Source organism: Phoenix dactylifera, chromosome 13 (genome assembly GCF_051530095.1).
Source record: "Phoenix dactylifera cultivar Ajwa chromosome 13, Ajwa_hap1_PhDact_Kaust_v1.1, whole genome shotgun sequence".
Taxonomy (NCBI): domain Eukaryota; kingdom Viridiplantae; phylum Streptophyta; class Magnoliopsida; order Arecales; family Arecaceae; genus Phoenix; species Phoenix dactylifera.
Window position 1 is genome coordinate 2,349,888 of NC_143202.1, and position 72,089 is coordinate 2,421,976.

The 72,089-nt window shown below is 40.7% G+C and overlaps 1 non-coding gene across 1 annotated transcript; it reads right to left on the minus strand.

Moving 5' to 3' along the window:
• Positions 1 to 31,466: 31,466 nt before the first annotated feature.
• LOC120107282 (small nucleolar RNA R71) lies at positions 31,467 to 31,576 on the minus strand. The gene has a single exon (XR_016398270.1). It is a non-coding gene; the product is annotated as a small nucleolar RNA R71 (small nucleolar RNA).
• Positions 31,577 to 72,089: the final 40,513 nt, after the last annotated feature.

Here is a 72,089-nt window from a genome sequence, read left to right on the forward strand (position 1 = left end):
AATTGAAAACCAATTTTGTGTTAAGTTGTGCACAGAAAAATAATATTTTCAGCATCAAGGACATCTTAAGTAAAATAGGATTAATAGAATTCTTGAAGAAATGAAAAAGACAATTGTGTATGATAGTCATCTACTTAAATGATTTTTTAAAAAAAGCTATCATCACTGCTTGTCATACATATGATTTCTATTAGATCTATTTTTGATGAAAACTCCTTTTGATCTTCTGAAAAATGGAAAATGAACCATTGCATATCTTTCATATTTTTCAGTCGTACATGTTATGCTTGATATGTTCTTATGAAAAATAATGCCAAATCTGATAGAGATATGTCTATCCTTGGATATCATTCATCAAGCAATGCATATAGAATATTCAATGAAAAGATTTTAGTTGCAAAAATATCAAGTCGTCTTATTCTCTATGAGACTAATGACTTATTGTCAAGATACTAAGATCAAATTACATATGGTTAATCTTTTACATATAACAATCTGAAAATTTGTTAATAATTATAACAAAATTGAGTTTTTCAGAAATGCACTTAATGAAGAAAAATTGATAACTACTAAAAGACTGAATCAAGAAAAGATGAAATAGATCTTGATTCTTGCATGATTAAAAGTAAAGATCACCACTATCATTTGCTTGACTCATGAGCTTTATATTCTGTCAAATGAATGTGTAGAATTCACTCCTATGTGGTTATTTCATTAAAAAGTAGATCTATGTCAAATAACCACCATATTTAAAAATTACACATTACATATATGATAAAGCAATATGTGATTTAAAACAAGCATCAAAAGCTTGATATATAAAAGCTTAGGTAACCTTGTTGATAGAAAGTAATAGTGATAAATCTATGCATCAAAAAGAAGAATCTATGATATCTTGCTTGCTCATAGCACACATTGATGGCATCATTTTTGTTCTACCAATGAAAATTTATATGAATAGTTATATTGCAAGGTGAGTTTGAAATATGATGAATGAATTAACATCTTCTCTCAAACTCCAAATTAAGACAAACAGGAAAGGGGATCTTCATTGACCAACGTTAGTCCACAAGAAAACTCTTATGGAAGATTGGCGTGAAGAAGGTATATCTATGACCCCATCTTGTAGAAATTGTAAAGGATGAGCAAAGTAGATCTATTGTTTAAAGCTGTATTAAAGCATCATAGAATAATTATTTTATCATACAGCTAGTAGACCAGATTGTATGCTCATTATGTGACCTTGTGCAAGACTTCAATCTAACTTTAATTAATCATATTTTATTGATAACAAATACGTCATAATCTGAATTTTGATAGAAACAAATGTTTAAGATAAGTTGATTAAAACTTAGTTAACACATCTTATTGATAATTATCTTAAGCAAATAGAATCTAAACTAAATTGATTTGACCTTGATAAATCTGTCTATTGCCTCACATGCTTGTCCTTGAACTATCTTGGTTAATGAATCTATCTCTTTAGTTCAAGTGATATGTGCTTGCTTATATTTAGGCAATCTCTTGAGTAAAGTGACTCAACATGCAACTATTGTCATATCTTATATTGAGTCATCTAGTTAAAAATATATATGTTGGTTGAATGCTTTGTATCTTAAAGAAACTAATGACCTTCCTTCAAGAAAGAAAAATGAGAAATTTCAACTTGAAGGATATCTTCATGTAAGATACACTAAAGATTCACATGCAAACAAGAGAGAGGATCTTCTTTAGCCAAAAGTTCACACATAAGAAATCTAGTTTGGCTTGAAGAACATATAATGAATAGGTAATTTAGATACCTTTCTCACAAATTAGTTGAGCAAAGTCAGTAACTTAAACCTTATTATGGCATGATTAAATTCTTTAATTATTAATTTTTGATATCATGTCTATATGTGTATTGACTGACTTATACTTTTAGAAATTATTTCATGGTTTGCCCAAACTAAAATATATCTTTGCCTATGTCATAACCATGAAATACACAAGTATATGCTTAAAATTTTGATGTAAAATAACTTGTGAGAAGTTATGAATCCTTGAGCACAATGAAAATGTTGTTTGCATAATATACATCTATATGATACATAAGATTATCTCTTTATTCTACTCTTTCATGTAAATTACTTGAGAATGACAAAAAGAGAGAGAGATAAAGAAAAGAAAATGGACATTGTTCAAGAGATAAAAATCTGAGCAAAGGCAAGTACTTCAATCTTAAGGAAAAGCAAAACAAGCATAATATATTCGGCACATTTGGAAGGGATAAAATCTATAATTAATTACACTCAAACAGGGAGAGTTTGGAGTGAATATTTTAACCTTTCTATATTGCTCATCATAGGGATGGTGCCAATGGGGAGGCTAGTGGTAGTACCCGGCACTATTTGACCCAACTATTCGGTGTAGGGCATATTAGGGACGGCACAAGAGGGAGGCTAGTGGTAGTACCTCGTGCCCCTTCCCAACTCCACCGGATAGGGAGCAAATAGAGTATAGAGCATAAGAAAGTAAAAATGAAAGACAAAGTTAATAAAAGTATATAAGAAGAATCAAGTCAATTTTTTAAACACTTGAAAACATACTTTAAGGATGAAATCAGTGCAAGATTATATATAAATAGGGGGAGTTTATTTGAAAAGGAATAGATTTTGATTCTTGACATGCTTGTTCTTAGTATTTTAATGCATGACTCAACACATGATATATTTTGCATATGGTATGATGTCTTGATTTATGGGTTCTCAATATTTTGTAATGCTCCATGCTTGGACAACTTGATTGAATGTTTGGAATATTACATAAAATTTTTGTTTGGCATTATTGAAAAGAAATTTTCAGATTGGTTGTTAACAATCATCATTAAAACCTGAAAGTTGAATAAAGGAGAAGAGAAGGATATCTCTATTTAGGGAAAATAAATTGATTCTGTTCTATCCTTCAACTTGCCTAAATTTGGTATATAATGTTCAAATTCGTACCAAAACTCAACATTTAATACAAAGATTCTGAATATGCTCTTATATGTTTGAAATATGTATTTTCAATCGTAATGATTTAAGATGAGCTATAATGTGGAAGATACATATCTCAAATTATGATTTTGAAAGCCTCAATTGAAAATCCTATGTAATTCAGAATCTGATTTTGTATACAAGCTTAAACTCAATATGATTTCTAAATAAAATCTTAATGTAAGAAAAACAGAATTAATTCTGATGCCTTTGGTTGATTGATCCGATACGCATCCGAAACATATCATTTCTTATCTTCAAAGTGTACTAATATTGGTCCAAATGATGTGTCTTTCGATGATCTTGATTGCAAACAAAAATTTCTAAATATATAATTTTATTTTGATATTAAAAAGATTTATTGTGTTTCATGAATACATTGGTGAAAAACTATGATTAAGAAATTGAGTTCTATAAATATATATACCTCAATGATCATTTATATGTTTTTCTCTCCTACATTCTTAAAGATTTCCATCAGAATATCAATAGAGTGAATGATCTTAAAACTAGAAATATTTCAGTTCACTCAAATGACTCTAAAAGAAAGAAAATGTAAATGCTTTTGAAAGAAATTGAGCTTCAATTGAATCATTTTCTGATTAATACTTTTATACATTTTCTCTAAGATTAGGAGAAAGCATAACTTGTTCTTAAAGGATTAGAAAGAGTGATTACAATAAATTCTGAATAATTCTAGATCACTCTACATTCTTGATATTACATAATTTCAGTGTTATTCACGTTTATCACTAAAATCTGAAATTCAACAATTTAAAATGATTAAAGAAGAATGCATCTTTTGAGGGGGAGCTTTAGATATTCAGTATCCTATCCCAAAGACACTTTATTTTGATGCATACCTTGATTTTTATGGATTGATTTTGATGCATACCTTGATTGACAATCTTATTGAACATTATCTTAGGATTCTAAACTCTTAAATGGAATGATCAATTGAGGGAGAGAAAGAAAATTTCAGAAGGAGAGGTCTTATGGAACTTAATTACATAAATCTATAGGAGAGGAAAAGAATACTAAATGAAAAGTGATCCTAATACTCTCCAATATGTATCATCTGAAATTTAAATCTGAAAATCTTTATGATACACCTTGAGGCGTGTTATTTGGTTAATATATCTTATGCATCACTCATGAACCAAATTACAAATCTTAAGAGCCTCTAATTTAATAAAACAGGGGGAGAACAATGTATTAAATTTTCTTGAGTATCTCTTAGAAAATCTATTTTGAACCTCACTAATGAGTTGTAATTGGCTTGCTCTTTAGAACTTCTATTTTGTGCCAATTCATTATTTTATGTATCAAATTGTGCTTATTTTCTAAAGGAATAAAAGAAAGTCTTTAAAAGAGCTCAAAGATGTATCAAAAATTGCATAAACTCATATTTTGGTATTTGGGCCCCAATGCTCTTATTATCATATAAGAACTTTGAAGTCATTAAGAATTAATGATCCAACATGATGATATGTTTTTCCAAATATATAAGGTTTGATCTTTTACTCTGAAAATTAATTAAATTGCTCTCATGTTGATAAAATACTTAATAGATTGGGCAAAAGGTCTTAAATGAACAAGCTTTCATACTTAGTGAAGAGAGGTTAGATTTCCACTCATATTTTTTCTTGAATATCATTTGTGGTACTTCTTGAATTAACCTAAGGAAGATTCCACCTACACTTGATTAGAAAACTATCTGTGGTATCAAATTAAAAAAACCTCTTGAATTCACACTCGATGTGTTCTGCTCTGATCTTTGTACTTAATGTTTCACTATCTTTTTGATGTTGTCAAAAAGGGGGAGAAATATCTAAGTATATGCTATATACTCAGAATGCTTTATTACTTTGAATTGAATACAAATCAGCTTAAAATTTAAATATGTTGATTGTGTTAAGCTGATTAAATCTAAAGCATTATCATGAAGTATGTTTTTAAAGATATATGTTTTCCACTTCATGCAACTTAGCTATGTATTACTTCTAGAAATCAATATCTTTTATATTGCATATACTCTAAGTTTTGTCATCATCAAAAAGGGGGAGATTGATGACCCAAAGATTGATTTTGATGATCACAAAACCTTGAAGTATAAATACTAATGTTTATGTTGCAAGGAGAAAGATATTTATTTTGCAAGGAACATAGCAAGTTGGAAGAAGGCCTCCAAAGCTCTCAAGTTGGAAGAAAGCTACAATTTATTGGCCCAAGCTTAAAGTTCAAAGGATTCAATTTGGAGGAGTAAAATCAAAGGAAAAATTCAAAAGAATAGTCTTCGAGTCGACTCCTGAGGATTTCGAGTCGACTCCAATGTTTACCGAGTCGACTCCGGAGAAGTTTGAGTCGACTCCTAGGAGTCACAGGCAGAAAAGTCAGAGAGCAGTTTTCGGGTCTGAGATTCGAGTCGACTCCAGTGGAACGCGAGTCGACTCCGATGGTTGGTAGGTCGACTCCAAAGAAAGCAAGAGTCGACTCTCAGCGGAACACAAGGAAAAAGTCAGAGAGTATTTTTGGGACTCTGAGATTCGAGTCGACTCCCGCATTGCACGAGTCGACTCCGAGACTCCGCGACCATCAACAGACAGAAGACCAAGTTACTGCCTCTGAGATTCGAGTCGACTCCCAGGACAGTCGAGTCGACTCGAGTGGATCAAATTCAAAATTGGATCCACGGACTTCAGTGGATGAGCCGACTCCGAAATTGCCAAGTCAGCTCCAGAAGTTGGCGAGTCGACTCCAGGTTAAGACGAGTCGACTCCCAGTCGAGGATGCACACTAATTCAAATTTGGAACAGTGGCCGAGTCGTCTCCAGTAAAGCACGAGCCGACTCCTGCAACAGGCGAGTCGACTCCTGATTGCGCGAGTCGACTCCGATCCCAACGGTAATATTGTCAGGAGGTGCAGACTGTGTCCAACGGCTCTATTTTTGTCTCTAACGGCTATATTCTTGTTTCCACGCCATCTAAAGCTATAAAAACAAGAAGAGAGCTAGGGGAGAAAAGATGGAAGTGGGAGAAAACATTTAGGAAAGAGATTACAAGAAAAATCTCCCATAAGCACAAAAAGGGCCATCCAAAGAGAAATAGAGAGAAAAAGAGCTTCCAAGTGAATCCCAAAGCTTCCTCTCCATCAGTGTGCTGCCTCGGTGATCCTCTACTTCGTGCCAAATCAGAAGAGGGTCAAGTAAAGAAGAAGTCGAGCCCCTTCATCTTCAAAACTTGTTTGAGGACTTCACTTTACTCTATTTGTTTATATTGTTACATTTGCTTGTCTAAGAAGCTTTGATTTGTTTTAAACTTTGTTTTATTATCTTGTAACTTGATTCAATCACGGGATTGAATCAAGGGGTTAAGGTTTGTTGGTGAGCCAAAGGGAAAACCAACGGTGTAAGGTTTGTTGGTGAGCCAAAGGGAAAACCAACGGAGATAGGTTTGTTGGTGAGCCGAGGGTAAAACCAACGTGTAAGGGTTTGATTGTGATCCCGGGAAAACAATCGGAGTGGTTCTAGTCGGTGAGCCTGGAAAAACCGACCGAGTTCGTTGTGACCTCGTAAAACAACAAGTTGGGTTGTGAGCTTGTAAAACAACCGGCTGTAATCTGTAGGATTATAGTGAAATTCCCAAGAAGTCTTGGGGAGTGGATGTAGGTGCTGGGGTGCACCGAACCACTATATGTTTGTTTGTGTTTGTAATGCTTCTGCTTATTGTCTAACCAACACACTCACTTACTTAGATAAACTGCTTGCTTAACTCTTATCTGCACATCCTTTAGTTGCAAGCATATTTAATCAAGTCACATTCTATACATCAAACTGTTGCTAAGTTTAACTTTCACTGCGCATATTTACAACTTAGCATAATTAATCAAAAAGTACTAGAAGTAGCTTAAAAGTTTTAAAAGACCCAATTCACCCCCCCCCCTCTTGGGTTGTATCTACTGGGCAACAGAGAAGCTCGGTATGAACATGCACAAGAAATTGCAAGTAGATCTGATCCTTCAATCCCTACCTGATTCATTTGGACAGTTTATAGTAAACTACCATATGAATAAGATTGAATGCACTAAGACTGAACTGATAAATATGTTGGTAACTGCTGAGGGAGCCTTGAAAGGTTCAAGGGGCAATGTTCTTGCTGCTGAGTTGACTTCTGGTTCCAAGAGAAAGTCTACTTGGAAGAAAAAGAAGCCTGCTAAGAAGCAAAAGAAAGACAAGAAGCCAAAGAAGGAAGTTCAAAAGAAAAAGGCTAATGACAAAGAAAAATGTTTCCACTGCAATGTCGACGGCCATTGGAAGAGAAACTGTCCTTCATACCTCGAGAGCCTGAAGAACAAGAAAGGTGACGCACCTTCAGAAGGTATAGACTTGCTCATAATTGAAACTAATCTAACGATTTCTTCTACTTCTAGTTGGGTTATAGATTCTGGTTCTAGTGCTCATTTGTGCACTACTATGCAGGGTCTAAAGGAAAGTAGAAGGCTGGCGGAAGGTGCGGTAACCCTTCGGGTTGGCAACGGGGCAAAAGTTGCTGCTGTGGCTGTGGGCACCTACCATCTGCGGCTACTGTCTGATTTTAGTTATTACTTAGAGACTGCTATTATGTACCTGCTGCTAGCAGAAATTTGATTTCTGTTTCATGTCTAGCACAGGAAGGTCATGTTTTTACATTTGACAAAGACTGTTGTTCTATTTATTTCAGAAATAAAATAGTCGCACGTGGTTTTATGATTGACAGTCTCTATCATTTGCATATGGATGTATCGGTAAATGTGTCTGAGCAAGAAGTGAGTGCCAAAGGATCCAAGAGATTCAGGAATGAGATAAACCAAAAATATTTGTGGCACCTCAGGCTTGGCCATATTGGAGAGGACAGAATGAACAAAATAGATAAAGATGGGCTTCTCGGCTCATTGACTTCCGAGTCATATCCAGTTTGCGAGTCCTGTCTTCAAGGAAAAATGGCTAGATTGCCCTTTGTAGGACATGGGGAGAGGACCACTGAAATACTTACCCTAGTACATACAGATGTATGTGGCCCATTCGATGTGCTAGCCAGGGAACGTTATTCGTACTTCATTACCTTACCGATGATTATTCACGGTATGGGTATGTGTATCTTATGAGACACAAATCTGAATCTTTTGAAAAGTTCAAAGAGTTCAGAAATGAAGTAGAAAAACAAACTGGAAAACCTCTTAAGGCTCTTCGATCAGATCGAGGAGGAGAATACCTTAGTGGAGAATTTCGGGACTATCTCAAGGACAATGGCATAGTCTCACAATGGACTTCTTCGGGTACACCTCAACTCAACGGGGTGTCAGAGAGAAGAAATCGCACTCTATTGGATATGGTTCGGTCCATGATGAGCTTCACTGATCTACCAATGTTTCTTTGGGGAGATGCCTTACTTACCGCAGTATATCTACTGAATAGAGTTCCCTCTAAATCCGTTCCTACCACACCGTATGAGATATGGCATGGTAAGAAACCAAGTCTTGGTCATCTCAAGATTTGGGGATGTCCGGCCCACGTCAAAAGACTACAGACGGACAAACTAGAGGCTAGGACCATAAGTGCTCGTTTTATAGGATATCCTAAAGAGTCATTAGGATACCATTTTTACATCTCAGAGGATCACAATGTGTTTGTGAGCCGTCATGCCATCTTCTTGGAAAACTAGTTTATCCTTGATAGAGGCAGTGGGAGGAAAATTGAGCTTGAAGAGAAAGTCTCTGAAAAGCAACGAGTCATGGATCCTATAGAACCCATTCATACAGAGCCAGTACATGTTGTCCCTCCTCCACCTCGTAGATCTAATAGGGTCTCCCATCCTCCCGATAGATACTTAGGTATACTAGAAGAGGATACCGAGAAAATGTTCCTAGTGGGAGATAGGGATCACATACAGGATCCCAAAACCTACAACGAGACGATATCTGATATCGATTCCGAGAAATGGCTGGAAGCTATGAAGTCAGAGTTAGACTCCATGCATTCCAACCAAGTCTGGACCCTAGTAGATCCACCAGAAGGTATTGTACCTATTGAATGCAAATGGATCTACAAAAGAAAAATAGGTACGGATGGAAAGGTAGAGACCTATAAAGCAAAGCTAGTGGCGAAAGGGTATAGTCAACGCGAAGGCATTGACTATCGGGAGACCTTTTCACCTTTAGCCATGCTAAAATCCATCCAAACATTGCTTGCCATTGCAGCATTTCATGATTATGAAATCTGGCAGATGGATGTAAAAACTGCTTTTCTAAATGGATATCTTGATGAAGATATCTATATGGAACAGCCTTTGGGTTTCACTTCCAGTGATGGAGATCACAAGGTCTGCAAGCTACAAAGGTCCATCTATAGACTAAAGCAAGCATCTCGGAGTTGGAACACTCGTTTCGATGACGCAATCAAAACATTTGATTTCATCAAAAACGAAGAGGAACCGTGTGTTTACAAAAAGGTTAGTGGGAGTGCTGTCGTATTTCTCGTACTGTACATGGACGACATCCTCCTGATAGAAAATGATATTCCCATGCTAACCTTGGTCAAGGTCTGGTTGTAAAAAGAGTTCTCCATGAAAGACCTTGGGGAAGCATCCTATATTTTGGGAATAAAGGTCTATAGAGATAGATCTAAAAGGATGCTTGGCCTATCACAGAAGATGTACATAGAGAAAGTGCTGAAAAGGTTCAGCATGGAAAACTCTAAAAGGGGTCTCTTACCCCTAAGGCATGGAATTCATCTCTCCAAGAAGATGTGCCCCAACACATCTGAAGAGATTCAACGCATGAGCAAGATCCCCTATGCATCGGCAATAGGGAGCCTCATGTATGCCATGCTATGTACACGACCTGATATAGCCCTTGCTGTGAGTGTCACAAGCAGATATCAGTCGAATCCAGTGAAGAACACTGGACAGCTGTAAAGAATATTCTTAAGTACTTGAGAAGAACTAAAGATTTATTCTTGGTTTTTGGAGGATCATCAGAGTTAAAGGTGGAAGGATACATAGATTCAGACTTCATGACTGATGTCGATGATAGGAAGTCAACATCTGGATATGTGTTCTTGTGCAATGGTGGTACGGTGAATTGGAAAAGTTCTAAACAACCGATCATTGCTGATTTTACTATGGAAGCTGAATACATCGCCGCCTCTGAAGCTGCTAAAGAAAGTTTCTGGTTCAAGAAATTCATTGCAGAGTTGGACGTGATGACATCAGATGCCATAACACTCTACTGCGATAATAATGGCGCCGTAGCTCTTGCTAAGGAGCCAAGGTCTCATCAGAAGTCCAAGCACATAGAGCGGCGCTTCCACCTCATACGCGACTATGTTGAGAAGAAGTATGTCGAGGTGCAGAGAGTAGACCCCGCGGACAACGTGGCAGACCCATTCACTAAGCAGCTGAGTCAGCAAAAGACTAAAGCCCACCTTGAGAAGATGGGCCTAAGATATATGACCAATTGGCTTTAGTGCAAGTAGAAGATTGTTAGATGTATGCCCTAGAAGCCAATCTGACTGACACATTGTTAATTCTAGGAACATAATTTTATACTTGACTATTTATTATTGAATAAATAAAAGGCATCTTTTTATTCCATATTGTTTATGTGTCTATAAATCGTCCAAGAATTAATAAGATGATGATGCGTATTCTTAAGAGTTAAGAATTTGAGCCATGCATCATTGGTGATTAATTTCTGAATGCTCCTGATCAATGGATCATCATAAGGATGGTGATCGATCCGATCAGTGCACACATTGCTTTCCTTATGGATGGACGAGACTCGAGTCCACAGTGTGGCGACACTAAAGTAATAGTGCAGGTGCTTGTTAAGAACAAGGGTACTGAGCGTGACCAAGACAAGAAGTCACTTAGATGTCTATCCACTCGTCAGTGACTTGCTTGATGATGCTTCGGCTACTCACAGTGAGGTTATTGTAGTTTGACTACACATATACATGGTCTCTAGCCATATGGGTCCATGCAGAGTAGATTGGCTGCAGTAGGTTCACTGTAGGAGTAGGATATGCACCTATAAGGAATCTATCGATCTTGATAGATAAGGAAAGATCCTATGTGATTTATAAGACTGAGTTCGTAAGACCTCGGCCGGGGCAGATTGCACAGTGGAGAAAGAGTTCTCCGCTCTCGAACTTAAGTCAAATAAATCTTGACATATGACAGACGATGGGGTTTGACGAGTTGTCCATATCTCCGTCCTGTAGAGATCCACGATAGTAGGACTGTATCACACGATAACTGCACCTAGAGGTTCATCAATCTATTCTGCTGGGTAGATATTACATGCTACTAGGTGTCACTGGTGGATGGTGGGACTCATAGGGATTATCTCGATGATCGATAAACCCTGATGAGTAGAGTTGGAATCGTTCCAACCCATTGAAAGGAGTTTTCAATGGTATTGTGATAGAGATCACATTATATCTCACTACCAGTCAGAATAGAACCTATGGGGTCACACACATTAGAAGTACTGACCGATCCGATGGTTGAATCGTGATTAGGAATCACAAGTAATCAATTCGATTGATAATCAGTTGAAGAAGGAACAATGGAATTAATTAATTGGACTTAAACACAAAACCTACTTCGAGTAGGATTCCTAAAGTCCTAATTGGATTAGGACTGGGAATCCTAGTTGGAGTAGGACTGGGATTCCTACTTGGAGTAGGATTCCTACAATCCTAATGAGATTAGGAGTTTTGAATTAAAATTGAATTCCTACTTGGAATAGGATTCCTAGAGTCCTAATCGGATTAGGACTTCGGATTCAAATTAGAGTCTTAATTGGATTAGGACCAAAATTAAATAAGTCCTAATTGGATTAGGATTTCTTAAGTCCTAATTAATTATTAATCTAATGAATCAACAAGACTCCTAATTGGATTAGGATTGAAGGGGTCAATTGAGTCATGGTTCATTAAGTTCTAATTGGATTAGGACTTACCTAGATTAAACCCAAATTGGTTCACCCTTGGTCCAAGCCTAATTAGATTAGGACCTAACCATGAGTGACCTTCCTAATCCTCCTTAAAGGAGGATTAGGTTAACCATGAAGGAGGGGCACACGCCCCTCCTCCTTTTCCTTGCTTGGTGCGGCAAAGAAGAGGGGTCGGCGCCCCTCTTGGAAGTTTATCAAGGAGCTCCTACAAAGTAGGAGCTCCACATGCTATTTAAGAGGAGGCGTGGGGGCTGACCTAGGGCATCATTGAAGCCCTCTCCCTCTCCAATTCATGGCCCCCTCTCCTCCCCTTTCCTTGGTTCAGCCGCAAGCAAAGGAAGAAAAAGAAAGGTGGCCTCTTCATCCTCCCTTCTTCCTTCCAACGCAAGGAAAAGAAAGAAGGCTGCAGGGGCTTTGATCTTCTTCCTATCTTCATCCTTCTTCTTCCTCCTCCCAAGCACAATCAAGGGTTGATTAAAAGGGAGGACATCAGCCATCAAAAGTTATCTCTGCAAGGGAGCTAGCACCCCGGGGAGATAGAAAGCTTGGATCGGTTCCTGCTTCGTGTGGATACCCGTAGAGGCTGGGCACTTGAACGGCTTCAAGCGAACCTTCATCCAAAACCACGATCATCAGTTTGCGGTGATCATCTACCCGCACAAGGTGAAGATCTGATCTTCCTAAAGGTTCTAAAAGTTTTAATCCTTATCTATCTACGAACGGTTTTTGAACAACGTTCATGCGATGAACGGTTGATCTCGCGCATGCCTCTTCCGCTGCATCTGAATTTTTTTAAATTTTCTGCGGCATGGGTGGGGTTTCTAACATTATCTTCTTGTAATACATGAATAAAGAATAACTTGAACAAAATATGCTCATATATAATGATTTAAGTTAAAGTTGAACATGTAGGAAAATTCTTACCTAAGCCCACAACAAACCCAATAAAGCGTGTATCAATCCCAAGTATTCCCCTAATCATTGTCAATAATTTGATATCAATAACTATCCTAATTAAGGTATCCAAACATTCGATAGAATTTACTCCAAAAATCTTACATTTTTCCATAGCATCAACTAATTCAAATTAGTTTATCGAAGGATTAGTTAAATGAGGAAAATCAGAATTTTACTGAAATATGAGGTTCGCATGTAGAGCCTTCGCAAGATAATTTTCTATCTAGATGATTGTGCCCCTACAACATTGATACCAATGAATTAGGAAAAATAAATAGATCATAAGGGAACAAAGGACAAGTCTAGTCCGGGCAGTGCTCGATGTCCCAAGTTTGATTAGATCTGAGTGGTAACTAGCAAGATCAGGGGTGGGTTCTGATCAGAGGATGAACAATATGATCAAGATCATTGATTGCTCGATTTGTTGAGGTTAGATAAAGATAAAGATCTATGATTGGGCATGGGTTTGATCTCAACTAGGAAACATGATCCAAGCCATTAATTGCCCAATCTATCGAGGTCTGATGAGAAACAAAAATCAAAAGTTGGAGATGAAATGGAAGAAAAATGAAGGGAAATAGAGAGAAAACAATGGAAAAGGGATCAGGGTGTCTCTTTTCTAGTTTGTGGCACTATCACATGGTAGGCAATGGCCTGCCCAACCAACCTCAAGCACCTGAGAGGGAGAGAGGAACCATAGGCCATGAGGTTGGGATGGCGGTGACGATGACCGATTGAATTGAGTGGCCAAATGGAAGAAGCATATAATAGGGCATTAGTTCAGAGCTCAATTAGTTGTCGATTGAGCAAGAAAATAAACTTAAATCAGTTGTTGGGAGGACAATGAGACCAGCAAGGATGCCGGAAACATGGCTACAGTGGGGAGGGAACAAAATAGGAGTGATCTAGGTTTCTTTGAATAGGGGATAAAAAATAGGAACTGAGTGGATCATTCCTATGGTGGAATGTTGGAACCCAACAACTGACTCAAGTTGAAATACTAAAATGCAATAGAATTCTCTAATTTGGGCTAGAGACAAAACCACAATTACAATCAAATTCAATCCCTATCCTACTGTCCAAAGACTTATTTACAATAAGTAAGCCTAATGGCTACTTCGACTCCTAAACAGACTCAAAAAACTCATCAAACTCCCTTCCTAAACTCAAGCAGCGTTCACATAATCAACTAAACTCCCTTAGAATTAGCTCCAACCTCCACTTCTATTATCTTTTGAACTGGTCCTCCTACTTCTACAGCTAGCATAGTAAAATATCGTAGGTTCCGTTTCCTAACTGTTCGAGATCCATCACATGCTGCCCGTAGAACTTCAACCTTGCTCTCAAGGTCGAAATCTGGAAATTGATTTTGCATCAACTTGGTTGACTCTCAGGTGGCTTCTTCGTCAGGCAGATGCTTCCACTGAACTAACATTTCGGTTATCACCTTGTTACCTTGTTTCACCCAGCGAAAGTCTTTGACAGCTATTGGCTCAAGCATAAGATAACCTTTTTTAAAAAAATTGGAGGCGTAGTGCACTGTGAGGCTCTCCCATTCCTATGAATTGCTTAAGGCATGAGATGTGGAATACCGAGTGAACCTTAGAGTGCTCTGGTAGCTCCAGTTTGTAAGCTACAACACCTATCTTCTCAATCACCTGATGAGGTCCGAAGTATTTATTAGCAAGCTTTTGGTTAGCTCGCTTGAACACTGACTATTGTCTGAATGGCTGCAACTTGAGAAAGACCCAATCATTCACCTCAAAAGAATCATCACAGTGATGAGCATCCGCTTGTTGCTTCATTCGATTCCTAGCTGTTTCTAAATTCTGCTTTAAACCTCTTAGCAACTCATCCCGATCACATAGCTCCTTATCCACTTCTTGCACAAGTGCATTGTCCGGTAAATAACGAGTGATTACTGGTGGGGGTCTTCCATACAAAGCTTGAAACAAAGGGAGCCCAATGCACGGTGGAACATGGTAGTACCAAAATTTCACCTAAGGTAGATACAACTCCATTGCTTTGGTGTTTGACTTGATAGGCAGCGAGGTATTGCTGAAGGCTCTGATTCACCAGTTCCGTCTAACCATCAATGTTAGGATGATAGGCGGATGGCATCTTAAATTGCGTTCCTTCCAACTTAAAGAATTCCTTCCAAAAATTGCTAGTAAACAAAGCATCATGATCGCTAAGAATAGTTCAAGAAGTTGTTGAAATTTGTATCCTAAATGTCAATCGTCGGCATTTTGATGATTGAATTTTGTAAATGAATTGACAAATTAATAAAGTGTTATTTGGCATTATTCATCATTTCATCTTCAAATGAACTCTTATATGATGAAGTCCTTAGGACTTATGTTATGATAAAGGAGGATTTATCTTTGAGTCCTTAAACTTGTTCGCGACCAAAAGATATGTTGTTACTAGGACGATAGCATTATCGAGATTAGGTTGTTGTGTGACATATACGTTGGTTGTCCCCTTAATCAAGGAGTGTGGAGACACTGGTATGCCACACAGGTTAAGTGTAGGAGTATATTTCACTAAACGTGACCAATTTCGGAACGCTCTACTGTCGAGAGATGTTCCGAGTGGATATGGGTATAAGTTTGGCCCTCTGACCTGAGACCGCAACATGTGACTAGCAAGCAACTCACTGTACTTTGGTACCGAACTATCTGAATTTCTAATTCAGTGACGGAAGGTCACTAGGTGTAGTCAAGTACTTGCATAGTCAGTTGTGAGTCAAGATGGAATTAATCCCTCCTGAAAATAGAAGATAATGTCTTGTGATTAATTTAGCAAAACCTTGGCCAGGATAATTCCAGTGAGGAGTCACGAGATATCTAAAGTTAATCACATAATGGATGTACTAATTATAGGGTTGACAGTAAGCTCTAAGTCATCCTGACATTAGGAGTCAAAGGGATTGAATTATACAGTAACCATAGTACAGGGTCCAGAATATTTGCTTCGCATATATTCGGCCTATCCGAACATCGGGTACCATTGCTAGATGGTTACATCGATTAGTGTAGGAAGTCATTCCTATACTACCGGCCTATGTTCGAACCTATGTGGTCACACGCATAGAAGATTCCTGATTGATCAAGAAGGCTGATGAATGATTAAGAATCATTCAGGATAATTTAATCAATTTGATTGACAAATTATCTTATAAAATAATTAAAGTAATTATTGAAGAATTAATTAGTAATTAAATTACTAATAAACTTAATTTGATTGAGTAATTGTGCTAAGGATGAGCCAAATTGAATTGGATTCAACTTTGGGCTCAATCAGGATTTTGACCTCATTGGATTAAGTCGGAACCAAAAAGGACTTAAGCTGATCAAATTAATTTTAAATTAATTTGTGCTTAATTGGGGATTGACCTAATTGGATTAGGTCCAACACAAAGTAATTAATGCAATTTGATTGAGTCTGGATGAACCAAAAATTGAATTGGATTCAATTTGAGCTCAATCAGGGTCTGACCTGATTAGATTGGGTTCAACCAAATTGCTTTGTTTTAATCTGGATTTGACCAAATTTGATTAGGTGCAACCAAAGAGGATTAGGCTTAGATGATGTGGCAATTAGTGGTGACATGGAATTGGATTTCATGAATTTTAAATAAATCAAAATTATTCCATGGCGCATGGACCCATTGCTTGACACATAGCGACATTGTTTGTTGTTTGAATTTGAATTCAAACATTAAGCAATATATTAAATGATTTCATACATCAAATAACTTCCCTAGCTGGTGTGTGAACCTCTGAATTATATAAATTCAAATTTCAAATGAAATATATGCAAGAAGAGGAAGGAAAATTCTGCTGCATGGATTTCAAATTCCTCCCCTCTTGGTTGAGATCTGATTTGGGTTGTTCCTATTCCTTTGCATGCCCCAACTAAGAAGGTTTTCTGAAGATAAATTTTGAATTTTGAATGGAAATTCGGAGGCCATTAAAAGAGGTCAAACATGGGCACCGAAAATACATCCATTGCAACCTTCTTCCTCACATGCCTCCTCCTCCTCTTCTTCTCCATTTTAGATAGAGTTTCAAGGTGAATATCTAAAAGATTCAATATCATATCTGAGACCTCTACTTTTCTTACAAATCTCATCTCCATCTGCTTCAAGACGATTGATCAAGAGTTGATTGAATCCCGGCGAGCAGATTTCAGCTTTCAAGTGTTCAGCAACTGCTAGCACTGTTGCGGAAGAAGATCCTTCAGGGCTTCGCGTGTACTTCTCATAGAGGCCATTCATGTGCATGGCTGTGAAGTCAAGAATCAGATCCACAACTTTCATCCATCATAAAAAGTATTAATCTAGCATTAATCATTTATTATGGTGTCAAGGTCTAGGTCTGATTATCCGAGGTTTTACCCTCTTTTGGGGTTCCTCACGGAGATATCTCCAGAATCCATTCGATGGATATTCAGAGATTAATTGGAATAGAGTTCTTAAGTTTCAGATCTGATAGTTAATCATGCATAAAAGTTTTAGCATAATTGTTTAAACGATTCCGGTATAATCCAATGTGTTCTTAATGTGCTGATTTCTAGATTTGATCTTGTAAGCATTCATGAATTAAATTATTTGATTCATTTTTCCGCTACATTTTTGAAACTTAAAAAGAACTACGTGTGGCTTGATCCCCCTTGTGAAGGAATACGTAGGCAACCCGATCAGGTTCAACCATGATTTTCAAAAAAGAAAAAAAAATCAGCATGCTAAAAATCGAAGAACCTAGGATGCACTTTCAGTGGTATTAGAGTCAGGTTCATGTTTAAACTTTTATGTTTTAATTTTTAAAATTAAATCTGAAATCATTAACATGTTTAGATTAGATCTAAAGTATTTTTATGATTGATTTAATTGCTGATTATGCATGATTAAGTAGATCTGAAATTTTGGATGCATATGATGCATGTTTGTGTTAGGATTAGTAACATGAATAAATCTGAAATCATAATATTATTTAGATTAGATCTAAATAAAGTTTATGATTCATATGATCTCTGATTTTAATGAACAAATCAGATCTGAAAATAAAAGTGAAAAAAATAAATATATAAGATATATGTTGTTTGTATTAATTCATGTTGTTATGTATATGTGATGCATGAACATAAAATATAATGACTTAAACATGAATTAAATCTGATTACATGTGATTAATTACAAAAATTCAGATCTAAAAATATGTTTTAAGAACTGAAAGATTGAAACTAATATGTAGTTAAAAAGAAATATGCAATTCAAAACTTTCATAAGTCTAAACTTAATTAAAAATTAAGTGTTATGAAATAGAATTGTAGCTCAATTAATTGACATTGCATAATTCTTTGGGCATATGGGTTAGCTTGAATCAAGTTCTTAGGATTGGGTTAGACCTAAGGTTAGAATCATACATTGACTAATAGAATTAATTGATCAAATCTAATTAAATAGTAACTAGATTAGGTCAAGAAAATTCTAGGTCAATTTACAATAGTTGTAGATGGATCAAGTCCATGTCTTTGATTAGACCAAGATGGAACTTGATTTAGGCTCAGTGGTGTAGCCCGAGTCATTTGAGTAATCAAATCAAAATTGATTAACCAATCGGTGTCTAAGGTAAGTTTGGCAGACTCGATCGGTGGTTTTTAATTGGGAGCTATTCGCACTAATTCGTCTTTGTCGAGTTAATGGCATATCCCTTTCACCGATCTCACTTATCTGGCCGACATGGTCAATCATATTTTGATTGGATCACTTAATGATTCGAGTTAGCCCATGCTTTAAGAAAAATCAGTATGACTTATTTAGGTGTCTTCTTAACCGGTTTCAGTCTAATCTGATTTGGTGAAGTCAGTTTAAGAAATTAGACTAACCGGATCTTCTCATCTATCCTAATTATGAAATCCTCTAAAATTATTAGGTCCTTAAAATGAAATGGTTATGGGGATAACTAGGTCATAGCTTCCCATTAAGTTGGATGATAATGGGTCCAATATTTTGATAATTATTGGAGGCGCTACATGCCTGGTACTTATCACGCATTGGAATTATTATTCAATATATGATGAGTTAAGTGTACCTTCAATAGGCGGTCAGGTGAGCCGAGCCACACTCGGGCTTGGTCATCTATTAGTTGATTAGACTTAACACTATCATTTAATGGTTGGACCTGATTAGGGTATTCGGTGGAGGCGCCACACGCCTACCGAAAAACCTAGGTCAAAATCATCACTAGAATTTTTTTGATGAAGCAATTGATTAAGAATCTACCAATAGGGGCATATGGGTTGGCCAAGCCACACTCGGGCCTATATGCGATCTATTGGATTCTAGTGCCCGCTAAAGAATTAGGAGTAATTTTTCGAATTAGAGGTAGAGGCTACCAATTTGTATAAAATAGTGGAAGTACCTTTAGACTAAAGTCCAAGTCTATTGAGTTTAGTCAATTCATATACTAATAGCCAAATTTTTTTTTTTATGCAGAAATGGCCACTAATTTGTCACTTTGCTAATTATTGGATAATGACAAGTTGACTGGTCCAAATTTCAATAATTGGCATAGGAAACTGAAATAGTGGTAGAGCATGAGAGGATCCTTTATGTGATAACGGATCAAGCACCTGAGCAGCCCGCTGCTAAGGCATCAAGATTGGCCAGAGATACTTATCAGAAGTGGCTCAGTGACCGAATCACCGTTCGATGCATCATGTTGGCAGCAATGAGTGATGAGTTTAGTAGGCGTTTTGAGAATACGCAGACGGAAGATATCATTCAAGTGTTGAATGAATCATTCGGCGTTCCTGACGACATTGAGAGGCACAAAACTAGTTGTGCCATCTTCAACGTCCAAATGAAAGATAAAACCTCGGTAACTGATCATGTACTGTACATGATTGAGTTAATCGAGCGTCTAAGCTCTCTTGGCTTTTCCCTTCATGATCAATTGGGAAAGGATGCCATACTAAACTCATTGCCTGGATCATACCGTTCTTTTCTCACTTATTTTCGTATGACGAAATCTGTAGTGAATTATCACCAATTGTTGGGGTTACTACAGACGTTTGAGAATGATCACCAACTTCTTAAGAAAACGGTGAACTTAGTGAGAGGTTCATCCAAGGGTCGCCCTTTTAAGAAAGAAAAAAAGAAAAATAAAATACAAAAGAAACAGGTGCGCCATGCTCAACCTAGTCAAAAAAAGAATAAAAAGGCTGATCAGAGAAAGATGGAGTGCTTCTTCTGCAAGAAGCAAGGACATTGGAAGATGAACTGTCCTCTTTACATTGCATCCCTCGATCCGAACCAGCCTAAGAAAAGTAGGCAATCAATTGCCAATCAAGGTACTTATATGATAACACCTTGCAATTTTTCTATTTGTGATAATTCGACCTGAGTATTGGATACCGGTAGTCCTTTTAATATTTGCAATTCGTTGCAGGGGCTACAAGTCAGTAAGAGGTTTGAAGAAGGAGAAAGGTTTCTGAATGTTGGAGATGGAAGACTAGTTCCAGTTCTAGCTTTAGGAATTCGTAAACTTGAATTCAGCTCTCATGTAAATGTCCTTAGTGATTGTCACTATTGTCCAAGTTTTCTATTGAATATCATTTTTGTAGGCTTTTTGGCCAAAAATGGTTATGAAATATCAATAAAAAAGAATTATTGCAATGTCATTTGGAATGGTATTGTTGTAATGAATGGAATTCTGAGTAATGGTATTTACATTTTGTCACAGCCTGTTCATGTAATGTATAAATCCAATAAGCGCCATATGATAGATAATGTCACGGATGTCTACCTTTGGCATCATATGCTAGGTCATATTAACAAGAACAGGATGAACAAGTTAAGTAAAGAGGAAATCCTCGATGTTAATGATTGTGAATCATTGACAACCTATGAATCATGCCTTCTTGGTAAAATGACCAAATCACCTTTTACCGAAAAAGGTGAACGAGCCAGTGATTTATTGACCCTTGTACATTCTTATGTATGTGGGCCAATGAGTACAAATGCTAGAGATGGGTATTCATATTTCATTACGTTTACAGATGACTTTTCTAGGTATGGTTATATCTATTTAATGAGACATAAATCCGAATCATTTGAAATGTTCAAATTATATCGTAATGAAGTAGAAAAATAAACTGGAAAGTGTATTAAAACTCTTCGATCAGATCGAGGAGGTGAATACCTCTTCAATGAGTTTTTGACATATCTAGAAGAAAATGGGATTCTCTCCCAATGGACTTCTCCTGGTACACCATAATATAATGGTGTGTCAGAAAGGAGAAATCGAACTCTGTTAGACATGGTTTGATCCATGATGAAGTTTGCTGATCTGCCCATATCCTTTTGGGGATATGCTCTTGAGTCAGCCTGCTATATTCTAAATAAGGTTCCAAGTAAGTCTGTAAATAAAATACCACATGAGATGTGGACTGGACGTAAGCCGATGCTCTCTCACCTTAGGGTTTGGGGGTGTCCGGCGTACGTCAAACGTTTGAAGATAGACAAACTTGAACCCAAGTCTGACAAATGTTTTTTTGTTGGTTACCCTAAAGGAACTAATATTACTTATACTTTGGAGAAGAACAAAAGTTGTTCGTAAGCAATAGAGCAATTTTCTTAGAGAAGGAATTTCTTGGTGAAGGAACAAAAAGCTCTAATGTTGAGATTAGAGAAGTTCAACATGTAGAAGATCCGACACCATCTACTGAACCAGTTCAGTCAGATTTGATTAGATCATATCCAGAACCTATATTAGATGCACCATTAAGGCGATTGGGTAGAGTACCACGTCAGCCGGACAGATACTACGGTTTCTTGGTCCGGGTGGGGATCCTATCGAACTTGATGAAAACGATGAGGATCCGATCACATATATGGATGCAATATAGAGGTATGACTCTGATAAATGGCTTAGAGCCATGCAATCCGAAATGAAATCCATGAAGGTCAATGATGTATGGACATTAGTTGACCCACCCGAAGGGATTAAACCCATAGGGTGTAAGTGGATATTCAAAAGGAAACGGAGCGCAAATGGAAAGGTAGAGACCTATAAAGCCTATCTGGTTGCCAAGGGATATCGTCAACGTTATGCTATTGACTATGACGGGACGTTTTCTCCTGTGGCAATGCTCAAGTCCATTCGGATTGTACTTGCGATAACAGCACATTTATACTATGAAATCTGGCAAATGGATGTAAAGACCATATTTATAAATAAAGATTTAGAAGAGGAAGTGTATATGATACAACCTGAAGGTTTTACATCTGCAGATGAGTCTAAAGTGTACAAGCTTCAAAAATCTATTTATGGATTAAAGCAAGCTTCACGGAGTTGGAATATACGTTTTGATAAGGTAATCAAAACATATGGCTTCATTAAGAATGAAGAGAAACCTTGCATTTATAAATGAGCAAATGGTTCAATTATTATATTCCTTATTTTGTATGTGGATGATATTCTTTTAATCGGAAATGACATTCCTGCATTAAAAGGAATAAAGGTATAGCTATCATCTCAATTTGCCATGAAGGATTTGGGAGAAGCATTTACATCCTAGGGATGAAGATCTATAGAGATAGATCTATAAGATTGCTTGAATTATCCCAATCCACATACATTGATACTATACTGAAAAGGTTCAATATGATTAATTCCAATAAAGGCTATCTTCCGATGGGCCATGAAATCAACCTCTCTAAAAGAAATTGTCCGACAACCCCTCAAGAAAGAGAGAGTATGGATATAATTCCATAAACTTCGGAAGTGGGATCTATAATATATGCCATGACATGTACTAGACCAAACGTGGCATACTCACTAGGAGTAGTGAGTAGATACCAATCTGATCCAGGTAGCAATCACTGGAAGGTTGTAAAAACCATCCTTAAGTATTTGAGAAATACTAAAGATCAGTGGCTTGTCTATGGTGATTCTGACTTAAAACTTGAGAGATATACAGATTCAAGTTTTCAGTCAGATTAAGATGATAGCAAGAGTGTGTTAGGATATATCTTCACTCTTAAGGATGAGGCCATCTGCTGGAAGAGTTCCAAGCAGCATACAGTGGCAGATTCTACATGTGAAGCAGAATATATCGCAACATCTGATGCCGCCAAAGAAGTTGTATGGTTGCGGAAGTTCATCACCGAGCTTGGAGTGACACCCTCCATTGATGGTCCAGTGCCTGTATTTTGTGACAATACTGGGGCCATAGCTCAAGCAAGAGAACCCAAAACACATCAGCGGACCAAGCATATTCTACATCGCTACCACCTGGTTCGAGAGATCGTCGATCGAGATGATATTGATCTTCAGAAGATTGATACAAAAGAAAATCTGGCTGACCCATTTACCAAAGTTCTCGGCATCAAAGAGTTCGACGAACACAAGTCAAAGATGGGTATTCGATACTGTGCCGATTGGCACATTAGGCTAAGTGGGAGTTGTTGGGATTTGTATCCTAAATGTCAATCGTCAGCATATTGATGATTGAATTTTGTAAATGAATTGACAAATTAATAAAGTATTATTTGGCATTATTCATCATTTCATCTTCAAATGAACTCTTATATGATAAAGTTCTTAGGATTTATGTTATGATAAAGGAGGATTTATCTTTGAGTCCTTAAACTTGTTCGCGACCAAATGATATGTTATTACTAGGACGACAGCATTATCGAGATTAGATCGTTGTGTGACATATACGTTGGTTGTCCTCTTAACCAAGAAGTGTGGAGACACTGGTATGCCACACAGGTGAAGTGTAGGAGTACATTTTACTGAACATGACCAATTCTGGAACGCTCTTCTGTCGAGAGATGTTCCGAGTAGATATGGGTATAAGTTTGGCCCTGCAACCTGAGACCGCAACATGTGACTAGCAAGCAACTCACTGTACTTTAGTACCGGACTACCTGAATTTCTAATTCAGTGATAGAAGGTCACTGGATGCAGTCAAGTACTTGCATAGTCAGTTGTGAGTCAAGATGGAATTGAGCCCTTCTGAAAACAGGAGATAATGTCTGGTGATTAATTTAGCAAAACCTTAGCCAGGGTAATCCCAGTGAGGAGTCACGGAATATCTAAAGTTAATCACATAATGGATGTACTAATTATAGGGTTGACAGTGAGCTCTAAGTCATTCTGGCATTAGGAGTCAAAGGGATTGTATTATATAGTAACCATAGTCTAGGGTTCCAGAATATTTGCTTCACATATATTCGGCATATCCGGACGTCGGGTACCATTGCGAGATGGTTACATCGATTAGTATAGGAAATCGTTCCTATACTACCGGCCTAGGTTCGAACTTATGAGGTCACACGCATAGAAGGCTGATGATTGATTAAGAAGGCTGATGAATGATTAAAAATCATTCAGGGGTAATTTGGTCAATTTAATTGGCAAATTATCTTATAAAATAATTAAAATAATTATTGGAGGATTAATTAGTAATTAAATTACTAATAAACTCAATTTGATTGAGTAATTGTGCTAAGGATGAGCCAAATTGAATTGGATTCAACTTTAGGCTCAATCAGGATTTTGACCTGATTGGATTAGGTCGGAACCAAAAAGGACTTAAGCTGATCAAATTAATTTTAAATTAATTTGTGCTTAATTGGAGATTGACCTAATTGGATTAGGTCCAACACAAAGTAATTAATTCAATTTGATTGAGTTTGGATGAGCCAAAAATTGAATTGGATTCAATTTGAGCTCAATCAGGGTCTGACATGATTAGATTGGGTTCAACCAAATTGCTTTGTTTTAATCCAGGTTTGACCAAATTTGATTAGGTGCAACCCAAGAGGATTAGGCTCAGATGATGTGGCAATTAGTGGTGACATGGAATTGGATTTCATGAATTTTAAATAAACCAAAATTATTGCATGGCGCATGGACCCATTGCTTGACACATGGCGACATTGTTTGTTGTTTGAATTTGAATTCAAACATTAAGCAACATATTAAATGATTTCATACATCAAATAACTTCTCTAGCTGGCGTGTGAACCTCTGAATTATATAAATTTAAATTTTAAATGAAATATATGCAAGAAGAGGAAGGAAAATTCTGCTGCATGGATTTCAAATTTCTCCCCTCTTGCACATGTGTTTAAAATTTGAATTTAAATCAGATTTGGTTGAGATCTGATTTGGGTTGTTCCTATTCCTTTGCATGCACCAACTAAGGAGGTTTTCTAAAGATAAATTTCGAATTTTGAATGAAAATTCGGAGGTCATTAAAAGAGGTCAAACATGGGCACCGAAAATACATCCATTGAGCCTTCTTCCTCACATGCCTCCTCCTCCTCTTCTTCTCCATTTTAGATAGGGTTTTCAAGGTGAATATCTAGAAGATTCAATATCATATCTGAGTCCTCTACTTTTCTTACAAATCTCATCTCCATCTACTTCAAGACGATTGATCAAGAGTTGATTGAATCCCGGCGAGCAGATTTCAGCTTTCAAGTGTTCTGCAGCTGCTAGCACTGTTGCGGAAGAAGATCCTTCAGGGCTTCGCGTGTATTTCTCGTAGAGGCCATTCATGTGCGTGGCTGCGAAGTCAAGAATCAGATCCACAACTTTCATCCATCATAAAAGGTATTAATCTAGCATTAATCATTTATTATGGTGTCAAGGTCTAGGTCCGATTATCCGAAGTTTTACCCTCTTTTAGGTTTCCTCACGGAGATATCTCCAGAATCCATTCGATGGATATTCAGAGATTAATTGGAATAGAGTTTTTAAGTTTCAGATCTGATAGTTAATCATGCATAAAAGTTTTAGCATAATTGTTTAAACGATTCCAGCATAATTCTATATGTTCTTAATGTGTTGATTTCTAGATTTGATCTTGTAAGCATGCATGAATTAAATTGTTTGATTCATTTTTTCGCTGCATTTTTTAAACTTAAAAAGAACTACGTGTAGCTTGATCCCCCTTGTGAAGGGGTACGTAGGCAACCCGATCAGGTTCAGCCAAGGTTTTCAAAAAAAAAAGAAAATTCAGCATGCTAAACACCGAAGAACCTAGGATGGACTTTCAGGAATACCATGGAGACGTGCTACACTTTCAATGTACACCTCCTCTATTGTCTTGGCTATGAATGAATGGGTCACACTGATGAAGTGGGCTGATTTTGTCAAGCGATCCACCACCATGAGTATGGCATTTTTTTTCATTGGAGTTCGGCAATCCCTCTATGAAATCCATGGAAAAATCTTACCATACTTGTGATGGCACGAGAAGAGGCTGAAGGAGGATCGCCAGTGTTCGAGAGTCGGTCTTGTTTCGTTGACACACTTGCATGCTGCGACATAGTTCTACACATCTTTCTTGAGCCTGTTCCAATGAAAGGCATGAGCAATTCTTTTCCAAGTTCGCAAGACTCCTGAGTGGCCTCCCATTTTTTTGTCATGAAACTCCTGGAGTAGGCGAGACTTCAAGAATGAATATGGTGGGACAGCTATACGTCCTTTGAACTATAGCAAATCATCCTTCCACTCACAGTCAGGCACTTCTTCATCAACACAGCTCCTTATTTCTTGAACCCATGGGCTATCGGCTGCTGCTGTTTTCATTTTAGCCCCGATCATGAATTGGGGCTTAGAAATTTTCCACAATGTTGGTGACCCCACTTCCCTAGATAGTGAATCTGCCGCACTGTTCTCCTTGCCCGCTCCATACAATATCTTATATTCGCAGCCCAGCAACTTGGTGACCCATTTTTGTTGCTCTGGGTTAGCTACATGTTGTTCTAAGAAGAACTTCAGACTACATTGATCCATTAGGATCCACAATTTTTTGCCCAAGAGATTGGGCCTCCAACACCGGATGGCTTCAAGTATGGCAAGCATCTCCTTTGAATAAATCAGTCAGGCTTTCTTTCTTGGTCCCAAAGCTCTGCTTAAAAATGCCATTAGCCGGTCTTGTTGGGATAGTACAGCTCCAATACCTGCATATGAAGCATCGGCTTCTATTACAAAAATTTCATTGAAATTAGGACCAGTCAATACCGGGGTTGTGGACATGTTGGATTTGAGCTCTTCGAAATCTTTTGTTGCTTTTTCATCCTAGTGGAACTGTCCTTTCTTCAATAATTGTATGAGAGGTGATGAAATGATTTCGTAGTTGTGTACAAACTTACGGTAGTACCCTGTAAGACCCAAGAATCTCCAAAGTTCGGTCACATTGGTGGGCCTAGGCCAATTCTTCATAGCAGCGATCTTGCTCTCATCCATACGCACTCCTTCTTTAGAAATTAGATGTCCCAAATAATCCACCTTCTCTTGTCTGAACACACATTTAGAACGTTTAAGAAAAAATTGCTGATATTGCAAAATTTTAAAAACCACTCTAATGTGTTCCAAATGAATCTCCGAAGAACGACTATACACTAAAACATCATCAAAAAATACAAGGACGAACTTACGTAAGAGAGGCTTGAAAATGGAATTCATGGTGGCTTGAAATGTTGAAGGCGCATTACAAAGCCCAAAAGGCATAACGAGGTATTCAAAATGCCCACTATGTGTTCGGAATGTCGTCTTGTGCACATCTTCAGGATGGACTTGGATTTGGTGGTATTCTGCTCTAAGGTCAAGTTTAGTAAAATACTTGGTGCTGTGCAATTCATTGAGCATGTCATCTATTGTTGGAACAGAAAAGTGATCTTTGATCATCGCTTCATTTAATGCCCTATAATCAGTACAAAAATGCCAAGACCCATCCTTTTTCTTAACCAGTAAGACCGGTGAGGAAAAAAGGGCTGCGGCTAGAATGAATGATCCCTTTCTCGAGCATCTCTGTTACTTGTCATTCGATCTCATTCTTTTGGAAGTATGCACATCTGTAAGGTTGCACATTGATAGTCAAGACCCCTTCTCTCAATAGAATTCGATGGTCAACTTCTCTAGAGGGAGGCAAGGAATGTGGTTCCTCAAAAATCGTTGCAAACTCTTCCAATATTTTATCTATATTGGTTGGCATTTATGGGGTACTCACCTTTGTGTGTTCAACTTCCTTGACCAATAATGCGAATAAGATGCCCCCACCATCAATTTCTTTCTCAAGAGACTGTATAGTAATTGCCATTGAAGAGGGATCCTTTTGACTATGAAGCACTTGAGACTCCCCTTGCCAATTAAATCTCATTGTCATGTTGCGCCAATCACATAGTACATGACCCAATTATACCAGCCATTGCACACCCAATACAATATCCAATCCTTGTAGTGAAAGAGAAAATAAAGTGACGGCAAAAGAAAAATCTTGGATCTCCAATGGTACGGCTTCATGCTTCTCTTGGCAGGATAGTTGGCCTCCATCAGCAATTCTCACATTGAAACTATCGGTTGAAGTAACTAGTAAGTGAAGGTGTCGAGCAACTCGGTGACTCACAAAATTATGGCGAGACCCGCTGTCTACCAGCATCGTAACTGGGTGTTTCCCTATAAACACATGTAACTTCATTATGCGTAGCCCCTTCCAACTCGAAAAAGCATGGAGGGTGATCTCGGCTTGCTCCTCTACTCCTTCTTGTTCCAATTCTTTGAATATTGGAATAGATTTGGGAATGTTGTTGCTGGTTTTGCCTTCCTCGTCCTCTCCTCCTTCGATCAAGAAGAGTTGTGGCATTTTACATGTATTGTCAGGGATGAATCGATCATTACAATTGAATCACAGACTGATGAGAGCACAAAAGTGCGATCTACACATCACTTAAATTAGTATTATTGCTAACAACTAATGATAGAAGTGCTGTATTGATATTATATTTTTGTGGGGTGCAGGTGATCCGAAATCAAAGCTAAAATGCACATTGGGTCCAAAAATATGCATCACTGCAGGTGACCAGCCGACCGCATGGGTCAACTCCAGTTGCACACTAGAAGGAAACTAAGTTTAGCCGCCCAGTTCACTGCAACCAATTCCCAGCCAGCAGCCCGTGCATCTCATCCCGATAGAGCCCTCGTGCACAATTTCAGGCATTCATTTGAAACATCTTGCAATTCAGCACCCAAGCCTCTTTCATCCGCGTCTCAGTCCCCAGCCAAGATCCTGTGATCTAATCTCTCGCATTCACAGCTCAGAGTTCATCCGCCCGCGTCCGTGAGTTCGCGTCCATGCTCCTTCCTTCCGTGCATCTCCTGCGTTCATGAGCCAGCATCAGTTCCTCCCAGCCGTTTGCGAGCGTCTCTGCACCCAATCGTCCGCATCCCGGCTCCTATCAGATCCCCATCCTTCCCGTCTTCTCCGCATGCAATCTTCCAGCTCTCAGCGTTGGATCCTCCCAACGTTCCGAATTCGTATCTCATCTAGATTTCAACCTTCTGCGGTCAAATCTCCCAAGCTACCACCGAGCGTCCACGTTCCAGCTCTCCCGAGATCCCAGCTTCTGTGATCAGCTCCCAGCGTCCACATGCAGCTCATCATCCCGCGAAGATCCCGCATCCATAGCCTCATCCAGCCGTCCAAGTCCAATTCTCCCGCAAGCTCACGCATCCCAGCATCCCACGATCTTCAGCCTTCCTCAGATTTGTGCATCCAAATCTCATCCCGCGGCCAGCAGCCCATTCCGCGTCCAAGCCCCAATCTCGTCCGCGATCGGCCTTCTCGCATCCGGGATACTCAGCATCTCCACGTATCCCGTGGGATCAGGGATCCATCTCAGCCGACGGGTATCCACCGCGTGCGAAGGGGGGGGGATCAAAGGCAAAGAGGATATTACCTCTCGGCTGGGAAGGGGGGAGGCATCTTTCCTATTCGAAAAAAAACAGAGAGCCTCAACCATATTCAAAAGAAAAAAAACAGAGGAGGGAAACAGAGCATGCTCTGTTTCCGAAAAGAATAGAAAAAAAATAAATATGGAAGGGCTAATGTTTAAAATAAGTGGCTGATTTCTTAGGGAGGGTGATGGAGGAACCTTTGATATATTGCTCTTTGAAGTAAACTCTAAACTTTTGCTTTGAATGATTTATATTTACTGATATGTTTTTGATCCATGCATAATTATTTCGTAGATAGCTCTTTAATGGATTATGATTATTGATATATGGATTGCTTTAGTATTTGATTCGTCGTAGACGTAGAAAGCACGATGAATGCTTAGAAATTGAGTTCATATGTTCATGAAATATATACCATGATTAGATCTATCCTACAGTTAATCTTTAATCAAGAACCATAGAGTTTATTTCTTGGATGCAATATCATCAAGGGGGATTCCAGATCCCTACCATCTTTATTTCATCGAACTTTGTTTATTGATATATTGTTTTCTGCTTTTAATTTCTGAAAATCAAAATATCATATTAATCCACAAATTTATTGAATTAATTAATCTAAAATTATACTAAATAATCTTATAAATATTTCGTTTCCTGAGGATTCGACCTCGGACTCTCGAGAATTTCTACTTGTACGATTCTTCTATACTTGGGAGATTAGTTTCGCGAAAGCAATTTTGCGAGCGTGTCAAGTTTTTAGCGCCGTTGCCGGGGAACGGCTTAGTTATTAATATAAATTTAGATTTAATTCGTATCTTATTAGTTAGATTGAACCTTATAGTAAAACTAAAACTGAAAAAAAAAATTTCTGCTGTTTTTATTTCCTGCACAATCTGCATCAAACTCTGCTATCTGAGTAATTCACCGTCTGATTGGACCCAAATTTGGTTGGGAGGTGCAGAACACATGTTGCTTTCATCGGAACGGTCTGATTGACATTCTAAGACTTTTAAGACCATTATATTAATCTGAAACCTTGCTGCTGTTTGTTTTTAATTTTCTGTGTTAAAATTTTTTTTTTTAGATTCAGAATTTTATTGTTATCATATCTCTTTAACCCTTGTTGTTAACTGAAAATTGATAAGAACTTTAAGTAAGATCAAGGGTGATCATTTAAAAAAATATAAAAAAATAAAAAAATGTAAAATTAAATTTTATATGCTAGGTTGGAATAGGGACAACACTGGACGTTTGAATTGAAAAACTTTTGACAAATCCTTAGATCATATTATTAAAAATCTTTCGCAAAATCTCAAATCTAGTGAGATGGCTGATGACGATGTAGGAAGTCACCATGGTGATGAAGGTAGACCCTCAGTTATGACACTTCGACAATACTTACACCCCACTAGGACTAGTCAACCTTCATGCATGATTATTCCTGAAAATGTAGGACACTTTGAAATCAAACCAGGAGTAATTCAATTGCTGCCCAAGTATCATGGAATGGAATCCAAGAAACCTTATCTTCATCTTAAGGATTTTGAGAAAATTAGCATCACATTTAGAGTGCCAAATGTATCGGAAGACGTACTTAAATTGACCTTGTTTTCTTTTTTCTTAAAGGATAAAGCCAAAACATGGCTGAACTTCTTGAGACCTAGATCGCTAGGAACATGGCATGATATGCAAAGAGAATTTTTGAAAAAATTCTTTCCCGCACAAAGGACTAACTTTTTGAAAAGGCACATTAGTAATTTCCAACAAAAAGATCATGAAACATTTTATGAATGCTGGAAGAGATTTAAGGAATTGATGCTCTGTTGCCCTCATCACAGGTTTAAAACATGGAGAACAATTAGTTTCTTTTACGAAGGGTTGTCTCTACGGTTAAAACAATTTATAGAGACTATGTGCAATGGTCTATTTTTGGAAAAGCAACCCGATGAGGCATGGGACTATTTAGACTCTCTCGCAGAGACTGCACAATTATGGGATACAGGGGATAGAGTGAATAAACCTTTGCCTAAGCCTACTAACATTGGATACGGGGGCCTTTACAACCTTAGTACTCAGGATGATATTCAGGCTAAAATGGCAGCCCTTACTAGGAAGGTAGAGGAAATTGAACTTAGAAGGATTGAACCCGTCAAGACCTTAGAACATAACAGTGAGTGTTGTAGGATTTGTGAGATGCCTGGTCATCTCACACTGATTGCCCCACAATACCCCGCATTCAAGAAAGTCTTGCACGATCAGGCCAATGTTATGAATACATATAAAAAATCTTTTAATAATCCTTTTTCGGGTACCTACAACCCTGGATGGAAGAACCATCCCAATTTCAGGTGGAGGAATGACCAACCTCAACAAGTATATAACCCAACTCCTCCAGGTCCGCAACCTCATTATGCACACGCACCCCCTCAAAAACCCAGTCTCGAAGAAACTTTGCAATCTTTCATGCAAGGTCAAGCCAAAATCAATGATGAAATAAGAAATCAACTGACAATGCTGACCACTGCTTTAAGTGCTCAAGACAAGGGTAAGTTACCAGCTCAACCACAACCTAACCCTCAAGTACGGCGGTAGCAATGCATCATCTTCAACTTCGCATAAAGAACAAGCGAAGAGTATAATAACTTTGCGAAGTGGAAAAGTTATTGACCGACCAGTCCTAGAACAAACACAAGTCATACCTGATTCCGACCCTTTAAAGACAAAAGAAAAGGATAACGAAGAAACTGAAGCACCAACATCTACTGAAAAAATCAAATGTCCTTTTCCTGTACCATTTCCACAAAGATTAAAGCCCTTGCAAAAGCTTGAACCAAACTCTGAAATTCTTGAGCTTTTTAAGCAAGTAAAAATCAATGTACCTCTTCTTGATGCAATCAAACAAGTGCCTTCATATGCAAAATTTTTGAAGGATTTGTGCATTGTCAAACGTCGATTAAATGTCAAGAAGAAGGCATTTTTGGCTGAAAATGTGAGTGCGATTTTACAGCATAACATTCTTCCTAAATATAAGGATCTAGGTTGCCCAACTATCTCGTGCATCATTGGCAATTTTAGGATTGAGCGAGCATTGCTAGATTTAGGAGCGAGTGTGAACTTGTTGCCATATACGGTATATGAGCAACTCGGTTTGGGTGAGTTGAAGCCAACAACTGTGACCTTACAATTAGCTGACAGGTCAGTGAAGGTCCCTAGAGGAATTATCGAAGATGTGTTGGTCCAAGTAGACAAGTTCTATTTTCCTGTTGACTTTATCGTACTGGACACACATCCGGCTTCCAATTCACCATCTCAGATTTCGGTCATCTTAGGACGCCCATTCCTTGCAACTTCTAATGCATTGATCAATTATAGGAATGGTGTCTGAAGCTTTCTTTTGGCAATATGACCTTGGAACTGAACGTCTTTAGTATAGGCAAACAACCTAGTGATCATGAAGAAAGTAAAGAGGTTGAATGGGTTGAAACCATTGCGGAAGAATATCTGTTAAAAGAAACATTTACTAAATCGGCCGACAATGGTTTGATAGATTGGTGTTCTGAAGGTACTGCTGATGATGTGGTCCTACCTATTTTAAATAATTCGGATGTCATGATGGTCAATAGGTGGAGACCGAGAATAGAGGAATTCAAGCAGTTGCCCTCACAAGGGACAAAACTTGTACGGTCTCGGAAACAAGCACCCATACTTGAGCTGAAACCCTTACCAAGTGAACTCAAGTATGCCTTTCTTGGACCCGATAACACTTTTCCCGTAATTATCTCGACTGAGCTCGATAATGATCAAGAAGGAAAATTACTTACAGTCCTAAAGAGTCATAAAGAAGCGCTTGGATGGTCGATTGCTGACTTAAAGGGGATTAACCCTTTGATTTGCATGCATCGGATATATTTGGAGGATAATGCGAAAACCACAAGGCAAATGCAGCGTAGGCTGAATCCTACAATGAGAGACGTGGTTAAAGCAGAAGTTCTCAAGTTGCTTGACGTGGATATTATTTACCCAATTTCCAACAGCAAGTGGGTGAGTCCTACTCAAGTCGTGCCCAAGAAAGCAGGTCTGACGGTAGTCGAAAATGAGCAGGGTGAGTTAGTTCCGACTCGCGTTCCGACAAGTTGGCGCACGTGTGTTGACTACCGAAAATTGAATTTGGTCACTAGGAAAGATCACTTTTCCCTACCCTTCCTAGACCAAGTTTTGGAAAGAGTTGCAGGACACAAATTCTATTGTTTTCTAGATGGCTATTCCGGGTACTACCAAATCGAAATTTCATCTGAGGATCAAGAGAAGACTACCTTCACTTGTCCTTTTGGCACATTCGCTTTCCGTCGGATGCCATTCGGGTTGTGTAATGCACCTGCAACATTCCAAAGGTGTATGCTCAGCATTTTTGAAGAAATGAACGAGAAATTTTTAGAAGTGTTTATGGATGATTTTTCTATTTTTGGCGATTCTTTTGATGATTGTTTATTACATTTACAAGCAGTCTTATCTCGATGCATGGAAAAGAATCTGATACTAAATTGGGAGAAATGTCACTTTATGGTGCCAAAGGGAATTGTCCTAGGACATATTGTTTCATCGAAGGGCATGGAAGTTGATAGAGCCAAGATTGACTTAATCGCCAAGCTACCTGCACCCAAGACGGTTAGAGATGTTAGATCATTTTTGGGTCACGCAGGATTTTATAGGAGGTTCATCAAAGACTTTAGTGTCATAGCTCGACCATTATGTAACCTCCTATCCCTTGATACACCATTCAATTGGACTGAAATCTGTCAAGAGGCATTTGAAAAGTTGAAGTCTATGCTTAGCACTGCGCCCATCGTGCGACCACCTGATTGGTCATTACCTTTTGAGATCATGTGCGATGCTAGTGACTATGCGATAGGAGCTGTCATGGGACAACGCAAGGATAATAAGCCATATGTCATTTACTATGCAAGCAAAACTTTAAACGATGCTCAAGTGAATTACACCACCACCGAGAAGGAATTGCTTGCAGTAGTATTTGCATTAGACAAATTTCGCTCTTATATCCTTGGTGCTCCTATTGTTATCTTTACAGATCATCAGCGCTAAAATATTTATTGGATAAGAAAGAGGCCAAACCACGCTTAATACGATGGATACTTCTACTCCAAGAATTTGACATCACAATCAAAGATAAAAAGAAAGTGAAAAATGTAGTTGCTGACCATTTATCACGGCTAGTTTTTAATGATTCGGTGCCACAGTTGCCCATCAAGGACTCGTTCCTTGAAGAGCAATTGTTTGCACTTTCTACTATGCCATGGTATGCTGATATTGTAAACTTTCTTGTCAGAAACCGGATGCCGGAGCATTGGGGATCGAATGATAAGAATAATTTCTTGCATGAAGTAAGGAGTTATTATTATGATGCCCCCTATTTGTTCAAGTATTGCAATGATCAAATCTTTAGAAGATGCATTCCGGATCATGAGATACAAAGTGTACTCTCTTTTTGTCATGCCAGTGCCTGCGGAGGACACTTTGCATCTAAGAAAACGACAGCTAAGGTGTTGCAATGTGGTTTTTATTGGTCTACACTATTTAAAGATGCCCACGAGTTCTGTAGGACATGTGACCCATGTCAACGTGTTGGAAGTCTAACTCGTAGGCAAATGATGCCTCTTCAGCCCATTACTGCTATTGAAATTTTGTGACATGTGGGGCATCGATTTCATGGGCCCATTCCCACCATCTTTTAGATATGAGTACATTTTAGTTGGTGTTGAGTATGTGTCCAAATGGGTAGAAGCTGTGCCTTGTCGAACAAATGACCATAAACCAGTTTTAAACTTTCTTAAAGAAAACATATTTTCTAGGTTTGGGATGCCCAAGGTTATAATTAGTGATGGGAGAAAATATTTCTGTAATAAACCTTTTGAGATCCTGTTACGAAAGTACGGTATCACTCATAGAATTACAACTCCTTATCACCCGCAGACTAGTGGCCAAGTAGAGTTAGCCAATCGGAAGATTAAATGAATTTTAGAAAAAATGGTGAATCTATCACGCAAAGACTGGTCTTTAAAACTTTCTGACGCATTGTGGGCTTACCGTATTGCTTATAAAACTATTCTTGGTATGTCTCCGTATCGGCTAGTCTATGGAAAAGCATGTCATCTACCTGTTGAAATAGAGCATAAATCGTATTGGGCCATTAGAAAATTAAACTTTGAATTGTCAGATGCTAGTTTAGCTAGAAAATTAAACTTTGAATACAACTAAGTGAGTTGAATGAAATTCGACGGGATACGTATGACAATGCTAGACTTTGTAAAGAACGAATGAAAATTAGGCATAATAAATCAATTCTAAGAAAATCTTTTGAACCTGCACAAAAAGTTCTTTGTTATGACTCTCGCTTACATATGTTTTCTGGAAAGTTACGATCAAGATGGATAGGTCCTTTCATTGTAAAAACTGTTTTTCCATACAGGGCAGTTGAAATTGAGAATCCACAGGATGGCAAAATTTTTAAAGTAAATGGACACAGATTAAAACCTTTTCTTGAGAATTTTGCAGATAAAGAGGACTCCTTTTCCTTGGAGGAGCCTTCTTATGACTGAGCTTGACGACAAAGGTATGTGTATATTAGTTAGAATTATTTTTTTCTTTTATTTCTAGTTTTCTTCTTATTTTGTAGGTCTTCTTTTCTGGAAATCAACAGCTCAAGGTATTCTTCTTCTCTCCAATATTATTTTCTCTATTGTCTTTCATATATCGTTTCTTGTATCTTTTACATTGAGGACAATGCAATGTTTAAGTTGGGGGGAGAAAAATATTTTTATGCTTTAAAAAAAAAAACTTGTTTTTGCATTTGATTTATTCTATTACTTTTTTTTCTGAGCAAATGCACGTGTATTTTCATATTAAGCTTGTACAACTATTAAGGCAAGGAACACATGCATATTATGATTGATCAGAGACCTATTATTAGATCCCCACACGTGTACTTAATGATAATAGGAAAGCTTCAAGAGTTCATAATTGTTAACTGCATTTTTGTTAGCCTTATCCGTAAAAGAAGTATGAGTATCCTTGTTCGTACCATAAGGTTCAGGATTTGGTTTTAACATAAAGATAGAGGTTAAATATCCCGACTAGATTACTTAGATGCCTTATGATCCGACCTTGGTTAACCTATAGTCACGATGCAGTCACATATATAATAAAAATATTTATATGTTCAATCTACCATCTCTTTTCTTGCATAATTATTATTCAAAAAAAAAACTTATGATGACAAGTCTGGCCTCGTGGCATAGTCTGGTTCGAGTAATTAAGTCCGAGGGGTGTTTCACCTAATGTCTTGAGCCAACTGGATCGGGGGTCATTGACTGAAAGCTCGCTACATGGACCTTACTAGAGCCTAATGGGGTTGGATAGCTATAGTTGTCATGTGTATTGACAAAAAAAAAGAAAAAAAGAAATAAAAATAAGCATGAATGAGTTGGTTAGGCTGACACCTAGTGACATGTGGTAATGGCTGGTTTGACTCCATTGTATTGGACCTCCGTGTACCTGGGTTGTTTAGTTGGGATTGATAGCTCTTTCTTTACATGCGAACCATCCTTAACAAATTTAGACAACATGTGATATTCTGAAAATTTGATGGATCGGGTTCTAACAAATTGTAGAAAATACTTATGAACTTGAGTAGTGCACCTAAAACTCATGCGGTGCTCTGTTGTGGTGGAGGTATTAGTACTCTGAGAAAGTCATGCGATTTGATGCACACTACACTTTTATATTTCCTTGCTTTGATAGTTGCCATGCTTGAAAATATATATCAATTAATTACATGTGTATTAGCTTAGAATTTATTTCACATTTTTATTAGGATCTCATGTTATGTCATATCATGTATGATGCTTGTGGGTAGCATCCCTGAAAATCCTCACGAGACAACACTCTTCCACTAGGGTAACCTAGAGGTTTAACGACTTGTTGCACGTGCTAAGTGCAATCGTGATTCCTACGAAAGTGAGTACTTATCTTAATTTTATGCAATTAGTTCTAATAAAACATCATAGGTTAAACCATACCTTTTGCACTCTCATTTTATTATTTGTTCGATTAATTGCTAGAGACTAGCAATTTGGATTTGGTGGTATTATCTGTAAGGTTGCACATTGATAGTCAAGACCCCTTCTCTCAATAGAATTCGATGGTCAACTTCTCTAGAGGGAGGCAAGGAATGTGGTTCCTCAAAAATCGTTGCAAACTCTTCCAATATTTTATCTATATCGGTTGGCATTTATGGGGTACTCACCTTTGTGTGTTCAACTTCCTTGACCAATAATGCGAATAAGATGCCCCCACCATCAATTTCTTTCTCAAGAGACTGTATAGTAATTGCCGTTGAAGAGGGATCCTTTTGACCATGAAGCACTTGAGACTCCCCTTGCCAATTAAATCTCATTGTCATGTTGCACCAGCACATAGTACATGACCCAATTATACCATCCATTGCACACCCAATACAATATCCAATCCTTGTAGTGAAAGAGAAAATAAAGTGACGGCAAAAGAAAAATCTTGGATCTCTAATGGTACGGCTTCATGCTTCTCTTGGCAGGATAGTTGGCCTCCATCAGCAATTCTCACATTGAAACTATCGGTTGAAGTAACTAGTAAGTGAAGGTGTCGAGCAACTCGGTGACTCACAAAATTATGGCGAGAGCCGCTGTCTACCAGCATCGTAACTGGGTGTTTCCCTATAAGCACATGTAACTTCATTATGCGTAGCCCCTTCCAACTCGAAAAAGCATGGAGGGTGATCTCGGCTTGCTCCTCTACTCCTTCTTGTTCTAATTCTTTGAATGTTGGAATAGATTTGGGAATGTTGTTGCTGGTTTTGCCTTCCTCGTCCTCTCCTCCTTCGATCAAGAAGAGTTGTGGCATTTTACATGTATTGCCAGGGATGAATCGATCATTACAATTGAATCACAGACCTACCTCTCTCTCTCTCTCCTCCACTGCATCTCTTCCCACGATATGTGCTTAACTGGAGAGCCAACGAATTGTTTTAATGTTGTAGATGCCGTCGCAGGTAGTGAATCTGTGCGAAATCACACCGGTGAAGTAACCTGCGTCACTTCCAGTCGTCCCTGCCTCCGTTTCCTCATGAGCTGGTCGTCCTTCATTTGGGCTACTCCAATAGCCTCGCGGAGAGTGTTTGGCTTAGCTATTCATACTACGTCTGCAATATCATCGCGTAGGCCTCCGAGTTAGGTTCCAACAAGAGCTAATTGAGGCCACCGAGTCACTTTATTAGCCAAACTTTCAAACTCACATTGGTAGTCCCTAAGGGTACCTGTTTGCTTCACTCTGGACAGTGCGTTATCAAAGCACTCATACTCTGTGAGACCAAAATGAGTCATGATTTCACGCTCGAATAAACCCTAGGTAATTTCAACTCCATCTTTTGGACTCTCTGGAGCCATTTCCACCACTAGTTCGCTTCTCCCTCTAGGTGGAAGGATGCTAAAGCGACCTTCTACTCCTCCACAGTTTTCTGAAAGTCGAAGTATTGAGAAGCTCTGCTAAGCCACTCTGTTGGATCACCACTAGAAATTTTTGAAAAATCCATCTTAATAAATCTTGTGGGGGTGGAATGATGGAAGTGTTCATCTCTGTTGGGCCCTCCTCGAGACGAAGAACTCTTCTCACCATGGTGTTGAGATGATTTTTCCCAGGACATACGAAAGCCAAATAAAGAGTCGAGGACCTCCTTCGACTTATCCTCCATTCCTCGCATCTGAGCTCGTGTTTTCCTAGATTCGGTTGTCGATTGCTGCAAGCCATCGCACACCTCCTGCAATTCGAGTTCCAGCCTGTCTAGTGGCTCCTTATTGGTTCCCATGTGATCTAATACCAAATTTGTTGGAATCTAACAACTGACTCAAGCTAAAATACTAAATGCAATAGAATTCTCCAATTTGGGCTGGAGACAAAACCATAATTTAATCCCTATCCTACTATCCAAAGACTTATCCAACGGCTACTTAGACTCCTAAACAGACTCAATAAACTCAACAAACTCTCTTCCTAAACTCAAGCAATGTTCACATAGTCAACTAATCCCCTTTAGAATTAGCTCCAGCCTCCACTTCTGTTATCTTTTGAACCAGTCCTCCTGCTTCAGCGGCTAGCATAGCAAAATATCATGGGTTTGGTTTCCTAACTCTTCGAGATCCATCATGGAACCAGAGGGTACCCTATTAATGAAACATGGGAAAGGGCTTGCTCGCGATCCCCCGCTGTCTGTGGCAGGATCCTGTGGGAGCATGAAAATTATAGGTCCCCCAATAGAAGATGAGGAAAAACTAGGGAGAAGGAATAGAGGGAGAGGGTGTTTGGTCGGTTACCTAGCTTGAGATAGAGCTGGTTCGGTTTGGAATAGGAGAACTCACCGCCACTAGCCTCAATCAATGAAAATAGGGCCGATGCTAGTCGGAGGTTGAGGAAAACTAGAGGAGGAAGATTAGAGGTGATGATCAAAGGAGGAATGTTTTTGATGGAGAAGAAACTGAAGGGATGATCAAGAAAAATGGAGCAAACATGCAAGGGATCTAGTTGGTTCTTCCTTGCATCTATCTGTTGCTATGTTGCAGTGGCTGGCCCCAGGTTGTCCCATCGATCATGCTGGGCATTCCAACTTTAAGAGGTTTTGGCCTCTCCCCAGCCTAGTCGTGCGATTTTTGCCATTAGTCGGGCTAGTCATAACCTCTTCAACTTTATTTTTGAAAACTGACTCAGTTGACTTGAAGCAAGTCAAGCCGAGTCAAGCACAAGGAACCCAATTGAGTTGATAACTAGGGTATTATATATACAGTCCCTATCCAAAGACTAATGGGTAATATCAAATGCATCTTGCGTTACCTAAAAGTTATCCTCACTCATGAACTTTTCTACGATCTAGTCCAATTAAATTTGAAGCATATAGTGATGTTGATTGGGCTGGCTGCCCATTGATCATTGCTTAACAAGTAGATATTATGTTTATCTTGGTCTTAATCCTATCTCTTCGTTTGCTAAGAAGCAACCTACTATTGCCTAACCGTCTACTAAGGCTAAATGTAAAAGCATGGCCTGTACTACCACTAAAATTTTATTGATTTGCTCTCATGAACTTCGCCCTCCACTTTGGACCATTCATCTTATTTGGAAAGTGATAATATTTTTGGCATCTCCATGATGTTCAAACTAATTTTTCATGGTCATATTAAGCTTAATGAGCTTGACTATTATTTAGTCTATGAAAAAGTGGCCTATAAAGAATTGGATATCCAATTTATTTCCATCATTAATCAAGTGGTTGTAATCTTTACTAAGGGTTTACATTCTAGCCGCCTACGCTATTTGCAAGTCTAGCTCAATGTTCAAGCTCGTTTGTTTAGCTTGAGGAAGCATGATTGTAGATTTGATCCATGTTTAACATTCTAGCCTCAATCACGGGATACACAAGCATGATCATCATTTCCGTTGCATTTTTAAATTTGAATTTGAGATTTGTAATTTAAACCTAAATCAATTAGGCTAAACTTCTCTATCTTTATGTAACAGTGTATCTATACATACAATATATCACCATAGTCACAAAATAGTGACAACTATTTCCATTCCCAGTTTCTCTCATTCTTCAAAAATGAAAATTTGGTGAGCTTTATACACTCAGGCTCCCAACAAGGTTAAAATAGAGGAAAAAGAGAGATGGTGAGCACAACATGCATGCCCCGTAAGATGGTAATCATATAAAAATTTACATAGAAATATAAGCAATACTTTATGCACCTGGCTTATATAAATGTATTACTACTACTCAAAAGTATATTACTATATATATATATATATATATATATATATATATATATATATACTATTTAAAAATATTAAAAAATTGTCATAGATATTTTACTACTAGTATTATCAAATTGGTTTAACCAGGAATATACATCCCCACTCTTTATATTATTTATGTTCCTGAGCACGTAAACTCAAAGCTCATATGCTTTTTCAGAAAAGAAATATTTTAACAAAAAGAGTTGGCCCATGCCATGAACTCAGTAACACGGTCAGGAGATATGAGACCATATCTAGACGCGTAGGAAGGGACTGACGGTGACGAGTCGACACGTGTGGACTTCCACGCAATGCGTACCGGACGGCTATTACAAGACTGGAAGGTGGCGGTGGTGGCGGGTGGAGTAGACGGTGATGGATGGTGGCGCTGCCGCGGCGCGTGAGAGGCTCGCCGGGCGAGGCTGCCGCCGTACTCATACGAAGTGAAGGCACCGAAAGCCTGCTCTTTCCCCCGCCCGCCGTACCCAGGACACGAGAGTAAGAGAGAGAGAAAGAAAGAAAGAGAGAGGGAAGGCTTAAGTCGTACCTCTTTATCTCTTCTTTTCTCGAAATTTAGTTGGAAGAGACAAAGGAGGGGATCGACGCGAGGTGTCGCCGTGTACAGTCTCAGCAGCCTTTCTCAGCTCTTTTCGTTGTGAGTGCTCCCCCAACTCAATACCTCTCTCTCTCTCTCTCTCTCGCTCTCTCCCCTTATCGCCCTTTCTTCACAGCTCCGTTTCCAAAATAAATCAAAATAACTTCAACAATGCCAGTGATGTCCCTGGTTGCAAGCTGGTGACTGATGGAATCAGTGTTGATCATTTCAGTCAGATTGCTGACTGAGGCCAGGACATCAATCCAACGAAGAAACACATGGTGCACCTACATGACAAATAATATGACCTCATTGATAAACTTAGCTGGAAATGATTCTTGGTTATTTATAACTGTAAATTTAAAAGTTGAACTTTACTATAGGGCAAATATTTAGATTTTTTTCTTTTGAATACTTTTTCCTACACAATGTGAATACTACTCAATTCAGTCATATGTAGCTCAAATATGTGCTTGGAATAGATGCATCCAACAGCTGGAAGAAAATAACTATTCTTGCCTTTTCATATATAAAGTGAAAAGGGCTGACTTATAACACATGTAGAATTATAGGGTACCATTTTATTATTTTACTTCATATCTAACAATCATCATGCCCAAATTAGTCATTAGAACATGTTCTTCAGAATCAGGATGCCAACTAAATTGTTAATTCTGTTGGCATGGCAACTCACATATTGTCAACTAGCTTTGTCGAGGAAGCAACATTTATCTATCAACAAGATAGCAATATTTCTTCTAAAGAATATCCATTTCAATCCTAAGACTTAAGGGTAATAAAGATGCATCACTCTTCACATGCAAATCTTGAAGATTCACCAGTACAATCTACTTAATATGAACAATTTTTTAGGAATATGGTTCTTTATTCTTCATTATGTATGTTTAAGTCTAAACCCCTCATTGAACAGATAGATGCCAACCTATACTAAGCTGTGCACTATCAAAGATCCGTGATTTTTTTTAATCGTAAGATTTTTTACACGTATACATCAATAAATATCTGAAATTATATGGATATTTTGCAAATTTATTATTAATTATATTCCTTTATAAAATATTTGTTTTTGCACGGCTGTCCCTATTGAATATACGGTATACATGTAAATAAGAAATTTATGAGGTTAGATATGAAATTTCAAATATTTACAAAGGCATACATGTTAAAAGAAATAATTTACTAAGATATATACATGGAAGAAAAATTTATGCGGATACACGCATAAAATTTCAAATATTTATAAGGATATATAAGAGAAATCTTTTAAGTACATCATGGAATATATATATAATCTTTCAAGTACATGCATCATGGAAGTTCTTCTATTGAAGTCAAACATTCTACCAATCATGATCCATCCATGAAAGGATTCATTCCGAGCCCATTCAATCTAGATGCTGTGAAATGATAAGTCTATCTAGCACCTATATATACATACCTAGCATCAACAAAGCTAGGACTTGTCAATTGTAAATCCATCTCCAAAAGGCTAAAGAACTTTTCTAAGAGCCCACCAACCAGTTTTCGCTCTAGTTTTTGTTGTCCAGTTTTAGTTGCATGAAGCCAAGGGACCCGTACGTGGCACAAAATGCACGAAGAAGGGCTTTATGGTAACTTGACCCAGTGTCCTTTAGACTTTTCCTCTTATCAAGCAGCAGTGATAGGCCTGTGGGTCGAATTCCAGGGAATGCAAGTGTTGTTACATCAAAAGAGCCTTAAGCTGAAACCAAGTATACGTATTATATATTAAACCTCGAACTCACAGCTCTTTTGGATCATCACTTTGAAGAACACAATGCTAGTTTCATGCCAACTGCAAAAGCACTCGTCGTACGTTACCTCTTACAATTCCCAAGTGCGAACCCTGTCGTTTACCAGCCATGATCTCTGTAAACAAGGAATCCCTAGCAGTGCTTGAAAAAGGGGAACAAAAGAGAAGATAAAGCCACGAGCAATCAATTCAGCTTGGTCATCTGGTCATGAGTCAAGCATAGGCGACTGGCAGTCAAAGGCCACAATGCTAGAAAAACTTATATATCAAAATCAAGTAGGAGAATTAATATTTTCAATTTAAAAGATATGTTTCTTTTTCTTGATTATTAGGATCATAAAACTTGTTGAATGAGTGCTTGGATTAACTCGATATCCTGATATTTTAGATAATTATGATCACAAACACCCCAAACATAACCAAATTGATGCACTGATGCTCATGGTTAAGGCAGAAACCTACTTGCATGCCTTGGTCGTTAGCTTCCCTAAAGACAAAAATTCCACGATAGCAAAAGTTTGCTTAAATGATTGGCTTGTTAACTAATAGTCGATTTCAATAAAATAAATGCATAAATTTACATTTGATCAATAGTAATTGTAATCTAGTACACTAATCTTAGAGTCCACTTTTGTTTATAGTATTTGTGCAATCTCCCTATTCAATAAATCTTGATGAAGATGATAGTGCACTTATGCTGAAAAGAAAATGCTTCAGCTCCGCTCTTTGCTTAATTAGAATATGCATGCATCGCACCTATCGTCAACCGCCATATAGCATTAGAAAAATAAGCAGCTAGTGGAGCACATAGATGCAAAACTCTATTGCAAGATCTTATAATAATAAAATTGCAAGCAACTAAGTTCGATAAAATTTGTTGTTTAAGTATACATATATGTGTGTGTGTGTTGTGGTTCAAATTTGGCCCGAGGGTGACCACGCCACAGGAGTCAATGGAGCCGCTGGTTGTTGGAAGAAGAAGACGGAAGCCACCTCCTACGTGACGGCCGCGGACTTGCATAAAGCCTCACCGGTGTTTTCAGTGAGGGCCCTCCGACATTAATTAAGTTAGAGTGGGATAAATTTGGTCCAGCCAAAAGTCCCTTAGAAGTTACCTGACCGAGCTATTTATAGTTCTGGTGGAGAGGCCTGGATGGCAGAGGCGTTGTCAACCCTCATCATGAAGGGGCGTGGCTCTGAGTCGAATGACGTGCAGCCTAGGCTGGTTGGTGGTGTGTAGTACTACCCGTTCTTAAGAACGATAGTGTGTTGACAGTCACAGAAGGGTATGGTCGGAGTAGTCATGGTACCGTCCTTTGACTGTCGAAGGACAGCTATGGAGACGTGGCACGGTGGTGTTGTAATGTACGGCCATGTAGATGGGTATAGGCGCGCACAGGGGTGCAGTCGTTGGCGAGGCCGAATCCATTGAGAGGTCGCATCATGCGTTTGACAAGATCGGCTTGATGGGTGCGGAGAGTAGCTCGATTTTTTGGATTTCGAGGTGTGCTCAGTGGAGCACCCCGAGCTCAAGGGTCGGGGCGTACTACTGAAGTAGGCGCCCCGATCTTGGTCGGGGCGGATCGGCGAATATTGAAGACACCCCGAACTTGGGCAAGGGAGTCGGCGAATATCTGAAGTTAGTGGAGCTTTTGGCGGAGTTTGAAGTCGAGCTGACTCCGGGCCAAAGTGAGGATTCAACAGGTTGACGTTGGCGTTTATTGGATCGGAGCTGGGTGGCCTTTTAGCTGTGGGCTGGATGATCCATTTTGCTCCCCATCATTTGCCCCTCACTTCCGAGGTTGAGCTGCCCTTTAGCTCGGACAATGGAAGTAGGCAGACTTCTGATCGTCCCGTGCTTCAATCAAGTACTCGAAAAGGGGTGTGTACCGAGCTGGGTATACCTCGGCACATTTCATAGTTGGAAGCTCGGCGTCGAACTTGGGAGGCTTGAGCCGCCAGATTTTTCCGAGTAAAATCCGTCGTAGAAATTTTTTATTGTTCCATGTGGGCGTTCCTTTCTGAGGGGTTGCTGGAGTAGGACGATGAGGGTTTCAACTATTAATTTCCCATCCTCCGAAGCATCCCGTCTGGCAGAATGCGAGAAGTCGGCCATTAATGCTTCCTTCTCCGAAGCATCTCGTCTAGCAGAATGCAAGAGGCCAGCCATCAATATTTCGAGCTCCGGAGCGCCATCCATAATGATCAGCATTTAGTACAGTGATTCGAAAAATTTGTTGGGGCCATTTTATAGCCCGCCACGTGGTGAACCTCGGCTCGTCTGATCGTTTAGGCTACCTGATCGGAGCCGCTGCAGTGGCCTATATAAAGCTTGAAAAAAGAGGTCCTAGGATCGTTGCTTGACCCAACCCCGCTCCTGGTTTTCTTCCTTCAGCCGCCATTGCCATGGTGTTGGAGCTTTTCCCCGGACACTCTGGAAGCTTTCTATCACCCTTCGCATTGGGCGTTGCTTTCTCCTCCCGGCAGGCATCCTCTTTCTTTTCCTGACCACCCTTTCCAGCGAGCTTTCGGGTAGGCATTTTATCCCTCTTTTCAGTCGCTCGGAGAGTCTTTCATCTTTCCCCCTTCTTATAATCTTAAGACCAAGGCAATGGACTCACCGACGAGAGTATCGATGTTCGATGTAGGTCCATCGCGAGTTCAGGCCTCTTCTGATGTGGGAGAGGTTGAACTCGAGGTGGGCCCGAGCCCGTATGGAACCGGCTCGCTCATGAGCGACGAGGATCTGGGCTCAGTTCGAGCCCGATTCTTCATTCCTCTGGAGTTCATCTTCGAGCTTCCGTACCTCGGAGGACGAGTCACCAGCCCACCTAATGGTTGGGTTGGAGTATATGTAGATACACTCCAAATAGGGCTGAGGTTCTTTCTGCACGGATTCGTGGGGGAGCTCCTGATGGTATATGGCCTGGTGCCTATGCAGCTCGCCCCGAACTCGTGGAGATTAATCATCGGCTTCCTCGCCCTTTGCCTAGCATATGGTCTGTCCCCCTTAATGAATGTTTTCAGGAGTTGCTTTATATTAAAAGCAACCCTATGGATAAAGGGTAGTCGTACTTCTCCCCTTAAGGAGGTCACAAGCTATTTGGGGGCATGCCCACTTCCATCCACAGATGGAAGGATATTTTTTTCTTTATCTTCTTCGAGCGGTCGTGGGGATTTAATCTGACCTAGAGCTTTCCGCTGGCTTCGGCGAACAATAAGCTCCCGCAGTTATTGCAGTCCGAGCAGAAGACCTTAGATAGTTTGCTCGGACTGAAAGAAACTCCTCGACTTCCTGACCTGCTCAGCGAGGAGGCCTTAGTGACTCTTCGTCTGAGCCCAGCTCGTTCCGGGGGTAAGAGTAATTTAGCTTTCCTTCTTCCTTTTTATGTTGGAATTCTGATAAGATCTTTTGTCTCTAGACATTGCAGGGATGATCTTCAATACCAAGACGCTGATGGCCGCATGCAGGAAGAAGAGGGCCACCCCCGAAGGGGTCCGGCCTGAGGGGAGGCTGAAGAAAGCAAGAGTTGCCCTTGGCCTTAAGATCGAGCGAGGAGAGCTTGAGGTTGCCGCCCCTGCTTAACTCGGACCCAGCCAGGGGCTTGCAGAAGAGGCCGAGGTGCCCCAGTCGATGGCTGGGGGGGATCATTCTAACCGAGCGGCGGTCACACTCGCCTATCAAGCCCCGGAGGTCGCAGCAATAACCTAGCCATTCGGATTAGATCTTGAGATGGGGTGTAGGCCCGGGACTTTAGTCCCCCCCATGGTCTCGTCGCGCGCTGAGGCTGCGACCTTCTCAGAGGTTCCGGCCTTGGCAAGACTCGAGCCAATATTTTCCAAGTCCGGCGGGAAACAATCACGGCATCAACGTCGCGCACCTGAGGGTGATTTGGTCCTTGAATCTGAAGATGTTGCTCGCAGGCTCGTGCGCAGCATCATGCTCCCGCGCCACTGCGCACTGATGGAGGAGGACCTTGGCGACCTCGTCCATTATGTCTACTTGGCGAGCATGCGGGTGAGTGATGCCATCCTTCTGTCCCTTATTTATTTTCTTTGTGAATGCTCGGTTTTCGTTGACACTTTGTCTTTTCGTGCCAGTCTTTTCATGGGGTCGACGTGTTAATATCCAGCATGTTCGTCGACCGGGAGGAGCTAAGGGCGCTAAGACTGAGGATGGAGCATGTCGAGCTGTTGGGAACCCGCCCATGCCGCTGATATTTCAAAAATTTTCAGATGGCAGCGGAATTGGCATGCGCGAGTTCGACGTTCATCGCATGAACGTTGTTTCGAGACCTTTCGTAATTAGGTAAGAATTAAAACTTTTAAAACTACTAGGAAGATCAAATCTTCACCTTGCGCGGGTAGATGATCACCGCGAATCTGAATTCGTGGTTTTAGGAAGAGGGTTCGCTTGAAGCCGTTCAAACGTCCGGCCTCTACGGGTATCCACACGAAGTAGAGAACCGATCAAAGCTTTCTTGTCTTCTCGGGGTGCTAGCTCCCTTGCAAAGACTCCTTTGATGGCTGATCTCTTCTCTTTCTTTCAACTCTTGAAAGTGCTTGAGAGGAGGAAGAAGAAGGATGAAGAAGAGGAAGTAGATGAACCCCTGCACAGCCTTCTTTCTGTTGCTTGTGCTGGAAAGAGGAGGAGGCCGCCAACACTTGGAGGTTCCTTCTTTCTTGCTTGCGGCTGCAACTAAGAGGGAAGGGTGGCCACGGCACAAGGGAAGAGGGCTCCAATGCATAGGGCGCCGGCCTCATGGTGCTTCTTATAGCTATCAAGGGCTCCTCCAAAGTTGGAGCCCTAGATAACTTTCCAAAGAAAGAAGGGGGCGCCGGCCCTAGCTCCTCTCTTCTTGTCGCCCCAAGCAATTGGAGAGGGGCTGATGCCCCTCTTAGTTGGTTAACCTAATCCTCTTCCAAAGAGGATTAGGTGCCTCTCTCATGGTTTCATCCTAATCTAATTAGGATTAGCCAATTTGGGTTCAATCTATGCTAGTCCCAATCTAATTAGGACTTGAATGGATCATGACTCAATTGAACTCTTCAATCCTAATCCAATTAGGAGTCATGTTGATTCATTAGATTAATAATTAATTAGGACTTAAGAAATCCTAATCCAATTAGGATTTGTTTAATTTTAGTCCTAATCCAATTAGGACTCTATTTGAATCCGAAGTCCTAATCCAATTAGGATTTCTAGGAATCCTACTCCAAGTAGGAATCCAATTTTAATTCAAAACTCCTAATCTCATTAGGATTGAGGAATCCTATTCCAAGTAGGAATGCCAGTCCTAATCCAATTAGAACTCTAGGTATCCTACCCGAAGTAGGATTCTTGTTTCAAGTCCAATTAATTAATTCCTTTTCCTTCTTCAACTTCTTATCAATCAAATTGATTTCTTGTGATTCCTAATCACGATTTCAACCATCGGATCGGTCAATACTTCTAGTGTGTGTGACCCCATAGGTTCTATTCTGACTGGTAGTGAGATATATTGTGATCTCTATCACTATATCATTGAAAACTCCTTTCAATGGGTTGGAACGATTCCAACTCAACTCATTAGGGTTTATCGATCATCAAGATAATCCCTATGAGTCCCACCATCCACCAGTGACACCTAGCAGCATGTAGTGGCTACCCAGCAGAATGGAATGATGAACCTCTAGGTGCAGTTAACATGTGATACAGTCCTACTATCGTGGATCCCTACAGGACGGAGGTCATGGACAACTCGTCAAACCCCATCGTCTGTCATATGTCAAGATTTATTCGACTTGAGTTCGATAGTGGAAAACTCTTTCTCCACTTTACTGCCCTGGCCAAGGTCTTAGAACTCAGTCTAACAAATCACATAGGATCACTCCTCTTCTATCAAGGTCGATAGATTCCTTATAGGTGCATACCCTACTCCTACAGTGAACCTACTGCAGCCAATCTACACTGCATGGACCCATATGGCTAGAGACCATGTATGTGTGCAGTCAAACTACAATAACCTCACTGTGAGTAGCCGAAGCACCGCAGGTCAAAGGACCAGTCACACTACTGCAACATCAAGTAAGTCACTGACGAGTGGATAGACATCCAAGTGACTTCTTGTCTTGGTCACGCTCAGTACCCTTGTTCTCTAACAAGCACCTGCACTATCACTTCAGTGTCCCTACACTGTGGACTTAAGTCTCGTCCATCCAGAAGGAAAGTGATCTGTGCACTGATCGGATCGATCACCGTCCTCGTGATGATCCATTGATCAGGAGCATTTAGAAATTAATCACCAATGATACATGGCTCAAATTCTCAACTCTTGAGAATATGTATCATCATCTTATTAATTTCTTGGACGATTCATAGACACATAAACAATATGAATGAAAAAGATGCCTTTTATTTATTCAATAATAAATAGTCAAGTACAAAATTATGTCCCTAGAATCAACAATGTGTCAGCCAAATTGGCTTCTTGGGCATACATCTAACAATCTCCCACTTGCACTAAAGCCAATTGGTCATATATCTTAGGCCCATCTTCTCAAGGTGGGCTTCAGTCTTTTGCTGACTCAGCTGCTTAGTGAAAGGGTCTGCCACGTTATCCGCGGAGTCTACTCTCTGCACCTCTACATATTTCTTCTCCACATAGTCGCGTATGAGGTGAAAGCGCCGCTCTATATGCTTAGACTTCTGATGAGACCTTGGCTCCTTAGCAAGGGCTATGGCGCCATTGTTATCGCAGTAAAGTGTTATGGCATCTGATGTCATCACATCCAGCTCTGCAATGAATTTCTTGAACCAGAAGCCTTCCTTAGCAGCTTCAGAGGCGGCGATGTATTCGGCTTCCATAGTAGAATCAGCAATGATCGGTTGTTTAGAACTCTTCCAATTCACCGTACCACCATTGCACAAGAACACGTATCCAGATGTTGACTTCCTGTCATCGACATCAGTCATGAAGTCTGAATCTGTGTACCCTTCTACCTTTAACTCTGATGATCCTCCAAAAACCAAGAATAAATCTTTAGTTCTTCTCAAGTACTTAAGAATATTCTTCACAGCTGTCCAGTGTTCTTCACCTGGATTCGACTGATATCTGCTTGTGACACTCACAGCAAGAGCTATATCAGGTCGTGTACATAGCATGGCATACATGAGGCTTCCTATTGCCGATGCATAAGGAATCTTGCTCATGCGTTGAATCTCCTCAGATGTGTTGGGGCACATCTTCTTGGAGAGATGAATTCCATGCCTTAGGGGTAAGAGACCCCTCTTGGAGTTTTCTATGCTGAACCTCTTCAGCACCTCCTCTATGTACATCTTCTGTGAAAGGCCAAGCATCCTTTTAGATCTATCTCTATAGACCTTTATTCCCAAAATATAGGATGCTTCCCCAAGGTCTTTCATGGAGAATTCTTTTGACAACCAGACCTTGACCGAGGTTAGAATGGGAATATCATTCCCAATCAGGAGAATGTCATCTACGTACAGTACGAGAAAAACGACAGCACTCCCACTAACCTTTTTATAAACACATGGTTCCTCTTCGTTTTTGATGAAATCAAACGTTTTGATTGCATCATCGAAACGAGTGTTCCAACTCCGAGAGGCTTGCTTTAGTCCATAGATGGACCTTTGCAGCTTGCAGACCTTGTGATCTCCATCACTGGAAGTGAAACCCAAAGGCTGTTCCATATAGATATCTTCATCAAGATATCCATTCAGGAAAGCAGTTTTCACATCCATCTGCCAGATTTCATAGTCATGAAATGCTGCAATGGCAAGCAATGTCCGGATGGATTTTAGCATGGCTACAGGTGAAAAGGTCTCCTGATAGTCAATACCTTCTCGCTGACTATACCCTTTCGCCACAAGCCTTGCCTTATAGGTCTCTACCTCTCCATCCGAACCTTTCTTCCTTTTGTAGATCCATTTGCATCCAATAGGTACAATACCTTCTGGTGGATCTACTAAGGTCCAGACTTGGTTGGAATGCATGGAGTCTATCTCTGACTTCATAGCTTTCAGCCATTTCTCGGAATCGATATCAGATATCGCCTCGTTGTAGGTTTTGGGATCCTGTATATGATCCCTATCTCCCACTAGGAACATTTCCTCGGTATCCTCTTCTAGTATACCTAAGTATCTATCGGGAGGATGGGAGACCCTACTAGATCTACGAGGTGGTTGAGGGACATCGTGTACTGGCTCCTTATGAATAGGTTCTATAGGATCCATGACTCGTTGCTTTTCAGAGACTTTCTCTTCAAGCTCAATTTTCCTCCCACTGCCTCTATCAAGGATAAACTGATTTTCCAAAAAGATGGCATGACGGCTCACAAACACATTGTGATCCTCTGAGACGTAAAAATTGTATCCTAATGACTCTTTAGGATATCCTATAAAACGAGCACTTATGGTCCTAGCCTCTAACTTGTCCGCCTGTAGTCGCTTGACGTGGGCCGGACACCCCCAAATCTTGAGATGACCCAGACTTGGTTTCTTACCATGCCATATCTCATACGGTGTGGTAGGAACGGATTTAGAGGGAACTCTATTCAATAAATAAATCGCTGTGAGTAAGGCATCTCCCCAAAGAAACATAGGTAAATCAGTGAAGCTCATCATGGACCTGACCATGTCCAACAGGGTCCGATTTCTCCTCTCTGACACCCCGTTGAGTTGAGGTGTACCCGGAGGTGTCCATTGTGAGACTATGCCGTTTTCTTTGAGATAGTCCCGGAATTCTCCACTAAGGTATTCTCCTCCTCGATCTGATCGAAGAGCCTTAAGAGGTTTTCCAGTTTGTTTTTCTACTTCATTCTTGAACTCTTTGAACTTTTCAAAGGATTCAAACTTGTGTCTCATAAGATACACATACCCATACCGTGAATAATCATCGGTAAAGGTAATGAAGTATGAATAACGTCCCCTGGCTAGCACATCGAATGGGCCACATACATCTGTATGTACTAGGGTAAGTATTTCGGTGGTCCTCTCCCCATGTCCTACAAAGGGCAGTCTAGCCATCTTTCCTTGAAGACAGGACTCGCAAACTGGATATGACTCGGAAGTCAATGAGCCTAAGAGCCCATCTTTATCCATTTTGTTCATCCTATCTTCTCCAATATGGCCAAGTCTGAGGTGCCACAAATATCTTTGGTTTATCTCATCTCTGGATCTTTTGGATCCTTTGGCACTTACATCTTGCTCGGTAACATTCACAGATACATCCATATGTAAATGATAGAGACTGTCAATCATGAAACCACGTGCGACTATTTTATTTCTTAAATAAATAGAACAGCAGTCTTTGTCAAATGTAAAAACATGACCTTCCTGTGCTAGACATGAAACAGAAATCAAATTTCTGCTAGCAACAGGTACATAATAACAGTCTCTAAGTATTAAACTAAATCCAGACGGTAGTCGCAGATGGTAGGTGCCCACAGCCACAGCAGCAACTTTTGCCCCGTTGCCAACCCGAAGGGTTACCGCACCTTCCGCCAGCCTTCTACTTTCCTTTAGACCCTGCATGGTAGTGCACAAATGAGCACTAGAACCAGAATCTATAACCCAACTAGAAGTAGAAGAAACCGTTAGATTAGTTTCAATAATGAGCAAGTCTATACCTTCTGAAGGTGTGTCACCTTTCTTGTTCTTCAGGCTCTCGAGGTATGAAGGACAGTTTCTCTTCCAGTGGCCTTCGACATTGCAGTGGAAACATTTTCCTTTGTCGTTAGCCTTTTTCTTTTGAACTTCCTTCTTTGGCTTCTTGTCTTTCTTCTGCTTCTTTGCAGGCTTCTTTTTCTTCCAAGTAGACTTTCTCTTGGAACCAGAAGTCAACTCAGCAGCGAGGACATTGCCCCTTGAACCTTTCAAGGCTCCCTCAGCAGTTACCAACATGTTGATTAGTTCAGTCTTAGTGCATTCAATCTTATTCATGTGGTAGTTTACTATAAACTGACCAAATGAATCAGGAAGTGACTGTAGGATCAAATCCACTTGCAATTCCTTGTGCATGTCCATACCGAGCTTCTCAAGCTCCTCTAGGTCCTTGATCATGGTCAGACCGTGATCATGGACAGACTGCCCCTCGCGCATCTTCGCTTTGAAAAGCCTCTTGGACACTTCAAAACGAGCTGTGCGACTTTGCTCACCATACAACTCTTGCAGGTGTGCATCCCTAGCAGTCTTTATATTTTCATGCTGGCATTGGAGTTCATTAGACATAGATGCCATCATATAGCATTTTACTCTAATGTCATCGTCCAACCACTTTTTATGCATCTCACGCTGAACATCAGTGGGACGTGCTGGTAATGTGGGGATATCTGAATCGAGTATGTAGCCTATCTTCTCACAGTCCAAAACTATTTTGAGATTTCTAAGCCAGTCCTTGTAATTGGTTCCGGTCAGTCGGTTGGTCTCAAGAATACGGGTCAAAGAATTTGAAGCCGACATTGTATCTGCAGAGAGTAAAGATTCTAGTTAGACTTTTGTACTTGATCCTAATCTGTCCTAAGGTCTTTTAGAACAAATATGACTCCCACTATTTTCTCGAATTCCTCACACTCCCCTGGTAGGAAAACGGAAATCCCACACGACTAGGGTTTCTAGTGGGTACTGCGGTCCCACCGATTTACATGCCACCTCACCTAACAGTTATTGGTGACACATAGATGGATGAGTGTACAACTCTTGTACAATGCTTCTCAAGCATGGTGCAGTGTAACTTGGTCTCTAAGCCATGAAGACCTCACCTAACAGTTATTGGTCCCATTTCTTAGTTAAGTCAGACCCACTGTATAACCGTAGGAATAAAGTCGTCATTGGGTCCTCACCTAACAGTTATTGGTGCCCAACCCCACCTTTACCCTACAACATCTCATGTCTATAGAGAGGTCCAGCCCCCCAATGCAACTTGACCACTGTGTCCAGCCGAGACAAGTCAACATCAGAAAGGCCTTAGCAGCTCTACTACAGTGGAAGACCTATTGACTTAATATTGGTTAATCAGGTCTTAGTGTTTGCAACTTGAGCCCTTCATAAGAAAGGGGGTCTTTGGGTGGACTGACCCTCAATGTGAGAAGATCCAAATGGGGTTGTCATTTTGATCTTTTAACTCTTGAGTGGAAGAGTTTTTGGCTCTGATACCACTTGTTGCCCAGATAGACAACCCAAGAGGGGGGGGTGAATTGGGTTTTTAAATTAACTTAGCTAATTAAAACTTTGTGGATGATTAACTAAATACTATATCCAGTTATTTAATTAAAGCTAAGTGCTGTGAGTAATGTGTGGGGAAGAAGATGAGAGACAATGCACTACAAACACAAAGTTTTATAGTGGTTCGGAGCTAACCCTTGCTCCTACGTCCACTCCCCAAGTCTCACTTGGGAATTTCACTATAACCCCCTTGGATTACAGCCGGTTGTTTTGCAAGCTCACAACCGAACTTGTTGTTTTACGAGCTCACAACGAACTCGGTCGGTTTTCCCAGGCTCACCGACTAGAACCAACCCCGATTGTTTTCCCGGGCTCACAATCAAACCCTTACACTCGTTGGTTTTAAACCGGCTCACCAACCAACCTTAATCCCCTTGATTTAATCCCCCGATTGAATCAAGTAAATACACGAGATAGAAGAAAACAGAAGATAGCTTCTCAAAAAGCAGATTTAAAACAATATAATCGTAAAGGAGTTAGAAGCCCTCAAACGCTTTTAAGATGGTGAAGAGGTGTGGCTTCTGGAACTCCGGTCTCCTCTTGAAAGAGTGATCGACTTGAAAGCAGGAGGAGGAAGCTTTGAATACTGGGAAGATGTTGGTGGAGCAGTAAATGCAGATCTTCCCTTTTTCTCGTTGAAGAGCACTTAGAGAGCTTGAAGACTTGAATGCTAGGAGTGGAATGTGTGTTCTCTCCCTTGCTACAGTCTTCTGTGGCTATTTAAGCCAACCCCCACGGAAACTAGCCGTTACTCTGCTTTTTCTGGCCGTTCTGCACACTCTGCGCAGCCTGACAATGTGACCGTTGGTGGGTTGGAGTCGACTCGCGCGATCAGGAGTCGACTCGGCTGTAGCAGGAGTCGACTCGAGCTTTTCCGGAGTCGACTCGGCAACTGTTTCCAGTTTGAATTAAAGTTGCCGTCTTGACTGGGAGTCGACTCGTCTTGACCCGGAGTCGACTCGCCAACTTCTGGCGCTGACCTGGCAATTTTGGAGTCGGATCATCCTCTGTAGCCCGTGGATCCAAATTTGAATTTTGTCCACTCGAGTCGACTCGACTATCCTGGGAGTCGACTCGAATCTCAGAGCCCGAACTCCCGATTCTCTGTCTTTTGGCTCATCCAGTCTTGGAGTCGACTCGAACTTCCTTGGAGTCGACTCGGCTCTCAGTTTCCGAAAGTTGGTCTTCTGCCTTTTGACGTGAAGCTTGTCTTGGAGTCGACTCGAGCTGTCTGGGAGTCGACTCGAATCTCAGAGGCAGTAACATGGTCTTCTGTCTGTCGATGGTCGCACAGTCTCGGAGTCGACTCGCGTACTGCGGGAGTCGACTCGCGTACTGCGGGAGTCGACTCGAATCTCAGAGTCCATAAAACGCTCTCTGACTTTTTCTTTGTGTACCGCTGGGAGTCGACTCGCGTTCCACTGGAGTCGACTCGAATCTCAGAGTCCATAAAACGCTCTCTGACTTTTTCTGTGTGTACCGCTGGGAGTCGACTCGCATTCCACTGGAGTCGACTCGAATCTCAGACCTGAAAAACTGCTCTTCTGTCCTTCTGTCTGTTTTCAGTCGGAGTCGACTCGTACTGATCAGGAGTCGACTCGAGCTCGTGCCAGTGACCTTGATACGCTTGGAGTCGACTCGTGATACTCGGGAGTCGACTCGAGTCTCAGACATTGGTTCATGCAGACTTCTTAACTTATCCAAAATACTATGAACCAAGTCTAGAAACACTTGGACAGGATTTTCACTGAAACACTCAATTGAATTCATTAGTAATCACAAGATATACTCAATTGCTTTGAGCTCATCAAAATCAAATGGGGTTTTAATCAATCACTCCACAATCTCCCCCTTTTTTATGATGACAAAACTTTGAGTATATGTAAAATGAATTGCTCATAAAACAATGAAGTAAAATCCATAAATGAATTCAAATGTCTGATAATTTAATTTATCCAAGTTTGAAGGGAGTGAAACATTAAATTTCGGAGTTAAAGCTCCCCCTTTCATTTGGAATTATATAAGCCTTCATATTATGCAATCAATTGTTTGGCTTATATGTCATTAATGTTTTAGCTTGATTAAAATTCAGATTCTCCCCCTCAACATATGCATTCAACTATATTTTGATTTTCTGAATTTCCTCTTCATGCTTTGAAGTTTTTTTTTGAACTGAATTTTATCTTTAGAGGGAAAATCTGTCAATTTGTTCTTGAGTAGGATTCAGCTAATCTCCGAATATTCCTTGAATAGATTCTGGAGATTACTCCATTAGGAGCCCCAAAAGAGAGATAATGAGCCTCGAGGTACCGAATCCACTTAGAACAAATTTATGTGTGTTTTTAAGAGTTTATCGTTTTATTTATTTCCATTGATTTCTTTTACATATTTTTTAATATTTCTCCCCCCTTTTACATATTTTATACTTACACATTTCTCCCCCTTTTTGTCATCATACCAAAAAGGAGGTAATCACACACAATCAATGGCACAAATGGCACAGTAATGAAGATAAGATGTCTACTCATTGTATTGATATGAAGGTGAATACATTTGAGCATACAATAGGTAAAGCAAGAACAATACAAAAGAAGACAAAACACAACTCAAAATCATCTATGACCTCCTCGAGGATGTGCCTCCCCCTCTCGAGGATACATCTCCTCCTCTGGAGGATGTAGCTCCCCCTCTCGAGGATACATCTCCTCCTCTGGAGGATGTAGCTCCTCCTCTCGAGGATGTGACTCCTCCTCTCAATCGGCTCTGCTCCATGAGGAGGGCGACTGCCTCTGTAACATGGCCCAGCTGCGTGATAATAGACGTGGTGGCTCTGCTATGTGTAGTGGAGAGCTCAGTCACCGACGTCTGAAGCCCAGTCACCGAGGTCTGAAGTGCATCCAGCTTGTCGATGAGCACATTCGACAAGCGCTCGGCCCCCTCGGTGGTGGTGTGCATGTCACGGCGGATGTCATCCCGCATCCTCCTCGTGGTGCTCGTGACCTCGCTCATGCTGTGGAACTGGGCCTGCACCAGGGTCCTAATGTTGTAGATCTCCTGCCGCACCTCAGCCGTCATGTCTGTCACGGCTGTCAAAGATGGGACCAATGCTGAGGATGGAGTGGGTGCAGGAGTGGGAGCTGGCACGGAACCTCGGAGCTCCCGGAGCAGCTCGTCCCTCAAATCTCGGACGATCTCCTGCCGCAGCTCCCGGAGCTGCTCTGGATCAATACGGACCTCCATAGATGGTGGAGCTGAGGAGGAAGGTCCGGCAGAGGTGGTAGGAGCAGGAGGAGTGGATGGAAGGTCTGGATGGTCTGGAAACTCTGGGTAGTCAGAATCTGGCTCAGGACTGGGTGATGGTCTGGTGGTCTGAGCGGTGAGAGTGGACTTCCTAACCCAGATCCCTTCTCTCTTCCGAAATCCCATCCTGTGCATGGTCCCCGTACCCAAGCGATCAGTCCATCGCAAGGCACGAGAGGGTTCCTTCTCAGGAATGGAAATTTCGTACTGCCTAAAGAGAAGAGTGAATATCATTCCGTATGGGAGGGAGAGCCTAGATCTATCCAGGGGCTCACACATATACCTATAAATGAGCTTGGGAAAGTTGACCGGGGTGTCCTGAAGAATGTAAGACATAATAGCTAGGTCCCTCTCATTCACAAAATCAAATCTCCCTATCTTAGGGAAGATGGACCTGGACAAAATGCTCAAAAGGATTCTCACTTCAATAGGAAGTGAGATAGCAGATACCTCATCTAGGGGAGACTGAGGTGGATGCCCTAAGACGATCGTAAGGGCCTCAAATCTATCCTCAGGATGTGCAGGAGCCACCCCTACTAATGGAAGGTGGAGGATATGGGCAATGAGGTCCTCTGTGACACGCAATGGGACACCTAATACCGTGCCCTCAATACCTCCATCTCTCCGATGGACGGTACTGTAGAACTCTTGAACTAGGCCAGGATAGGTGGGAAGGTCCAAGGTGAGGAAGTACTCTAGACCCTGGGCTCTAAGCCTATCGCCTATGGTGAATCCTTTCCGGGAGAGATAGTCGAAAGTGACATACCTCCCGGAGGTGACGGCCTTCCCGGCCAACGGCCTAACATGAACCACCTTAGGCGGGGAACGATCCGGAGGAGGTTGCCTCGCGGGATCGTGCCGCGCCTTGGAGCGCCGCTCGGGACCGGCCACGGGACGGGACCTCTTTCTAACAACTCCCTTGCGAGGCATCTTGACCTAAACGAGATGAAAACCTAGAGAACGAAGAAGGATCGATAGAGGAAGCTCGGGACTGACCTGAAAAGACCTAGGAACGGACGGAAACTCAATGTCCGGCGAAGAATCGACGGGAAAAGGGCTTGGAGACGATCGAGGATGACCTAGGAGTCGGCTCTAGGGCTTTGTGAACAGTGGCGGCTTGAGAAAAAGTGTTTGCGAAACGACAAACCTAGGGTTAAAAAGTCGGATCCCGACTGCGAGTCGACTCCCCTGAGTCGCGAGTCGACTCGACCTCGAGTCGACTCCAGAAAATGCGCGAGTCGACTCTCCTTATGCGCCTATAGACTTCGAGTCGACTCCCGACAATGTGCGAGTCGACTCCCCCTCAGCTGCCAACTTTGCGAGTCGACTCCCCCAAATGCGCGAGTCGACTCCCCCTTAGGAGCCGGCTCTGAAACTTACTCGAGTCGTCTCTAACCTTGGCACGCACTTAAAAATCATGCTATAACCGTGCCAAATGAGGGAAAATCACCTAGTTGGGATCTGATTTGATGATCATTGAATAGAAACTCTATTTTAACCTCATTTTAACCATCAAAATCAATTAATCTAGTGGAAACTCCCACTAGGATGGGTCAATCACTCCTAATCCCCTCCTAAGTACACTGAACCTCTCTTCACTTAGGGGTTTTGTGAAAATATCTGCTAATTGATCATCAGTACAAACAAATTGGAGAGTCACATCACCATTCAATACATGATCTCTTATGAAGTGATGTCTTATCTCAATGTGTTTAGTTCTTGAGTGTTGAATTGGATTTTTAGTTAGGTTTATGGCACTTGTATTATCACAATTAATGGAGATTTTATCTTGTTTAATGCCATAATCTTCTAATTGTTGTTTAATCCACAAGATTTGAGCACAACAACTCCCGGCTGCAACATATTCAGCTTCTGCAGTGGATAATGCAACCGAGTTTTGTTTCTTGCTAAACCATGAGATTAGGTTTTCTCCTAGAAATTGACAAGACCCGCTGGTACTTTTTCTATCAAGCTTACATCCAGCGAAGTCTGAATCTGTGTACCCTATTAAGTTTAGGCTAGATTCTTTAGAGTACCACAGCCCTATGTTCTTAGTTCCTATTAAGTATTTAAAGATTCTCTTAACTGCAGCTAGGTGTGATTCTTTAGGATTAGCCTGATATCTAGCACACATGCACACACTAAACATAATATCAGGCCTACTTGCAGTAAGATACAGTAAAGAACCTATCATACCTCTATAAAGTTTTTGATCTACAGATTTACCTGATTCATCTTGGTCTAACTTACATGATGAGCTCATGGGGGTGCTGATTGACTTGTTTCCCTCCATATCGAACTTCTTGAGCATCTCCTTGATATATTTGGCTTGATTGATGAAGATGCCTCCTTCAGATTGTTTGATTTGAAGCCCGAGGAAGTAGTTCAGCTCTCCCATCATGCTCATCTCAAACTCACTCTGCATCAAATCAGCAAATTCCTCGCAGAGGCGATTGTTAGTAGCACCGAAAATGATATCATCAACATAAATCTGTACTAATAACATATCCTTATTTTTCTTTTTCAGAAATAATGTTGTATCTACATTTCCCCTAGAGAATCCATGTTCTAATAGAAATTTACTAAGTCTCTCATACCATGCTCTAGGTGCTTGTTTTAGACCATAAAGTGCTTTGTTCAGTTTATACACATGATTGGGGTATTGATGATTTTCAAAACCAGGAGGTTGTTCCACATATACCTCCTCATTAATAAACCCATTTAGAAAAGCACTTTTTACATCCATTTGATATAGCTTGAAGTCCTTAGAGCATGCATATGCTAATAATAGTCTAATAGCCTCAAGTCTAGCTACGGGAGCAAAGGTTTCATCAAAGTCTATACCTTCTTCTTGATTATAACCCTTTGCTACTAGTCTAGCCTTATTCCTTATAACAATTCCATTTTCATCTAGCTTATTTTTATATATCCATTTTGTACCTATAATTGGATATTCAGAAGGTCTCTCTACTAGATCCCACACTTTATTTCTAGTAAATTGGTTTAGTTCTTCTTGCATTGCATTTATCCAATTTACATCATTTTCGGCTTCTTCTATATGTTTGGGCTCAAAGTGTGAAACAAAAGCTAGATGGTTATTCAAATTTCTAAGGGATGCTCTAGTCCTAACGGGTTGGGATGGATCATCTAGAATTAGTTCCTTAGGATGCCCATGAGCATACCTCCAAGCTTTAGTTAGCCCATGATCCACTATAGGCTCTTGGTTTGATGATTCTCCTTCAATCAACTTTTGATTATCATCTTGTAATCCCATCTCATCTATCTTTTCTTCAAGTATTTCAATATCATCATCAAAATTAACCTTCTTACTAGATGAGATGTCACTAGAGTCATCAAAAACAACATGTATAGATTCTTCTATAACTAGGGTTCTTTTATTAAAGATTCTATAGGCTTTACTAGTTGTAGAATAACCTAGGAATATTCCTTCATCAGATTTTGGATCAAATTTCCCTAGATTATCTTTCCCATTATTATGTACAAAACACCTACATCCGAAAACATGAAAATAGTTAACCTTTGGTTTTCTGTTTTTCCACAGTTCATATGGTGTTTTCTTTATGATGGGTCTTAATAGAACTCTATTTAATACATGGCAAGAAGTATTAATGGCTTCTCCCCAAAAGTACTTAGGGAGGTTACTTTCACATAACATCGTTCTAGCCATTTCCTCTAGGGTTCTATTTTTCCTTTCCACAACTCCATTTTGTTGTGGTGTCCTAGGTGCTGAGAAATTATGGGTTATCCCCTTTTTACTACAAAATTCATCAAATAATTGATTTTCGAATTCGGTACCATGGTCACTTCTAATAGCTATAACTGAGGACTCTCTAGCATTTGTTACTTCCTTATGGAACTTCTTAAACATAGAAAATGCTTGATCCTTATGCGCTAGAAACATGACCCATGTGTACCTAGAGTAATCATCTACTATAACTAGACCATATTTATTTCCACCTAGGCTTGTTGTTCTAGTTGGACCAAATAGGTCCATGTGTAGTAATTCTAGAGGCCTAGAAGTAGAGACACATTTTATGGATTTAAAAGAGTTTCTAGATTGTTTGCCAAATTGACATGCTTCACATATTTTGTTCTTTTCAAATTTTAATTTTGGCAAACCTATCACGGAGTCTCTTTTAACTAGTTTAGTTATTGTGTCCATGCTTGCATGACCTAACTTACGGTGCCATAACCAACTAGCATCATTTTCTTTAGTTTCATTAACAACTAAACATTGGTTATGTTTTGTAAGGTCTTCTAGATCTACCACATATACATTTCCACGTCTCATCCCTTTAAAAACTAAACTATTATCATTAGTATTTGTTATAATGCACAGTGATGGTTTAAACATAACATCATATCCTTTGTCACATAATTGACTAATGCTTAACAAGTTATGCTTAAGACCATCAACATATCTAACATTATCTATAAAAGTAGAAGGGGTGATTTGAACTTTACCAATACCAATGATGTGACCTTGGTTGTTGTCTCCAAACGTCACAGCACCTCCCTTCTTAGCTTCAAGGGTGAAAAATTGGTCCTTATCACCCGTCATGTGCCTTGAGCAGCCACTATCCAAATACCAGCAATTTTTGTTGACCTTGGCTGCAAGATACTCCTACACAAGCAAATCATGTCATCTTAGGTACCCAAGTTTTCTTGGGTCCTTCATGGTTAGTCAAGTTGGTTCCTTTTGGAACCCATACTCTTTTAATTTTTCTTTTAGTTTTACTTTTCCTAAAATTACATACATTTGCTTTATGGCCTACTGTACCACAACAAAAGCAGGTTATTTTCTTAGTTTTTGTTTCTCCAGCTTTAACAAAGAAGTTACTAAGAAGTTTTTGCTTATTCCTTGGTTTATATCCTAAACCGGCTTTATTAAACACTGCACGTTGACTATTTAGTATCATGTTTAATTTTTCAGAACTATAGGTAAATCTTTCAACTAAGGGTTTGTATTTGTTAAGTTCTTTAGTTAGTGTCTGATTTTCGGCTTTTAGATCATTAAGTTCTTTAGTAAGATCCTTATCTAAGGTTTGTTTATATTTTTTAAGTTCTGAAAATTCCTTAGTTAGTTTTTCATTTTCTTTAGTTAAGGTGTTGGTCTTTTGAGTTAAAAGTTGGTTGCTTGTTTTAAGTTCTATATTTTCTTTGGTGATTAAATCCTTATCCTTAACTAATTTATCGTATTTATGTAGGTATGATTGATTAGTTATTTTCAGTTCTTTATTCTTAAGATTTATAGCCTTATATTCTACCATTAATTCATTAAATGCATCATAAAGTTCATCAAATGAAAAATCATAGTGCGTATCGGAAGTTACCTCATTTTCGTTGGCCATGAAACAAAAATTGGCCTTCTCTTCTTGTTCTTCATCCGATGATGAAGATGATGCGTCGGAGTCCGATAGGGTGGTGACAAGGGCTTTCTTCTTCTTCTTGTACTTGCTGCTCTTCTTTAGTAAGGGACACTCAGCTCGGATGTGTCCCGGCTTTTTGCACTCATAGCAGCCGGTCCCCTCACTTTCCCTTTCCTTACCTTTGTCCTTGCGGTAGGAATTTGAGGGGCCTCTCCTTTGATGATAGGACTTCTTGTGGTTGATGAATTTCTTGAACTTGCGCACAAGAAGAGCCTCACCACCATCTTCCTCATCTTCTTCTTCTTCACTGCTGCTGCTGCAAGACAAGTCCTTGTTAGAAGAAGTAGATTTTAAAGCTATTACCTTTTTCTTATGGGAGGACTCTTCCTCGTTGTGTTGTTTCATGGTAAGCTCATGCGTCATAAGGGATCCAAGGAGCTCTTCAAGTGGAAGCTTGTTCAAGTCTTTAGCTTCTTGGATTGCCGTCACTTTAGCTTCCCACGACCTTGGTAGACACCGAAGGATTTTCCTGACAAGTTCACTGTTAGTATAGTTCTTGCCAAGGCTTTTTAGGCCATTGACAATATCAGTAAACCTAGTGAACATGCATGTAATTGTTTCGTTAGAGTCCATTTTAAATAGTTCATATTTATGAACCAAAATATTTATTTTGGACTCTTTCACTTGATTCGTGCCCTCATGGGTCACTTCAAGTCTGTCCCAAATCTCTTTTGCAGAATTGCAAGTAGAGACCCTATTGAATTCATTACGGTCTAAGGCACAATAGAAGACATTCATTGCTTTAGAGTTTAATTGTGCCTTCCTCATGTCATGTTCATCCCAGTCCATTTCAAGTTTAGGTACCTTAACACCATCTACGTATATGGATAGGATGTATGGCCCATTTACTACAATGGACCACATCTCATAGTCTTGGGCTTGGATGAATATTCTCATCCTAGCCTTCCAGTATGAGTAGTCAGATCCATTGAAGAAAGGGGGTCTTTGGGTGGACTGACCCTCAATGTGAGAAGATCCAAATGGGGTTGTCATTTTGATCTTTTAACTCTTGAGTGGAAGAGTTTTTGGCTCTGATACCACTTGTTGCCCAGATAGACAACCCAAGAGGGGGGGGTGAATTGGGTTTTTAAATTAACTTAGCTAATTAAAACTTTGTGGATGATTAACTAAATACTATATCCAGTTATTTAATTAAAGCTAAGTGCTGTGAGTAATGTGTGGGGAAGAAGATGAGAGACAATGCACTACAAACACAAAGTTTTATAGTGGTTCGGAGCTAACCCTTGCTCCTACGTCCACTCCCCAAGTCTCACTTGGGAATTTCACTATAACCCCCTTGGATTACAGCCGGTTGTTTTGCAAGCTCACAACCGAACTTGTTGTTTTACGAGCTCACAACGAACTCGGTCGGTTTTCCCAGGCTCACCGACTAGAACCAACCCCGATTGTTTTCCCGGGCTCACAATCAAACCCTTACACTCGTTGGTTTTAAACCGGCTCACCAACCAACCTTAATCCCCTTGATTCAATCCCCCGATTGAATCAAGTAAATACACGAGATAGAAGAAAACAGAAGATAGCTTCTCAAAAAGCAGATTTAAAACAATATAATCGTAAAGGAGTTAGAAGCCCTCAAACGCTTTTAAGATGGTGAAGAGGTGTGGCTTCTGGAACTCCGGTCTCCTCTTGGAAGAGTGATCGACTTGAAAGCAGGAGGAGGAAGCTTTGAATGCTGGGAAGATGTTGGTGGAGCAGTAAATGCAGATCTTCCCTTTTTCTCGTTGAAGAGCACTTAGAGAGCTTGAAGACTTGAATGCTAGGAGTGGAATGTGTGTTCTCTCCCTTGCTACAGTCTTCTGTGGCTATTTAAGCCAACCCCCATGGAAACTAGCCGTTACTCTGCTTTTTCTGGCCGTTCTGCACACTCTGCGCAGCCTGACAATGTGACCGTTGGTGGGTTGGAGTCGACTCGCGCGATCAGGAGTCGACTCGGCTGTAGCAGGAGTCGACTCGAGCTTTTCCGGAGTCGACTCGGCAACTGTTCCCAGTTTGAATTAAAGTTGCCGTCTTGACTGGGAGTCGACTCGTCTTGACCCGGAGTCGACTCGCCAACTTCTGGCGCTGACCTGGCAATTTTGGAGTCGGCTCATCCTCTGTAGCCCGTGGATCCAAATTTGAATTTTGTCCACTCGAGTCGACTCGACTATCCTGGGAGTCGACTCGAATCTCAGAGCCCGAACTCCCGATTCTCTGTCTTTTGGCTCATCCAGTCTTGGAGTCGACTCGAACTTCCTTGGAGTCGACTCGGCTCTCAGTTTCCGAAAGTTGGTCTTCTGCCTTTTGACGTGAAGCTTGTCTTGGAGTCGACTCGAGCTGTCTGGGAGTCGACTCGAATCTCAGAGGCAGTAACATGGTCTTCTGTCTGTCGATGGTCGCACAGTCTCGGAGTCGACTCGCGTACTGCGGGAGTCGACTCGAATCTCAGAGTCCATAAAACGCTCTTTGACTTTTTCTTTGTGTACCGCTGGGAGTCGACTCGCGTTCCACTGGAGTCGACTCGAATCTCAGAGTCCATAAAACGCTCTCTGACTTTTTCTGTGTGTACCGCTGGGAGTCGACTCGCATTCCACTGGAGTCGACTCGAATCTCAGACCTGAAAAACTGCTCTTCTGTCCTTCTGTCTGTTTTCAGTCGGAGTCGACTCGTACTGATCAGGAGTCGACTCGAGCTCGTGCCAGTGACCTTGATACGCTTGGAGTCGACTCGTGATACTCGGGAGTCGACTCGAGTCTCAGACATTGGTTCATGCAGACTTCTTAACTTATCCAAAATACTATGAACCAAGTCTAGAAACACTTGGACAGGATTTTCACTGAAACACTCAATTGAATTCATTAGTAATCACAAGATATACTCAATTGCTTTGAGCTCATCAAAATCAAATGGGGTTTTAATCAATCACTCCACAGTGGTTTTAGGAAGAGGGTTCGCTTGAAGCCGTTCAAACGTCCGGCCTCTACGGGTATCCACACGAAGTAGAGAACCGATCAAAGCTTTCTTGTCTTCCCGGGGTGCTAGCTCCCTTGCAAAGACTCCTTTGATGGCTGATCTCTTCTCTTTCTTTCAACTCTTGAAAGTGCTTGAGAGGAGGAAGAAGAAGGATGAAGAAGAGGAAGTAGATGAACCCCTGCACAGCCTTCTTTCTGTTGCTTGTGCTGGAAAGAGGAGGAGGCCACCAACACTTGGAGGTTCCTTCTTTCTTGCTTGCGGCTGCAACTAAGAGGGAAGGGTGGCCACGGCACAAGGGAAGAGGGCTCCAATGCATAGGGCGCCGGCCTCATGGTGCTTCTTATAGCTATCAAGGGCTCCTCCAAAGTTGGAGCCCTAGATAACTTTCCAAAGAAAGAAGGGGGCGCCGGCCCTAGCTCCTCTCTTCTTGTCGCCCCAAGCAATTGGAGAGGGGCTGATGCCCCTCTTAGTTGGTTAACCTAATCCTCTTCCAAAGAGGATTAGGTGCCTCTCTCATGGTTTCATCCTAATCTAATTAGGATTAGCCAATTTGGGTTCAATCTATGCTAGTCCCAATCTAATTAGGACTTGAATGGATCATGACTCAATTGAACTCTTCAATCCTAATCCAATTAGGAGTCATGTTGATTCATTAGATTAATAATTAATTAGGACTTAAGAAATCCTAATCCAATTAGGATTTGTTTAATTTTAGTCCTAATCCAATTAGGACTCTATTTGAATCCGAAGTCCTAATCCAATTAGGATTTCTAGGAATCCTACTCCAAGTAGGAATCCAATTTTAATTCAAAACTCCTAATCTCATTAGGATTGAGGAATCCTATTCCAAGTAGGAATGCCAGTCCTAATCCAATTAGAACTCTAGGTATCCTACCCGAAGTAGGATTCTTGTTTCAAGTCCAATTAATTAATTCCTTTTCCTTCTTCAACTTCTTATCAATCAAATTGATTTCTTGTGATTCCTAATCACGATTTCAACCATCGGATCGGTCAATACTTCTAGTGTGTGTGACCCCATAGGTTCTATTCTGACTGGTAGTGAGATATATTGTGATCTCTATCACTATATCATTGAAAACTCCTTTCAATGGGTTGGAACGATTCCAACTCAACTCATTAGGGTTTATCGATCATCAAGATAATCCCTATGAGTCCCACCATCCACCAGTGACACCTAGCAGCATGTAGTGGCTACCCAGCAGAATGGAATGATGAACCTCTAGGTGCAGTTAACATGTGATACAGTCCTACTATCGTGGATCCCTACAGGACGGAGGTCATGGACAACTCGTCAAACCCCATCGTCTGTCATATGTCAAGATTTATTCGACTTGAGTTCGATAGTGGAAAACTCTTTCTCTACTTTACTGCCCTGGCCAAGGTCTTAGAACTCAGTCTAACAAATCACATAGGATCACTCCTCTTCTATCAAGGTCGATAGATTCCTTATAGGTGCATACCCTACTCCTACAGTGAACCTACTGCAGCCAATCTACACTGCATGGACCCATATGGCTAGAGACCATGTATGTGTGCAGTCAAACTACAATAACCTCACTGTGAGTAGCCGAAGCACCGCAGGTCAAAGGACCAGTCACACTACTGCAACATCAAGTAAGTCACTGACGAGTGGATAGACATCCAAGTGACTTCTTGTCTTGGTCACGCTCAGTACCCTTGTTCTCTAACAAGCACCTGCACTATCACTTCAGTGTCCCTACACTGTGGACTTAAGTCTCGTCCATCCAGAAGGAAAGTGATCTGTGCACTGATCGGATCGATCACCGTCCTCGTGATGATCCATTGATCAGGAGCATTTAGAAATTAATCACCAATGATACATGGCTCAAATTCTCAACTCTTGAGAATATGTATCATCATCTTATTAATTTTTTGGACGATTCATAGACACATAAACAATATGAATGAAAAAGATGCCTTTTATTTATTCAATAATAAATAGTCAAGTACAAAATTATGTCCCTAGAATCAACAATGTGTCAGCCAAATTGGCTTCTAGGGCATACATCTAACACGAGCTCCAAGAATAGGAGGCCGAAGCTCGAGTGGCAACAGGAGGCCGAAGATCGGGGGGCGGCCGTTGAGCAGTAGTGGCACGAGGCCGAGGAGAAGGCTGCAACCTTGGCGCAGCGGCTTCGAAAGACCAAGAAGAAAGTGCAGGCTTCCGAAGCCCTAATAAACGACATGCTTGCCCAGATCCAAGATATGGAGGTCGAGCATTCCAGGACTCGCTCTTCTTCTGCAAGCCGCATCTCCGAGCTCGAAGCCACTCTGTTTAGCCTTCGGGGCGAGGCGGAGGAACGAAAGCTGAAAATTGGGCAGCTCAAGAGTTTACTGGAGTCATCCGTCCGTGAGGCCGTCGAAAAGTTCCGTCAATCGGAGGAGTACCTTGCCGAACTGGCGGAAGGGGCCGCTGCTGCCATGGTTCAAGGCTTTGACAATTATCGCCTCCAAGTTCAACAATTCTGTCCCGGAGTTGATCTCAGTGGCCTTGAGCCAAACCTGGATGGAGCTGCTGAGGCGAACAGGGATGCTACGGAAGCCAATGCCAATGCCAGGCCGGAGATCGCCCTCGAAGGTGCCAACGAGATGGAATCAATAGCTATTCCTGATGTCGGCGTTGGAGCTGAGGCCGCCTCTGAGGCTAGCGGAGACGGCGCTTCCGAGGTCACGACCGGGACGGAGGCCGCAACAGACACTAATGTGGAAGTCATCCATGTTGATTGATTTTTGTTTTTATTTTTGTAAAGTCGGCCGTTTGGGCCCTTTGTAACTAACCCGACCTCAAGGTCGGGTACCCTTGTATTCGGCCTTTGGCCTTCATTATCAATGAAGTTCATTTTCCTTTCAATATATTGTCCTAGAGCAAGTATTTGAGTTTGTCCTGCTCCATGCTCGGATATCGAGATCCGAACTGCGTAACCTAGATCTGGGCCCATCTCATATAGCAGGAGCCGCATTTGGCACTTGCTAAAGTCTTTGAGCTTGGTATATACCTCCGATTCGAAAATAAAACTCACATGGAGTGAGCTCGTAGCTCTTTATTTGATAGTGCGGGCCGCTTTAAGCCTTGCCGAGGAGAGCGAAATCAGAGGAGGAAGAAACTAACTGGAGATTAACTTAAGGATAGAAGCTCGCCCGATGGCCAACGCCAATTCGGGAGTATAGGCGAGCTCGGGGATAAGCATCCATCCGAGAGTAGAAATCCACTCGAAGGCTAATGCCAACTTGAGAGTAATGATAAGCTCGGGGATAAGCATCTACCCGAGAATAAAAACCCGCTCGAGGGCCAAAGCCAACTCGAGGATAAAAATCCACCCAAGGGATAATGCCAACTTGGGATTAGAAATCCACCCGAGGGACAATGTTAGCTCGGAAATAATAATGAGCTCGGGGATAAGCATCTATCCGAGAATAGAAATTCACTCGAGGGTCAAAGCCAACTCGAGATTAGAAATTCACCCGAGGGATAATGTTAGCTCGAAAATAATAATGAGCTCGGGGATAAGCATCTACCCGAGAATAGAAATCCACTCGAGGGCCAAAACCAACTCGAGATTAGAAATCCATCCGAGGGACAATGTTAGCTCGACAATAATAATGAGCTCGGGGATAAGCATCTATCCGAGAATAGAAATCCACTCGAGGACCAAAGCCAAATCGAGATTAGAAATCCACCCAAGGGACAATGCCAGCTCGGAAATAATAATGAGCTCGGGGATAAGCATCTACAAGAGAATAGAAATCCACTCGAGGGTCAAAGCCAACTCGAGATTAGAAATCCACCCGAGGGACAATGCCAGCTCGAAAATAATAATGAGCTCGGGGATAAGCATCTACCCGAGAATAGAAATTCACTCGAGGGTCAAAGCTAACTCAAGAGTAGCGAGGTTTAAACAAACCTCGCAATTGCCCTCCTACTCAGATCGGAGGCGTGCTTGTGGAATCCTGCGGACGGGGGTGCTCTTCCTTGGCTCCCTATTGACGCCGCAAGGTATCTCGAGCCGAGCTCAAGGGATGACTTTGTAGATGCCCCCACTCAGATTAGGGGCATACTTATAGAATTCTGCGGATGGGGGTGCTCTTTCGTGGCTTTCCGTTGACGCCACAGGGCATCCCGAGCCGAGCTCAAGAAATGACTTTGTAGATGCCCCCACTTAGATCAGGGGCGTACTTGTAGAATCCTACAGACGTGAGTGCTCTTCCTTAGCTCCCTGTTGATGTCGCAGGGTATCCCGAGCCGAGCTCAAGGGATGACTTTGTAGATTCTTCCCACTCACATCGGAATCGTACTTGTAGAATTTTGCGGATGGGGTGCTCTTCTTTGGCTCCCAGTTGATGCTGCAGGGCATCCCTAGTCGAGCTCGAGGGATGACTTTGTAGATATCCCCCACTCAGATCAGGGGCGTACTTGTAGAATCCTACGAACGGGGGTTCTCTTTCTTGGCTTCCCGTTGACGCCGCAGGGCATCCCGAGCCAAGCTCGAGGGATGACTTTGTAGATGCCCTCCACTCAGATCAGGGGCATACTTGTAGAATCCTGTGGACAAGGGTGCACTTTCTTGGCTCCCCGTTGATGCCGCAGGGCATCCCGAGCCAAGCTCGAGGGATGACTTTGTAGATGTCCCCCACTCAGATCAGGGGCATACTTGTAGAATCCTGCGGGCGGAGGTACTCTTCCTTGGCTCCCCATTGACGCTGCAAAGCATCCCGAGCCGAGCTCCAGAGATGACTTCGTAGATGCCCCCCACTCAGATCAGGGACGTACTTGTAGAATCCTGCTAACAAGGATGCTCTTCCTTGGCTCCCCGTTGATGCCGCAGGGCATCTCGAGCCGAGCTCGAGGGATGACTTTGTAGATAGAACTTGCAATTGCGAAACCCTCGGGCTCTTGCTAAGTCCTGCAGGGCACCCCGAGGTGAGGTCTAGGGGCGACTTTGTAAATAGAACCTGTAGTTGCGAGGCCCTCGGACTCTCGCTAAGTCTTGCAGGGCGCTCCGAGGCAAGCTCCAAGGGTGACTTCATAAGTAGAACCTACAGTTGCGAGGCCCTCGGGCTCTTGCTAAGTCCTGCAGAGCACCCCGAGGCA